Here is a 72,089-nt window from a genome sequence, read left to right on the forward strand (position 1 = left end):
ATGGGCTGGAGCATTTCTTTTTCCCCCATAGGGAGCTCAGACACTTCTTACACAGGATTGCCACTGCAGCCTGAGTGAAGTAATGTCCATGTTATTTCCCCAGACTTTGTGAGTGTGGGGACACCATTACACGCATGCACCACATATAGGTCAATACCTATATGTAGCTTCACAATGGTAACTCTGAATATGGCCATATAACATGTCTAAGATCATGGAATTGCCCCCATGCCAAATCTGGTATTGGGGTGCCAATCCCATGCATCCCCAGGCCTCCAGCATGGACCCCGGGTACAGCCAAACTAGCTCTCTGGGGTTTCCACTGCAGCTACTGCTGCTGCCAACCCACAGACAGGCTTCTGCCCTCCTGGGGTCTGGGCAGCCCAGTCCAAGGAAGGCAGAACAAAGGATTTCCTCTGAGAGAGGGTGTTACACCCTCTACCTTTGGAAATAGGTGTTTAGGGCTGGGGAGGGGTAACCTCCCCCAGCCTCTGGAAATGCTTTGTAGGGCACAGATGATACCCTCCTTGCATAAGCCAGTCTACACTGGTTCAGGGATCCCCCAACCCCTGCTCTGATGCGAAACTGGACAAAGGAAAGGGGAGTGACCACTTCCCTGTCCATCATCACCCCAGGGGTGATGCCCAGAGCTCCTCCAGTGTGTCCCAGACCTCTGCCATCTTGAATACAGCGGTGTGAGGGCACAATGGAGGCCTCTGAGTGGCCAGTGCCAGCAGGTGACGTCAGAGACCCCTCCTGATAGGTGCTTACCTGGTTAGGTGGCCAATCCTCCTCTGGGGGCTATTTAGGGTCTCTTCTGTGGGTTTCTCTTTCAGATGACGAATGCAAGTGCTCACCAGAGTTCCTCTGCATCTCCCTCTTCAACTTCTACCAAGGATCGACCGCTGACTTCTCCAGAACGCCTGCAAACCCGCAACAAAGTAGCAAGACGACTACCAGCAACATTGTAGCGCCTAATCCTGCCGGCTTTCTCGACTGTTTCCTGGTGGTGCATGCTCTGAGGTCTGTCTGCCTTCAACCTGCACTGGAAGCCAAAATGAAATCTCCTGTGGGTCGACGGAATCTTCCCTCTGCTAACGCAGGCACCAAACTTCTGCATCACCGTTCCTCTGGGTCTCCTCTCATCTTGACGAGCGTGGTCCCTGGAACACAGGAGCTGGATCCTAGTGACCCCAACAGTCGAGTGGTCCTTCTGTACAAATTTGGTGGAGGTAAGTCGTTGCCTCCCCACGCCAGACAGTAATCCTGTGCATTGTGTGATCTGCAGCTGCTAGAGCTTCTGTGCACTGTTGCAAGGAATCCTTCATGCACAGCATAGTCCATGTCCCCTGCACTCTGTCCTGTATTGCTCAACTTGCTGAGATGACCATCGGCTTCGTGGGACCCCCCTTTGTAGCATTGAAATGACTGCTGTACTCAGATTTCTTTAATGCCTGTTCAAGTGGTTCTGGGGATGCTCTAACACGAAGACAAATTGCAGCAAGCTCATAGACAACGCACCAATCCCTGTGAGTACCTGACAAGACAGAGTATATGTAAATTAGTTTGTCATCAACATGGGCGTGCAACTCCACCAAGGCTCCTAATGCAAAAGAAGCCTCAAAGGCTAAACTAGCCCTACTCAAGGAAACCCAAAAGGGCGGTGCACTGCCACTTTAATATACACGTTATATAAAGTACAAAGAGAGTCCAGTGCTCCAATGATGCAGATGAACAATTCTTACTTTTTAATACTTCTTTGCAAGTCCAATGCTTTGTGTTTTCACAGTTCCGTAAATAAAGCACATAAAACAATGGATGGACAGCCAACGCGTTTCGCCCACTGGAGGGGCTTCTTCAGAGCTGTAATATAACATGAGAGCAATGTGTGCAATATACACTAAATTGCAAGAATCCAATTACATAAAACACCAATAAGGTTCGAAATGAAACCGTTTTACACCTTAGAACCAGCATTACAGTTGTGCAGGCTCCGCATTCACTCTAACGGTCACTCGAACCGCGTTATCTCTTACTTCGGACGTGAATAACTTTGACTACCAGCCAAACTGGTAAGATGTTCTTGCCCTCCCCTTTCTTTACATTTCGTTCCACTATTCATTACGGTGGCATGTCACTCCACTCTTTGGAGCGTTTACAAATAAATGTTTCAATATACTTTCTGGTATTTGCACCCCGTTTCTTGTACACACTTAACATCAGTTTTTGAACATTTTTTCATCTTATTTTGGATTACATACTTTTGTAACGATGAGATTTTTTTTTTTTTTTTTTTTACTTTCCTGCCGCCCGCTTACTGTTTCTTCGTGTTACCTCTCTCTTGCTATTTCTTAACACTTGCCTCGCATGTTTATTTTCATTTTCCTGAATCTAAGTGCGGGTACTGGGCACTTTGGAGCCTGTTTCTCTTCTTTTTTCTTCTTTTTGAGTAAACCTAGTGTGTAATTCGCTCAGTCTAGGGAATTATCTTTTCCCTTCCTCTTTATTTTTTGTTTTTTCCATTTTTTACTTTATCTTGTCAAAAACGTACTGCTGTTTTTTGTTTTTTGCGACCGACTGGATTCCACTGTTGTATGCTTAACCATATATGTACTATCTCCTATACGTTTCTTGATTCTGTTTTTTCAGCACAGGGTGTTGTCTTCTATCCACTTGACTTTTGAAATATGGATATGTTTCTTTTTCTTCTTATTAACTTTTTCTCACATGCTTATTCCTTTGATGAGTTTATCTTTTTCGCATGTTTATTCATCACTTGGGGCTCTTTCATATATACACACTGCTCAAGTTTTGGATCACACATGCCATTGTATTTTCTTATTATTTTCAACGTGTGCGTATCTGGATGCACTTACGAATTTTGTGTACTCTTGTTCGGTCTCACTGTGCTTTATTTTTGTGTTGGTACATAGCATCTCTCTGGTTTATTTATTTTTTCATTTCGAGCCTTATTGGTGTTTTATGTAATTGGATTCTTGCAATTTAGTGTATATTGCACACATTGTTCTCATGTTATATCACAGCCCTGAAGAAGCCCCTCCAGTGGGGGAAACGCGTTGGCTGTCCATCCATTGTTTTATGTGCTTTATTTACGGAACTGTTAAAACACAAAGCATTGGACTTGCAAAGAAGTATTAAAAAGAAAGAATCATTCATCTGCATCATTGGAGCACTGGACTCTCTTTGTACTTTATATAACATGTTTATTTGCGTGGCGGTGCACAGCCTTTTTGGGTTTTCTTGAGTAGGGCTAGTTTAGCCTTTGAGGCTTCTTTTACAGCAGGATCCTTGGTGGAGTTGCACGCCCATGTTGATGACAAACTAATTTACATATACTTTGTCTTGTAAATTATCAGATACTCACAGGGATTGGTGCGTTGTTTATGAGCTTGCTGCAATTTGTCTTCGTGTTAGTGTGTTGTTTTTAAGGCTCTTACGCACTCCCTAACTGGGATATGATGTCACGTTTCAAAGACAACCGAGAAGAACTAGCCAGGGATCCATTCACCATCCAATCTAATATTACTTCAACTGATGTACCAACACTAAAGACTGACAGCTTGAAAGTGAAATTTCAAAAGCTGGAAAAACTTAAAAAACAAGAATTGGCAAGATGGTGGGACGGGATCACTGTACAAAAATACTTAGACAACAATAGGATACCTAGAGGTTTCAGGATCTTAATTTTTCCCACATATGAGGACCTAGATGAGGAATCTCTTAAGGACTGGGAGGCTAACTTGCAAAATGCATCTTTTAATATGATGTGCATACTGATTAAGCACACTGACAAAAAGGTCACCAAGCTTTAGGGTGACATAGAGATACTAGAAAAAGAGATTGATAAAATCACCCAAAAACATTTGGTCAAGAAAAATTATGAAATTTTGGGTAAAATAATTGATGATTATCAAATGTACTTGAATGATTAAAAAAGACGTAAAGTTAAACGTGATGATTTGGACTACAAACTGGGTAGAATTTATACTTTTGCCCGCAAATACGACAATGTGAAAACTTCAGAATCTTCAACACCTAGTGGGGGAGACCCGGGAGATACTGATCTGTCTAGTGGGAGCTCCTTATCATCAATTGGTAGTTGCACCTCAAAAGATAATTGCTTGTCTAAACAAACTTCTTGTGGTGCCTCCAATTTTTTAGTGGAAATGGAGCGACTACGTCTAGGCACAAAAACAACTTGAAAAGAAATAAGACCAGAAGGGGTGGGAAACGATGGAAACAAAGATATGGGAAAATCAGGGGTTCGAACAAGGTCCAAGAAGGATTAGAATCCATCCCGATTATTGTTGACAAGACTGAGGGTGATTTGGCTATTATCAATCTGTCTGATCATACACTGAGTACTACTGAATGTAATTTATTGAGTAAAGGTTTGGGTTTCTGTCCAACCCAGACTAACGACCCTGTAGAGGTCTTTGTAGACTTATTTAAATTTACTCATCTCCTTAAACTTAACAACTACTTTATTTCTGCCCGTGATGATGACATTAGCAAATATCAGTCAGAACCGCAGATGGAGGAGTCCGTCATGGCAGATATCCATCTACCTACACACTCTGGCCCTTTTTTAGCGCTGCATTTGCGTCATTTTTTTTACGCAAAAGCGGCGCAAACTTGCAAAATACATTTGTATTTTGTAAATGTGTGCATTTTTTGCGTCAAAAAGTGGCGCAAATGCGGTGCTAAAAAAGTATAAATATGGGCCTCTGTCTCTGATTTACACGATTTACAATTACTGATGTCCCTATCAGATGACCATAGGGAAATTGAGGATATTCAAACTGACTTGGGAATATCAGAGAGAATTGATATTACTAGCGGTCTGAAACCGCGGTCTAAATTCACGCCAGTTAATACTCATAGCAACATTGAATTGTTTACCAAAAAAGTATCGTCAGATCTGTATAAATGCTTCAGCACACGTATAAGTAACTGGCAACAATTAGACAATTTGTCTGTACTAGAAAGGGGAGCTCTTTGGAGCCTTAAAAAGGATCAGTCGATTGTGATTCGTGAAGCCGACAAGGGAGGTAATGTGGTGGTTATGAACCGTAGTGATTATATGGAAGAAATCAATAGGCAATTGTCTGATGTCACTTGTTATAAACATCTCACACATAATCCCATTGGTGATCTGATGGAACATATCAATAATAAACTGTGGGGATGGTATGAACTAGGGTTACTTTCAATAGATGAATTTAAATATCTCACTGTAAAAAACCCCAAATTCCACTGTATATACATACTTCCTAAAGTACATAAAGGCGGTGATTTCCCCCATGGAAGGACCATCAGATCAGGCATAGATTCTCCTACTGAAAAAATGTCAGAATATGTGGATTCCTATTTACAGAAATTTGTTTGCAATTTACCCTCGTTTATACAGGACAGCAAAGATATCCTCAACAAATTTGAAGATTTCTCTTGGCCTGAAGATCTTATTTTTGTCACAATGGACGTGAGTAGTTTATACACATGCATACGTAAACCTTTTGGAATACAAGCAGTTACTTCATTCTTAAACACCAGGACTGCTGATTGTTTTGCGCATAACCAGATGCTTGTACAGATGATTGACATTATTTTGTCTAAAAATTACTTTCTACATGATAATGAGTGGTATCAACAGACACAAGGGACGGCAATGGGTTCAAAATTCGCCCCATCATATGCCTGTTTGTTCATGGGCTGGTGTGAAAAAATGCACGCCTGGGGTAAACATGCCTCACCCTGGACCGATTTCGTTGTTTTTTGGGGGAGATACATTGATGATATTATCATCATATGGAATGGGACTATCGAACAATTGACCATGTATCACACTTTTCTCAATAATAATCCTTATAATGTACAGCTCAGTTTACACTATAGCAGAGACACTATAGACTTTCTTGACATCAGATTTTTTATAGAACAGAATAGTATAAAAGTGTGCTGTATAGGAAATCCACAGCATGTAACAGTCTACTCCATGCCACCAGTGCCCACGCTGTTTCGGTAATTCAGAATATTCTATTCGGAGAAATGGTACGCGTCAGACGCAATTGTAGCACTAATGACAAATTCTGTACTCAGATTCAACTTACTACACATAGATTTATCAACAGGGGTTATAAGGCCAAGATTCTGTCACAGGCAGCTCAACGAATTATGGATACTCCCAGAAAAGATACTTTGATCGTCAAATCACAGAGGGACAACAAGAATCGAAAAAATTCTCTGTCATTTGTAACTCGCTTATACGGCTCACAGTCAGGACATTTTCAAAATACTCAAACGCCATTGGCCCTTACTGACTGAAGTCCCAGGTCTCAAAGGTCATATTTCTAATACACCCAAGATCACTTATCGCAGAGGATTAACCTTGAGGGACCATTTGTGTCCTAGTTACATTTCTGCCCCTAGTACCATCACATGGCTTTCCACCAACCCTAGGGGATTTTACACATGTCATGATTTCAACATCTGCGTTTTTGGTCGTGATAAAACAAAGGATTTCTGTTACAATAATACGAAGACATTTACTATCAATCACTTTATCAATTGTAATACTAAATTTGTTGTTTATGTTCTGGGATGTGTATGTAACAAAATCTATGTGGGGAGTACAAAACGTTCTCTGAAAATTAGGATACAGGAACACCTACGAGCAATCAAAAAACAGGACTCTGACTATCCATTAACAACACATATAGCATCTGCTCATCCTAATGATTCATTGATTTGGTTTCAGGGAGTTGACCACGTTCCTACTCACCCTAGAGGAGGCAACAGGGAATTGACATTACGCCAAAGGGAAGCAGCCTGGATCTGCCGCCTGCGAGCGGTGGAATTGGGCCATAACACTGACCATGAATTTCATTACTTTCTGTAGTTTTAATTTCTAGGTTTTCAACAGACTATATGCATATACTGTTCCGCGTAAATTCCATGTAACCTTGTTTGCCATTCTTATATGTTCGAACTGTACAATATCAGGACTAATATTAATATTTTGATTGGATATTAACAGTACTGTTCATATGCTTCACTTGTTCTGCTTGCCAGATGATTTGGGTGTCCTTTTGGGTACTGTACCCTCTTTGGGCCAATTCGCTCTCCTCTTGACCATTCTTTTATGTTACTCCTGCAATTATTCATATTTTTTTGGCACATCCATCTTTTACTCATTTTTCTTTTTATTTCTCCTTTCTCCCTTTTCTTCTTTCCTCCTTTTACTGTCCTTTTTGATTTGACTCCCCGCCCTCTTTCTAGGATGTCCTCTCCCATCACTAGGTTTTTCTCCCTGCGAGAATTTCTCGCAATACACCCTTTTTTTGCTCAACAATATAAACCAAATATAATTTTTGCTAAAAAATCACATTTTTGATTACAATACTTCTGTGTTTTTTCTAACACTTTCTTGGTACTGTCATTCACTTTATCTTTCGATCGTTTTTGCACCTTGCTACAGCCTCAAGATGGCCGCCACCATAGTCCCTTTTATATTTTGGAGTCTTTCTCTCTAAGTACCCGGACTTCCGGTTTCTATTTAATTTATTTAAGACACTCGTAACCGGGGCGCTCGTCCGTTTTACACCTTAGAACCAGCATTACACTTGTGCCGGCTCCGCATTCACTCTAACGGTCGCTCGAACCGCGTTATCTCTTACTTCGGACGTGAATAACTTTGACTACCAGCCAAACTGGTAAGATGTTCTTACCCTCCCCTTTCTTTACATTTTGTTCCACTCTTCATTACAGTGGCATGTCGCTCCACTCTTTGGAGCGTTTACAAATAAATGTTTCAATATACTTTCTGGTATTTGCACCCCGTTTCTTGTACACACTTAACATCGGTTTTTGAACATTTTTTCATCTTATTTTGGATTACATACTTTTGTAACAATGAGATTTTTTTTTTTTTTTTTTTTACTTTCCTGCCGCCCACTTACTGTTTCTTCGTGTTACTTCTCTCTTGCTATTTCTTAACACTTGCCTCGCATGTTTATTTTCATTTTCCTGAATCTAAGTGCAGGTACTGGGCACTTTTGGAGCCTGTTTCTCTTCTTTTTTCTTCTTTTTGAGTAAGCCTAGTGTGTAATTCGCTGAGTCTCGGAAATTATCTTTTCCCTTCCTCTTTATTTTTTGGTTCTTCCATTTTTTACTTTTTCTTGTTTCGACTCATGAGTGTTTCTTTCATGCCAGGCACTTAACGTACCTAAACGTACTGCTGTTTTGTGTTTTTTGCGACCAACTGGATTCCACTGTGGTATGCTTAACCATATATGTTCTATCTCCTAAACATTTCTTGATTCTGTTTTTTCAGCACAGGGTGATGTCTTCTATCTACTTGACTTTTGAAATATGGATATGTTTCTTTTTCTTCTTATTAACTTTTTCTCACATGCTTATTCCTTGATTAGTTTATCTTCTTCGCATGTTTATTCATCACTTGGGGCTCTTTCATATATACACACTGCTCAAGTTTTGGATCACACATGCCATTGTATTTTCTTATTATTTTCAACGTGTGCGTATCTGGATGCACTTACGAATTGTGTGTACTCTTGTTCTGTGTCACTGTGCTTTATATTTGTGTTGGTACATAGCATCTCTCTGGTTTATTTATTTTTTCATTCTGCTTCTGGGGATGCTGCCTGCTTCTGCGTGGGCTCTCTGTACTGCTGAGCGCCCCCTCTGTCTCCTCCTCCAAGAGGCGACCTCCTGGTCCTTCCTGGGCCCGGGCAGATTCCATTTTCTTTAACTGTGACCTTTGCAGCTAGCAAGGCTTGTTTGTGGTCTTTTTGTGTGGAAACAACTCTGCGTCCTCCAGCACACTGTAGAACATCTTCTGTGCAATGAAAAAATTCCTGGCATCTTCTGTTGTTGCAGAATCTTCAGCTTCTTCCACCCAGAGGCAGCCATTGTGCACCTTCATCCGGGGTTTAGTGGCCTCCTGCCCCCCTGGACACTTTTGTGACTCTTGGACTTGGTCCCTTTCCTTTGCAGGTCCTCAGGTCCAGGAATCCGTCTTCAGTACTTTCCAGTCAGTTGTTGTCTTTGCAGAATCTCCTGTCACGATTTTAGTGTGTTTCTGGGGATGTAGGGTAACTTTACTCCTACTTTTCAGGGTTTTGGGGTGGGGTATCTTGGACACCCTTAGTGTTTTCTTACACTCCCAGTGACCCTCTACACACTACACTAGGCCTGGAGTCCCTAAGTGGTTCACATTCCCCTTTCTTAGTATATGGTCTGTGTTGCCCCTAGGCCTATTGCATCCTATTGTATTCTACAGTGTTTGCACTACTTTTCTAACTGTTTACTTACCTGATTTTGGTTTGTGTGTATATTTTGTGTATTTTATTTACCTCCTAAGGGAGTATATCCTCTGAGATATTTTTGGCACATTGTCACTAAAATAAAGTACCTTTATTTTTAGTAATTCTGAGTATTGTGATTCTTATGATATAGTGCTATATGATATAAGTGGTATAGTAGGAGCTTTGCATGTCTCCTAGTTCTGCCTAAGCTGCTCTGCTAAAGCTACCTCTATCAGCCTAAGCTGCTAGAACACTACTAATCTACTAATAAGGGATAACTGAACCTGGCACTAGGTGTAAGTACCATCAGGTACCCACTATAAGCCAGGCAAGCCTCCTACACCAACTCTATCTGCTTCAAAATATCCTCCTAATCAGGGAGCCCAGAGTTCACAAAGGCAGACTCCCTCTTTCTCTTGTCTGTGGCCAAATGCATGCCTGTAGCTCTACCATGGGGACCTCTTTTTTCTACTCGGTGACTGGTTCACCAAGAAAAAGTTCAATCTACCCCCTCGCAGGCATAGGAGATCTCTTCCAGTCTCTAGTAATGGGTGGGGTGGGAAAGGTACCTTGAAGAAGTACTGAGTCATCACTGGGTACAGGGGTTTAAAGAGCCATGGCCATTGTCTGGATGTGCCTCAAGCGGGTTCCTCCCAGCACGGGCTTTGAGCTCATCCCCCTGTGTGTCCACTCCTCCTAAGGATAGTCTTCTGTTAATGCTGTTGGCCGTATGTGGCACTGTGGTGCCCTTAATCACTTTGGGCTTACCCATTATACTACAGCATGGTTGTAAATATAAAAAGAGAAAGAAGCTAAATTCTCACCTGACTTTCGAGAAATGAAGGTTGCGTTGAAGTAGCCATGTCAGAAGTGGGGACCAGCCCAGACTCGTCCAGGCGTGGACAGACCAGACGGGCCCGCTCTTGGCCTGGTCTTCACCCAGGCACGCACCTGGGCACATCCCATGTGCATCCTGCAAGCATCCCAAGCTGTGGGGACACAGTAGAAACTTTAAATGCCTTGGGCACAAAGGAAATGATGGGAGTGGACTCTTGCTGCAAGGACTTCAGGGAAAGGTAGTCCTGACAGTGCATAGGCCCCATGTCCAGCAGTTAAGCGTTCTATGCCGCTGGGGCACAGTAGAAATTTTAAGTGCCTCCGGGCATGAAGGAAATGATGGGAGCAGCCTCCTGACACAAGGACTTCAGGGAAAGGTAGTCCTGGCAGCCCCTTGTCCAATAGTTATGTTGTAAATGGACTTATGACACTATATATATTTAGATGTCAGTAGCATTTACTGACTAATCTACATCTAGTCCATAGTCCAGCTTCACAATATCGAAGTTGTTAATTCAGACCTCTCGTACAATCAGCCACTAAAGTGCAGGTCACGAATAATCAGAAGGAATGAGAAGTACTGGTCACAAAAACAGAGCTGACCAACATCTTGGATTAAAGCTGGTAGAAGAGCAGAGTGAAATGATCAGGAAAGTTAAGTTTTGCAAGTTTTGAGATAATGGTAAGTTTTGAGATAATAATAAGCATTGGATTTAGTTGTACAATCAAAGATCTTTCTGTAAGCCAAATACCACTTCTACCTTTTATTTGGTACTTTTGTAAAGTTCTGAAAATGATCATGTGGTGGAAGCACGATGCAGCAATGGATGCCTTCATGTGTGATTCCTGTGCTACGCACTACTCTGAAGCTTCCGGGTTTGCATGTATTCTAGAGCAGGAGAAGATGAAGGGGTGTGCAGACTGTGGCTGTTGCTTGGACAAAGGCTCACAACTGAGAGGTATTCACTATATTAAACACCTGAATAAAGACAACAGGGGCTGCATGTCCCATGGAGTCAAAAGACAAGATGTGGCAATGGCCATCTTGAATGCCTAAAGTATATTTACATGTTGCCCCAAACAAAAGATATCCTACATAATTCATAATTAATCCAGTAATCACTCCGGGATGGAGAGTTGGCTGACCTCCTGTTTGAATTACAGGGATGAGACAAGCTCCAGGGCCTCCCTGAAACTGCCCAGTTGACCTGCTGCACTGGACCCACCAAGACTTGCAACTGGTCCTGCCTAAGCCCTGCTGGCCCCTGTGGGAGTGAGCTCATGTCCCCAAATGGGAGTCTTTCTAGTTCCTTGACCCTAGACTGGCATTAGTTGAGCTCCTTCTCTGAACCAAGGTGAGTCTCTGTGCACCTGTCCCCTTGTGCTAAAGCGACTGCTAGCGATGACCAATAACACAAGATCTGCACTTTGCGCAAGAGCAACAACAGCCTAGTGGTGACAGATAACAGGCATCTAAATCAACAATCATCTATGACTGTCAACCATTTTTTCGTGCTACAGTGACCACAGCCCACACCACCTGTAGGCTTTGTGAAGGTTATATTTTCCGTTAGACTAGACTGGTCCCTATATCTGGCCTTTGCTCCATTGCGGTCCGCCTTAACTTGTAATTTTTGCCCCGTATACAATGGCCAGATGAACATGGGTAATGCTTTGTACTTTTAGGTGCTATAATTACTTAAAACTTTAAAATTACATATCTCTGGTTCTACTGATTGATTTTTTGTCATTCTGCTCCCACATTATTTATGTAAATTTGCTCTATGTTTGTAAATTAGTTTGGGATTTTTTTGTGCTATGTTCTTAAGTTATTACTGTTTGTTTCCTGCATAAATACTTGACACTTTGCCTCTAAGTTAGGCCTGACTGCTGTGCTATGTGCCAAGCTACTAGAGAGCTAAGCACAGGTTAATTTAGTAACTTTTGTTGTACATCCTAACAAGGAGGGGGCTTGTTGACTGGGTGGAGCTTCCACCCACCTTAACCAATAAACTGATTTCTTACCTAAGGGCTTTGGAATCTTAATTAGCTGACAACATTATATATCCCTGCTAAGAAAACTTTTAGAGCCAGCCCAATATGCTATGGCCCTCATTATGGCATTGGCGGTAAATACCGAATACCGCCGCGGTTACTGCCGCCAACATACAGCTGCGGAGGCTAACATCCGGTTACCAGATTATGACACATACACACAAAGCTGACAGAAACCAGCCACAACCACAATTCCGCCAGACCCACTGAACGCAATAAACTGTAGGAACTAGCACCCATTCCGTTATGCCACCAAAACCACACCCTCCAAATAATGACCCACGAATCACCACAGCAGACATTCAATGGTGGTAAACCACTGGGGGTGAACACCGCGAAGGAGGCAATGCCCACCCAAATACAAAACAAGACAACATTGTCCAGAACAAAAAAAACAAACCTAACTCAATTACACCCACCCCAAACACCCACCAACGGCACTATAAAACATACCCCCACTACACCCACAAACCTTTGCAAACACGAGAAGACTGTCACAACTTGCCACGTCAATCCCAGATACAACTGCAAACACATACCACAACTACCCATTCATCCGTCACGCACCACACACAACACACTCCACCACATCACACATCACCCTCTGGAAAACACACACCACACAACACCCATGACCCCACAAAGGCACCCCCGTTTCACTGATGAGGAGCGGGTCATGGGGGAGGAAATAGTCATGGTAGAGCCACAGCTGTTTGGAGCAGAGGTACAGCAGATCTCCATTGCCAGGAAGATGGAGCTATGGCAGATGATTGTGGACAGGGTGAACGCCATGGGACAACATCCACGAACAAGGGACTACATTCAGAAGAGTTGGAATGACCTACGGGGGAGGGTGTGTTCCATTGCAGCAAGGCACCAGCTCGCCATCAGGAGGACTAGCAGTGGGCCCCCATTTCCTCCCCCACAGCTGACAGCATTGGAGGAGCAAGTCTTGGCAACACTGCATCCTGAGAGACTCATTGGAGTAGCCAGAGGACTGGACACTGGTAAGTCACCATTTACAACTTATCAACCCCCCATAGCTGCATACCATCTCACCCCCTCACCCTGACTCCCTTCACCCCACTCCATCTCACACAGTGCACCACCACAATTGCCACACTTAAATGGCAACCCCTGCATGGCATACCCACTGCAAGCACATCCCTTCCAGCTCTGCATGCTCACCCACTCCCAATGCATGCACAGCATGTATAACTACCAATCCCACAATCTATCACCACACTCTACTAAAGGTGGGAGGACAACACCAATATCACATAAAAGCTAGGAATGCGGAATATGCCACAGACTTACCAGAACAAATCACTTACATCCCCACAGATGCCCCAGCCAATGTCAGCGGCCACGGCTACCCAGTCCCCCACCAGAAGATGCCCCTAGTGATAACAGCAGCTCAGGAGGTCTGGATCTGGATGAACTCCCTGGCCCATCTGGGACCACTGGTCAGTCAGCTACCCCATACCTCAGCCAGTCCACCACAGAGCACCCCCCTCTGAATCTAATACCACAGCACCCAGCCAACGCCCCCAGACCTCTGTCCCCAGGACACATTAATCAGTAGTGTGCCCACCTGTACAGGAACCCGAGTTTGCACCACATAAGCAAGAAAATGAGGGTCCTGGTGTCAGTAGGAGTGGGCATACCCTTCAGGGGACACTGGCACACACAGGGGGACAGGGACAGGTGGAGGACAGCAATACGCCACGGAGAGGACAGGCCCAGGGAAACTACTGCACAGGAGGCACTCACAAATGTCCTGGGGCAATGCCAACAATCCCAGGACAGGATGGGTCAGGTGCTCAACATCATGCAGGAGAACCAGCAGCTGCAGGGGGTACACCACCAGGAGGTCATGCAACAATTACCGACCTTGAATACCACCATGGCCTCCGCTGCAGGGCTGTAGGGTGACATGGCCAACATCATGTGGGAGTACACAGCACACCAGTGGGCGCCTACCACTAGCCAGTGTACTGACAAGCCCTCTCATCTGCTGCAGCTAGTGGACAGGAGGCCCTGCCACAGGACCCACAGGCCACCAGCACCTCTCCCCCTACAGAATGTGAACCACCCCGCAAACGTTCCCTGCGACCCAGGCAGACACCAGAGACAGTTACCAAGACCAAGACCACTGCCAGGAAATGAGCCCCTCCAGAAAGTTATCCTTGTGTTCCACTGTGTCACCATGTCCACTTTGAACTGTCATAGCTCCTCTTCCTATGGCCTCTTGGACACTGGACCTTTGCTAAAAACAGACTGGACCACTACAATGGACTTTTCCCAACAATCACCCCACCCTATTGCACTTGGTATTGTATACCTAATTTATTATTAAACACCCTTGAACACAACTTGAGTAATAGTGCTTTACCTGAACGAAATGTACAATGTATTGAACTGTATTGAACTGCATGATCCTGGGAAAATGTCATGTAATGTGTTCATCCATCCTAAATATGTGTCTCAGCAGTCTGTACACATCACAGCATTACACTGTTGTAACCACACCAACATCTGCAATAAGGGAAGGCATACGTGACAGTCAGTTGGGATGCAAAGGTAGTGACTGGCATTATGCTACAGCCAGACAGCACAACACTTAAATGAAGAAATGTATAGTTTAACAGTCTTACCTGAGTGTCATTGGAAGTACTGCTGTATGATATGTGTCCTGCTGTCCACATCCTCCTCCTCTTCCTCCTCCTCACTGTCCTCAGTGTCCACTGCTGCCACAGGTGCATTGTCACCCCCTCCTCCTGCAGATAGGGCACATGGCGTCTGAGAGCCAAATTGTGCAGCATGCAGCACACCACAACAATTTTGCAGACCTTCTCAGGGGAGTAGCATAGGGATCCACCTCTCAGATAGAGGCACCTGAACCTGGTCTTCAGGAGACCGAAGGAGCGTTCACCAATCCTCCTGGTATGCCAATGAGCATCAATGTACCTATTTCCAGCCCCTGTTCTCAGATTTCTAACTGGGGTCAAGAGCCAGGACATGTTTGGGTAGCTGGAGTAACCTGTAAGAAGTGAGGGACAAACATTAGCCTTGCACAATGGCATGGGGTATGACTCTTGTAGGCATACACTGACATACATTGGGTGGGGACACAGGCTCACCTATAAGCCACACTTTGTGCCTCTGTAGTTGTGCAAACAGCTGTGGGATGCTGCTATTCCTCAGGACAAAGGCATCATACCAGGATACTTGGCAGTGAAGTGGGAGGTGTACTGGTCAGCAAGGCATACCATCTGTTCATTGAGTGAGTGGAAACTCTTCCTATTCCTGTGCACTTGTCCATTGGCCCTGGGGGGGACTAAGGCAATATGGGTGCCGTCAATGGCCTGAAACACATGTGGTATGTGTCCCATTTTGTAGAATACAGCCTTCACAGTGGGCAAATCATCAACCTGGGGGAATGTGATGTAGCTGCTGTGTTTGAGCAAGGAAGCCAAAACCCTTGCAAGCACAATCAAGAACATTGGCTGTGGAATTCCTGCAGCCAAGCCCACAGTCACCTGGAAAGAACCTGTTGCTAGGAAATGGAGCCCTGATAGTACCTGTAAAGAGGGGGTATTACTGTGGTGCAATGGATAGCAGGTATCAGGTCAGGCTTCAATTGTGCACAAAGCTCTGTGATTGTGGCCCTGTCCAGACCATAGGTGAGTATGATGTACCAGACCTCCAGTGTAGCCAAGTCCACAAGGGGTCTGTACACAGGTGCTTGCCTCCTCCTCCTATTCCTCCGCAGTGGTTGGTACCTTAGTGACCCAAAAGTAAAAAGGGAGTGACCACAAGACCTATGGACACACAACATCAGAGTTCACAGAACATGTATGTATGTTGGACACTAGAAATGTCTAGGTGTGTACAGTCAACACCAATTACACACTTTTAAATTCAATAAATTAGTACTAACGGTAGGAAATGGCAACCGCCTGTCCTATATGCAGGGACAGGTGGAAGTGACCTCACTCCACCGGCGTTAGGCGTCATGGTGGATGGCGGTCTGCACCGCTGTGCAATTCCTCATTGGCTAACATGGGACCCTATGGAGTAGAGGAACCAATGATGATCAACGCCGGTGGTGACGGTGTTCCCCGCTGCAGATGTGACCACCATTTCCTTCCTACTAGTTCACTTGATTCCTGACTTTCCACAGGATTGCATCTCCACTGCGTGTGTTGTTGTGACCTGTGCCTGGTACCTGCCAAGGCCCATGCTACAGGGGAAAGGGCCCCAGCCTTCACATCAAATGAGTTGGAGAGGCTTGTGGAAGGGGTCCTACCCCTGTATAGGCATTTTTATGGGCCTCCAGACCAACAGGTGAGTACATCATGGGTACGTTGCATGCGACATGGCTGCATGTAGATGTATGTGTGTGCTGCCAAAATGCCATTTGGGGGGTATGGCTGCAGGCAATGTGAATAAAGAGGTACAGGTGATTTGTGTGCTTGATGAGGGCAAAAATGCTGTATGTAGGCCATATGGTTCATGGTGTCCCTCTGTCTGTGTTTCCTCTGCAGGTTAGCACCCAGTAGAAGAAGGGGTTGTGACATGCCATCACCAAGGACATGCGGACCCTGGGGTCCATAGCTGGCAGAGCACCCACTGCAGAAAATGGTGGGAGGTCCTCAAATGCTGGGCCTGGAAAACCATGGAGGCCCAGCTGGGACTGCCTACCAACGAGGGAGGGGTGCCCGTCAGAGCCTGACCCCTCTAATGGCCCACATACTGGCAGTGGTCTACCCAGAGATGGATGGGTGCTTGAGGGCAGCACAGCAGCCACAAGGGGGTGAGTACAGTGTGTGTGACATTCATCATTTGTTACCTGACATGGGATTTGGGTGCAGAGTTCTAGTCAGTGTATGCCCCAATATGGCAGTTTGGACATTGCTGCGTGGTCCAGCTTAAGTATGTTTGGTGGTATGCATATTTTGTAATTACTAGGTAGCTGGCTTTCCATAGCAGACAGCTCTTAGTTGGTCCCAGTAGGTTTGCAGATGGCAGTGTTTGGCTCCTACCTGCTGTAGTACCTAGCCAGTGGTATGCCAGTGTGGTCCATACTGCACATTCTTAGTCCCAGTGAGTGATAGTGATGTGTATGCCATCTGTTAGGTGGTGCTGTAATTGACTCTGTGCTCCCTTTCTCCCCCTCTCTCCTTTTGCCATTTTGTACATGTGTGCATTAGCATCATCTGGCGAAGGAGCAGGGGGACCGGCAGGTGATGGAGTTGCAGCCCACGGTACCCAGGAGGCAGTGTCTACCGACGTTGAGGAGACCAGTGGGATTGAGGGCAAGGGGAGCACCACGGGGAATCAGGAGCTGATACAACTTACTCAGATTCCTTCTCCGATGTGACCTCCCTGGTGGTGGCAGACCCCTCTGGGACCATCCTAGCGATTTCATCTTCTGTCACCCCATACCCAGTAGCCCCTCTTCAGGATGGGCATCTCCTTCTCCCCAGGCACCTCAGGTCCAGCCACAGTCAGCCCTGCTGTCCTCAGTGAGGAGGCTATTGACCTCCTGAGATCTATCTCTGTAGGGCAGTCAACCATAGTCAATGCCATCCAGGGGCCGGCATCCCAGATGCAGCAATGCAATGCCTTCCTGGAGGGCATTCACAGTGGCTTAGTGGCCCTACAGAGATCATTTCAGGCTCTGGCCAGTGTATCTGTTTCTTCCGTCCCCCCTCTTCCCAGTCTCCTCTCCCCTAACCCATCCCACTCACACATTCTGATAACCATACACCCAAAACAACATACAAGACTCACACAGGCAAACATAGGCAGCACACATCCGTCCACAAGCACACACACAGCCAACACACAGAGGCACACATCAGCCACTACCTCCACTGTATCCCCCTGCTCCTCCTCCCACACAGTCACATCAGCACTCACACCTGCATGCACAGAATCAACAGTCCCAGATCCTGACACCTGCACAGCCTTGCCCACAGTCACCACAACAGCAGACCCAGAGACATGTACCCCTCACACCACATGCCCATTCACCACCACCACCATCACTATCTCATGCAGCACACCCACCTCACTTGCAGACACCACCACAACTTCCATCCACATGTCCTGTTTGACCTCCCCCACCCTGTCTGCTCCCCATCCAAAGACACATAAACCTCCCACTCAGTCCCACAACAGTCATCCACCTCACACATGCACACTGTCCATCCAACTGCAACCAAGTCCAGCACACCTCCTCCTCTTACAACCACTCCCTCCACCTCCACTCCCATATCTCCTCCCACAACCCACCCCATTGGTCCTATGGAGCTTTTCCTTTCTCGCCTTGAACTCTTCCCTTCCCCTCCTCCCAGTCCTGACTGTAAGAGAAAAGTCGCACGTCCCCAGATGAGGAGCTCCAGCACAAAATCGAGTCCTGTTCCTCCCCCTGAGACTTCAGCTGCCACTGTGGGGCACAAGAATGGCACTCCGGCCCCCACCCCAAGCCCACTCCTCTGCCCCCTAAACGGAAGGGCAGGACCCACCCCCTCTCAAAACCAAGCCAAAGACACCCCCAGCGAAAAAGAACCCCCCCCCCCACCACTCCCTGCCCCCTGAGGTGCCTGCCTACCATTACCATGATGCCCCTTCCCAGTGAAGTGACTGGGCTGACAGAAGTCAAGTTGGACCTTGGACGTTGCCCTGTAGCATTGTGCTTTGCTTTGACTGGCCCATGGCCCTATCTGTAAATATTTGCATTTCCAATCTTTGCGTTTGCTATACCCAACAGTGGTTGGACCAAAAGTATGTGTCCTGGCATTCTCTTCTTCTGGATTATGTTGGTGTGGGATTCTTCTGCAGATGGTTCTGGGTGTGTGGTATGTGTGTATAATGTGTGTTGTGCTACTCTCCCCTCCCTCTCTCCCTTGTGTGCTAGGCGGCTGTGCTCACCGTCGTCGTCTTCGTCGGCGTTGGTGCTCCTGGACTTCCACAGCATGGTACAGCATTGGGAAGCCTTCCAGTTCTGGTTCCATGGCGGCCGCGGACTCCTCTGTGTCCCTGTGTGACTATCTCCTTTCATATGATGTGTTTCCGCCAGCCTTTTGATGGCGTTGCTAATGCCCTGGAAATCATGGCAGTTTACTACGTCATAATATGGTGGGCGGCTACTTGTTTTCTGCCTGCTTGGAGATTGATACCGCTGTGTTCAGTGGTCGTACCACACTGGCGGCTGGGGTGCTACATTGGCTGTCTATGGGAGGGACCATGGTCATTATGTGACAGCCATTACCGCCAGCCTGGCAGCAGTACTACCGCCTTCGCTGGCGTGCCGATCAGATGATCGCCAATGTCATAATGACAACCTATATCTTAATTATTATTGGGCCTTGGCACTTGGCAATTGGCATGCATGTGGAAGCTAGAATTGAATGTTATCATGATCCATTAACTGTAAAACTTATGCTACAGAGTTTGAAATTTCTGTCTCCTAAAATGTAGCCTCATTTAACATCCACTGACCTGGCAGTAAAGTCTAGTTGGAGGAAAATTAAATGGCAACTAAACTTTAATGATACACAACCATAACTTGAATTAGTCTTTTACAAGAAAATATCCTGAAATTACCAAGCTGGAGAAAACTCCTAAAACTGAAGTATTTCATGGTTTTATGGACATACTCATATTTCATCCTCTTCTACCATCAAAAGAGGCTACAATGACAACATCTGTAAAAGCATGCATGAGAACATTAAAATAAATTAAAAACATTAAACTCATATGCTGGCAAATGCTTTATGATAAAATAGCCACTAATAAAAGCCTTAAAAACCAAACACATGGATATGTCAAGAGAGAACTCTTTTAAATACCTAAGTAAAAGTTATAAATCACTAATCAATCTAAGAAAGACATAGATTCAAAGGAAAACTTGGGACATGGTCAGAAATGCCATGAAGATAAAAGATCCAAGCAAGTTAGGGGAACTGCTAAGATGAGGCTGGGAAGGCCCTCCTATACATTTATATATGGATACTCCAGTCTCCTGAATGGATTAAACACTTCTCCTTGTTGTAGGGGAACCTGGAAATGGAAATGGCTCTACATGCAGCAGTACACAAGTCTAATTGTGACATTGGAATTCCCTTAGGATGAAGTGACTAATACAACATATAGCCAGAGATCCATAAAGCGTAGGGACCAGGTAGAATTTCCTTAGACATCTTGTGAAACCATATGTCAACTTGAGCCCCACTTTTTAAAACAGGCTTAAATAAGGTCTGGAAATTCAGCAATGTTCCCTCCTCAAGGAGAACAGCAATATTAGATCCCATTTTTAAAAAAAGAATGTATTTTGAACTACCCCCCCAGTTTATTTCCTAGACTGGGATTGGACAATTTATGGTATGCTATTCCGTAAATGTGTTGAAAACTAGATCAAGAAAGATCAGATTCTATCCAACATACGGGCCAGATTCAGGAAAGGAATGGAAACTATAGAGTTTGTATTTTATATACATTAGATACATGATGCTGAGAAAATCCACCTTTTTCATGGTTTTCATCAATCTAAAAACAATCAATCACTGCATTTGAAAAGCGCGCTACATACCCGCGAGGGTCTCAAGGCGCTGGGGAGGGGGGGTGCTACTGGTCGAAGATCCAGGTCTTGAGGAGTCTTCTGAAGGCCAGTAGGTCCTGGGTCTGTCGTAGGATGGTGGGGAGAGTGTTCCAGGTCTTGGCGGCGAGGTAGGAGAAGGATCTGCCGCCGGCGGTGGTTTTTCGGATGCGGGGGACTGTGGTGAGGGCGAGGTTGGCTGAACGGAGGCTTCGGGTGGGGGTGTGGAAGCTGAGTCGGTTGTTGAGGTAGATGGGTCCGGTGTTGTGCAGTGCTTTGTGTGCGTGGATCAGGAGCTTGAAGGTGAACCTTTTGTTGACGGGGAGCCAGTGCAGGCCTCTCAGGCGGAGTGTGATGTGGCTGCGGCGGGGGACATCGAGGATGAGTCGGGCCGAGGCGTTCTGGATGCGTTGGAGTCGTCTCAGGAGCTTGTTTGTAATTCCTGAGTAGAGGGCGTTCCCGTAGTCGAGTCTGTTGGTGATGAGGGCCTGGGTAACGTTTTTTCTCGTGTCGAGGGGGATCCATTTGAAGATCCTGCGGAGCATACGGAGGGTGTTGAAGCAGGACGCGGAGACGGCGTTGACTTGCCTGGTCATGGAGAGAGTGGAGTCTCCATTGACAGATCCTTTCTTTGGACCACTCTGGGGAAACAGGGGACACCAGAATACATCTTGGCTGCATTACTACATCTCCACTGGAAGACCACAGCCCAAATCATAATAATAATAATAATAATAATAATAATAATAATAATAATAATAATAATAATAATAATACAATTCATAGAGTGCATGGCTACTTCGAAAGAAGTGGCCTAGCTCTAGGAAACAGACCCCGGAGAAAAATTATGCCAATCCTAAGGAGAAATCTCAATCCAAGCCAAAGAGCCAAGTTTTTAGTTGCTTCGTGAAGAGAGTTTTGGATGGGACCTGCCAAATTGCTACACAAAAAGAATTCCACATTTTGGGAGTCAGAGGGCCAAAGGAACAGCCTCCTCTTCTGGCTCTTTTGACTTTCAGAATAAAGGCCCATTTTGCTTTTGCTGATCTTATGTTCCTGGACGGAACAAGCAGATTGCATAGAGAGCCTTATAGCAATAGCAAAGTACTTTAAAAGTGTCTCTTTGGCTCCCTGGGTGCCAGTGCAGCTTTCGTAGTCCAGATGGAATGGAAGCCTGCTTGGGTAGCTTGAGCAAGACCCAAGTGGCAGCATTCTAGACTCATTGAAGTCTGTTCAGATGAGATTGAGAAACGCTCAAATAGAGGACATTGTAGTAGTCCAGCCTAGATATCACCAGGGCCTGGACTGCCATTTTTGGACAGATTCAGGTGGGAGATGAAGGGGGTCATTACGACCCTGGCGGAAGGCGGAGAACCGGCAGTAAGACCGCCAACAGGCTGGCGGTCTTTTTTTCCGTATTATGACCATGCGGTTACCGCCATGGTCATCCGCAGGATCTCCGTTCCGCCTGCCGGGCTGGAGACCAGGGTCTCCAGCCCAGCGTCCGTCACTATACCGCCAGCGGTATTTGGACCCGGCTTACCGCCGCGGTTTTCCAGCGGTCTGAACCGCCATGAAAACCATGGCGGTAAGCACTATCAGTGCCAGGGAATTCCTTCCCCTACACCACCCCTGCCACCTCCCAAAGGTGGCAGGGCCCCCCTCCCCACCTTGACCCCCAACATCACTGCACCCGCACCCACACGACACGCACGCAGGCACCACCTACATACTTACATACTTACATGCACACACGCCGACATGCATGCCTACATCCACACACACAGTCATACACACACACCCACATTCACACATACACGCATACATCCATACAGACATACCCACAGGCATACCCACACTCACACACCCCCTCTACATACACAGACGCACACCCCCATGCACCCACACAACACCCCCCCACCCCCTCCCCTCATGGACGATCGTCTTACCTGGTCCGACGACACTCCGGGTGGGGACGGGAGCCATGGGGGCAGCTCCGCCGACACTACACCACCAACAGAACACCGCCACGGTGACTCACAGGTCGTGATTCGCTGGGCGGTGTTCTGTTGGCGTGGCGGTGGAGGTGGAGCAACCTCCACCTCCCCGCCTCCCGCCAGTATGGCTGTTGGCGGCTCTCCGTCGGAACAAGGACGGAGAGCAGCCAACGGTCATAATACGCCGAGCGGAAGACCGCCACCACTGGCGGTCTTCAGCACGGCGGTACCTTGGCGGTCTTGCAAAAAGACCGCCAAGGTCGTAATGACCCCCGAAGTATTTTCATCAGGACTCTCAATATCTCAAACCATTTCCCTGCAAGGGCAGTAATCTCTACACCAAAGTAAGCTTTATATCAAACCAGATGCCCATATTTTTAACCTTGGCCTTGAGGGGGTAATGAACCAAGGCTATCAAGCCACCAAGCATTTGACCTGATATTAAGATGTTTGCCCAGAAGCAATACCCCCATCTTCCCAGCATTCAATTTAGGCAACTTGAATCCATCCGTGTTGCATCCTCTGACAGGCATAAACGAAGGGAAGAGACCACAGAATCACTATTCTCAAATAAAATGATGACAATTTGTGTGTCATCTGCATATGGAATAATGGTGAAATTATAGCACTCAATGACACCCCCAGAAGGTGGACATATACATCAAAGAAAGTAGAGCTTAATGAGGAACCCTGAGGTACTCTCTGCTGCAGGGAATGCACTGTTCAGTGGAAAGGATTTTCAGAAACCTGAAATGTGCATCCCCAAATGAATGAAGTCAGTTGGTTAGGGAGTCACCAATGCCCCTGTCCTAGAGCCTACTGATCTGATTTTTATGCAACACAGGTGTGAAGGCAGTGCTGTGATTCAGCATAAGGATGGCTGCAGTGCCACCTTCGTCCTTGATCTGGTAGGCCAACTCTGAGGCTAGCGCCATGGCACATTGGGTGCTTTAAGAGGAGTTGAAGTCAAACTGAGTCCCGTGCATGAGATCGAAATCCTCTAGATGGTTTGAGAGCTTCCTATTTACATGTTTCTCTGTGATCTTAGGAAAAAGAGGCAATAGTGATATAGGTAGACGATTTTCAGACTAGCAAAGATTTGTTCAGAAGAGGAATAGTGTGATTCCACTGCTGGGGATCACAGCCGGTGGCCAGAGAGAAAATGGTAAGTTTGTGCAGGGTTGGTTGAATGGTTTTGCAACCCTGCTCCAGGATGGAGAGGGAAAAAAAGATCTGCTGGAGAACCAGATTTCTTGGCAGAGCATGGAGCAGTGAGTTCCTTTAGTTGGATAGGGCAGAAAAGCCGAAACTTGGCACTATCAGCTGCAGGTTCAAACCAAGGCTTCAGCTGCTGCAGGAAATGAGGCATATATGTTTTCTACTTTTTCAGAGACAATGGAGGCCAGCATGATACAGCTCTCTTCAGAAGGAAGAGAAGAGAGTGAAACTAAGGGCAGCAAGGTAATCGATTTAACAATCTGGCAAATTTTGCGAGAAGAGTTGTTGGCAGATAGAATTTTTTTGGCCTAAACATCTTAGTGGGACTGCATAATAAGCAAGTGATAGGCTTTTAGTGCCATCTTGCAGTCATCTCTGGAGCCTGGATTGTAGGCGCTCCAGTCTCTTACACTTCTTTTTTAGGAATAAAAGCTTTTCATTTAACTATCCTGCTGAGGGTTTCTTTCTGCGTGAGACTTGTTTTACAAGATGGGCAATCTGGTCCAGAGCTCCTCTAAGCCAGCCATCAAAATTAGTGTTGGTTGTATCGGCACAGTTATCCAGAATCGGACAGGGTTATTGAGGGCTTGCTTGAGCCTCCAAGGGGATACTTTAGACTTTGTTGTTCACATAGGGGGAGGAGCATGGGTCTTGGGAGATATATTGTCAGATAACATCAATGAGAATGGCCAAATGGGCTGGCAATACCAGCAGGATAGGAAGCAAGGTTTCAGTAAATGCCATGTTGGAAAACACAGGGGCAATGATATGCCCTAATCTGTGTGTGGAGCATGAACAAGTTGGATGAGTTGGAGGATCTCCATGTCTTCAACTAAGGCTTTCACTGCAGTACAATTAGTATCATTAAAATGAATGTTAAAGTCACCTAGTACCAACAGATTACAGTAGCAAATACCTAACAGGGACAGAGTCCTCACTGAGCCACGTTTCACTCAGAGAGATGATATCTGGTGTATGCTACTTGAAAAAATAATTTATTTTGATTTTATGCTTTGGCAGAGATCTGCAATGAAATGAAATCATTTAAATAGCATGATGAGGTTGTGGAACAGGACTTTAGTGTTCAGATCAATGGGGGTCAGAAGCCGGAAATGACAAGAATCAGAGTGTAAGTCCATGGTCATAAGATTTAGAGGTTTTACAGTCGGCATTGGGCAGGACAGGGCGTAAGCTCACTAACTTGTGTTTGGTATCGTGGGTGGAGGCTGACCTGAGAATACCAGGGGTCCTGGCCCCCTTATGCTGTCCAGACATGGACAGGTGCAGATGGGCTTACCTTACACCAGTGGCACTGCCGTGCTGTGCCATCGCTTATATAGCAGTGTGTCATAGCAGCTAGACCACTATCTCCCAAGTTGATTTACAAACTTCCTGCTCTGGAGGCTTTCATCACACCACTGCTGACCAGTTCAATATCTCCAAAAGATTTTTTTTAAAACCCTCATGTATTATTAACATGCCACAGTTAAATCAAGTAAAAGCAGTGTTTTAGAAACGGAATACTAGGAGCCTAAATAATGTATAAAGTGGAACAAAAGAAGATCTGACTTCCTAATTCAAACAGGAATCTGAAAAGGTTGGTTAGCAGTGCCTATGTTATTTAATCCATATATAAATAACATGGGCAGGTTACTCGTCCACCTGAACGTGGATGTACCAACAATCTTTCCATGCTATTGAAACCGCTTTGAAAAGAGTTCATATTGTTGGTTATCCAAGCATTCAATTCAACCAGAAAGTGTCATGAGGAAAGGTAACTGCTATGAGCAAGAATACAGGATACTTCCTGCAATGCATGAACAGTTTGGTGGAACCACAATAAAGCCCATCTTAGAAGTCTACAAAATGAAAGCAGTACATCTCATTAAATGTGATGCCAAATGGTGGGGTTTTAAAAAGACTACTGAGTTTCAAAGGATTGAAAAAAGCTTTTTGAGACATGTTACTCCTACTCCAGCTAAACCAACGAAGACTTTTAGGCTAGGACATGATCCACATAGCATAGAGTCAGAAATCCAACTGAATCTTATATTTTACTGGGTCAGGTTTTGGACAAATCCTGCAGCAAGTGTTTACCTAAAATCAATTGCTTACCTCTTGGTTAGTAAAGATTCCTCAAGAATTCAATTGTTTTCTCACCATCAGCAAATATTAAAAGAAATTGGATTTCTGGGACAGCCCAATCACAATGAATAAACATAATGTCTCAATGATTAAAACATGCTTTTGGGATAAATTATTACATACATGCCATGATATTGCTTGGAATACAATAAGGTAGTCTTTCATCATCTTACCTAGAAAATAAGGGGCTTATTTACAAGGAGCTTGTGCCACCTCTGCACATTTTGTTTGACGCAGCAGAGGGGCATTTTTAGCTCAATAGTTACAAAGTGATGCTAGAGACCCCTAGCGTCACTTTTACCTCCTAAGTGTTCGTTTTTCCTAGTGCCAGATCAGGCTGTGTCAGATAACGACAATGATATGCAAGGTAGGCATTCCCTCTTAAAAAACATGCAGAACTGACACAACCGTATTTACAAGGATTCAGAAAAATTATGCTTGCTTGGAAAAAGTCATGCACTGTCACCGATACCTAAAAAACTGCCTTGTCAAATCAGGTGTCGAAATGATGCACTGGTATTTGTTTATAAGGAGAACATACCCAAATGACTCTGGCAAGCTCTAGGACAACATGGACCTATGCCTACAGCAACTTGGAGCACCAAGAAGACCACCACCACCATCACCACCAATATCCCCGCCACCAGCACTACAGAGGCAGTGCACTTTTTAAGTTATGATTTTTCAAAGTTTAGAAAATGTTCTGTTTCTATGCTTAATTACGCACCATAGGAATCATTGGGAATTTTTTTTAAATTGCATATAAAATCAGGCAATGCTCTCACAATTGTCACCTTTTGTTTCTAGGTTGAGGTTGTTGAGATGTCCTGTGGGCCAGCTGGAGAAGTATGAGTGGTTCCCAGTTTGGTGGGAGCAGTGGTCTTGGAACTGGTGTACAACAGAGAAGGGGACCTCTTAGTAAAACACTGCGGAGATGGAGTTAAAAGTAAGTCCGGTAGGGGGTTAGGGACCTCTAGAGCACAGCTAGTTTGTTGATGCAGCAGTCAGGGAGGCTGGGTGCAGCACGGATAGGTCAGGCAGGAGTTGAGCATCTTAGAGTCCTTGGAGCTAGGAGCAGATCAATTCGAGGGTTGCTTGCAGGTCAGCAGGGCCACACTGGTGGGTGGTTCTTGGGTGTCCTGAGGTCCCCTGACTGGGACTTGCTACTGGCCTTTCGAGCGTCTGGAGTGGACTTTGCTTCTGGGTGTATATTGTTAGGGGCCCAGTACCCCATGTATTGGCACTTCTCGGGCCCTGAACATCGAGTGTCACCAAATTTGGCACACTAGTAGGTTTTGTCCTTTGGGTCCATCTGGTGAATATTGGTCAAGCCTGCTTTGTCTGGTTCATTGGTAAATGGCCAGTCAGTGAACTGGACCTCACTGGTTCTGGTTTCTTGCCTATGGTATGCAGGGAGTGATTCCTTCGATCAGAGGGAGATTCTTGTTGATTTTCAGAAAACTAGAGGTCCTTCAGGGTTTCTTAGAGTCCTTCAGTTGTCCAGTTGACCCCTCAGTGGCGACTGTCGAGTCCTTGATGCAGCAGGCAGGGTTTGGCACCTTTTTCTTCTTGCAACAAGGCTTCTGTTCTTGTGCCTCAGGTATTCTTTGTCACTTGTCTTCTTGTGTCCATCTAATCTGAATTTTGGTCTAAGGATGCCTACTAAATATTGTATTTAGTGGGAGTTAAGGGGAGTACCTGGTAGTAGCCAATGGGCCAACTATCCTTGGGTGGCTACATACACTAAGTGACCACTTCCTGTGGGAGGGGGGTAAATCCCTAAACCTGAAAAGCTATTTTCCTGACACCCAAGATGGAGGAAAATGAAATGGAGTGGTCACCTCACCTGCCATGCCTGAGGGGTGGTGCAGGCTGCGGATGGCCACTCCTCCTAGCCTGGCTAGTTTTCCCTCAGGTTTTTCCACCCAAAGTGGGGAAGAAACCATTTGGCAGCCATCTGCTCCTAGTAGCAGAGACAGAGGTCAGGTTTCAAAGGCAGTAAAGCCTTTGACGCTAACAGCTGGTGCAGAGTGCCTGCCTAGGAAAGGTGGTGGTAATACCTCTACCCAGGAAAGGCTTTGTGTTCAAGCTCCTGAGAACAAAGGTTCTCAACCCAGGACTCCAGACTTGTGTCTGGTGGTGGCAGGCTGAGTAGGACCACTCAGCAACCATGACAGGGCTGTTAGGTTTTTCAGGGGGCACCTCTAAGGTGCTCTCTGGTTACATTTTATGATAAATCCCACACTGGCACCAGTGTGGGTTTATCATTCTGAGTTGTCTGATACCAAACAATCCAGGGTTCACAAAGGACATCATGTAGCTGGGGAACTCGTAGTGGCTAGTCTTCAGCACATGCATTTGTATGGATCCCCTGTACACTTACTCTGTCTTAGGGGTTTTGCAAAGACACAGTAGGGGCATACTTGCTCATACACACATATGCCCTCATAATCATTATAGTGCACCCTGCCCTGGGGTGAATTACCTATACTGCATGCAATGTTAGTGGGCATGGCACTCAGGGTGAGTGCCATGTTGAGTTTGTAATTTTGGGGTACACCTTGTCATGCAGTTGCAATGGCAGTCTGCATGAGGCTGCTGTGGGGGGGTTCCCAGAGTGCCACAATTGGTGCTGCAGCTCTGAGGCGCCCTCTTCATTACTCATGCACTAGGTTTCAGGGGTACCATTACTAAGGACTTACAAGGGTGGCTGAAGTGCCAAGACTAGGATCAGTTTTGTTGAAAGAGATCTTTCCCTGGGAATATGTTCAGCAGGAACTCAGGGCACATACAGCTTGAAACCACATCATGTTCCAGGCAAAAAATGTGGGGTACTACAATCAGAATCCAGCTTCCCAATGCGTTCTTCGGTGAGAGAGTACTTTTGGTTGCTGGCTTGGGTGAGGGTATGGATTTTGAAGGTTGCTTGGATGTGTGTGTGGTATTGGTGTCTAGGGTGCTGGTTTTTGTTATGGTGTTTTGTGTTGGTTGCTGGGGCATGGTTGAGCATGTTTGTGTGAAGCTGTTGTCTTTGGTGGTAGTTGGTGATTTTGTGGGTGTATTTCTAGAGTATGCAGGCCTGGGTGGAGCTCCTGGAGTTTCACTCCCCAGAATTTTGCTGAGTTACATGCAAACTCCCAGAGATGTTGTGGAGTTCTGCAAGCAGATACATCATGAGCCTCACTGATTTTTAGCGCGGGGAGCTTGTTCCATGCTGTAAAATCAGTGCAAACAGCACGATGCGGCATGCCAGGGGGGGGCGCTGATTTTTTCTGCCACTCAAGTAGATTTTCTACTTCAGTGGCTTCCTGTCTAGCCCCATCACCCTCCATGCCACTTAGTCCTTCAGCATCAGTGTTGCAACTTTATGACTCCTAGCAAACTTCCTGTTCCCCAGCTTCTTGGCCAACATCTTGCTCACTTACTCTGGAGGATGATTAAATGAGAACAAAAGTAAAGTTACATATACTCACTAAGTGTCTTTTTCATTTTATTATGTACATTTAAAAAACCATAGCAGATGTTGTTGATGGGCCAATCTGTCACAGATGTGATGGTGATGCTCTTTGTCATCTCTCAAAAGCATTTTGTTTTATAACTGTTGCATTATATCAAACAAATTTGTCATTCTGTTTGTTAAGCTGGGATTCTGAACTCAGAAAACACAGTTCTTGTTTTAAAATACAATTTTCGATACCTAAAACTAATTTAGGCACTCAAAGCCCAGAGATCAGAGTGCTTCAACATTAAAAACTACATCAAACGCTGAAGAGACCTGTACTAATACACAAATATTCACTCCCATGGACAAACACTACATTTCCAAATACATCTTAAGTGCTTCTCCTTTTTGTTGGAAGGGTGTGATTGCAATACCATAAAATGTCTATGGGCCAAAACATTCTTCAGCAAGTGTTGGTTGTGGAGAGGAGTGAATTCGACTGTCCATCTGATTCTTGCCTCACTTACACTTCATTTTCAAAAGGCACTGCTGCCTGCTCACACAAATGACGCAGACATCAGGACTCTCTCCATTATAGTGTCACTATATGTGTTATAGCCAAATTGAGAAGGAAGAATGGAACTCACAAGACTATTTTTACTTTACAATGCAACTTTTCACCCACAACAGACTTCTACAGTGTATGAAATATCTTTTAAAAAACAAGTTAAATATTGTAAATCACCTCAAATACCAACCACAATGATCCTTTGCTTAACTCTCTGTTGATGTGGCAATAAGTAGCCATGTAAGTAAAGTAATTTTGCAATACTCACTCAGTTAAATAAAATGGCACCAAAAATGTCAAAAATCCAAATAGTTGTACACGAGATTTCAATTCTTAAAGTTTTCATTCAAAAATAGCATCTAAAAATAAAAAGCACAAATCATAGCCTTCTTGTCAAACAGGACCGGGACAAAGTAAAAACCATGAATGATAACCAAGCAGAGGTAAGATACAAGGTCCAGGTTGCTTTCACTGGGAATTTCTTCCTTCATACTTAGTTATTTTGTCAGAAGTCAGAATCCTTGGAGGAAAACTCTGTCCAGGCAGAGATGTAACCTCAGTGGATAGGCAAGCAGGTAGGTCTCGGTCCTAGTCTAGTTCTCAGAGCATTTTTTGAATGTTTTTAAGTTGCCCCACTTTTTAGAAACAGGCAGAGTTGTACGCTTTAGCACTACAAGAAGGCTCCATAACCTAGGGGATAAGAATATTTTCAGCAGAAGCCAAGGAAGATCCCAGTGTGGGTCCAGTTAGGGTTGATCAGCTGTGCAGGGTGAATAGCAGGTTTAGAGGAGCTAAGGCAGCTGAAAAAGATCAGAAAACGGTTTTCTAAGTGTGTAGCATTCTGGGCCTGTGGAAACGTGTATCTGTGCAGCTCACACAGAAGGCCAGTCATCTGGCCTTTGGAGTCACTTCTGGTGTACTAGGGAACAGGAGAACAGCTCCAGTCATCCTTCCAGGTTTCAGAAAGAAGAGCAGTCCTTCTTCTGGTCTACTCAGATCCAGTAGCGTTCTGATTTCTGTTTGTGAGAGTGCTGCTTGAAATGGCAGTACCAGCCTGTGGGAGGGAGACAGACCTTGTTCACACTAAACACTAGGGGGAAGGTTAGCTCCTTTGTGTGAGAATTGTCTTTGGAGACTGTCACTAATAGGACATGAATTAACATTAAAAATACATTTCCTACCTTTAATTTGCCATGCACCCTGCCCCCTGAGCTGTTTCTGCCGTCATTAGGGGTAAGCAATAACATGGTAGCTTTACGATTGGCAAGTGGTTGAAGAGGTTGGATGTTGGAACCACGCATGCCAGAACAGCTCATGTCTTAACAATGCAGTCAGAAGCATGACTGCATCGTTTCAATATATACCTTTACCATGCATGCCTTTACAATGAATTTCATTCTAAAAGCATGCCTAGTATAGGCATGTGTGGAAACGGCATGCAAAACAGCATGCATGGTTCTATCATGCAACCCACCCACCCGCCATGAGGCCCAAAACTACCCCCACCCCTAATACCTAGACTACCCCAACGCCCCCAAATACCCTGAGCCCTAAAAAGAAAACTATCCCAACCCCCTCTACACCTGCCCCATAAACCGAAATACCCTGACCCCCTACCTGCCCCCCTTAAAAAAATAGCCAACCCGACCCCCCACTCACCCCAATCCCTCAATCCTCCACCACCCCTGCCCCACCCCTACTAACCTTGTCCTCACCTTGTCCTCTATGTCCACTCCCAAATAATGCATGGCTTTTTCTGTGCCTTAACCACGCGTATACGTAGTTTAGCACATGCATAGTTAAGGCACAGAAGAAGCCAAATATTGTTCCAGCAAGCGTGGTTACGTTTGAGTGGGAAGCATCCGAGTTGTTAACGACATGTTGTTAAGGATGTTTTTCTGTTTAAGATGTCAGGTCAAAATGGCAGTTTAAAACCGAACTGCAGCCTGCAAACGGCAGACCTAATTTATGTGTTTAGCAGCAGGTTGCATAATAAGTGCTGCAGCCCGCTAGAAGCATTTAATATTATAGATCCTGGGTGCCCACAGAACCATCTACAAGTGGCTTATAATCAAAGTAAATGTGGTAATCATGGGAAAGCCAATTATAACATGTTTATGGAACAAAGCACATGCAGCTTACCCCTGATCAGCAGGGGAAAAGTGCCCCAAGTCCTAATGTCAATAAAAACAGTTTCAGAAAAAAGGAAGTCAAGAAGTCAAAGACATGGGGGATAACCAGAATAAAAATGTCTGGTATAACAAATACATTCACTATAGGACCTGTGTTAACCAGAATAAAGACAATTCAGCTGTGTGAAACCTGGAATGAAGAGTGGATCTGCTAGCATTGATTCTAGTATTGCATAATTATTTTAAAATGTCCCTAGATTGACCTCTTGTGTCAGCTGCAGCTACAGCAAAAGTCTATACAGCCATTGTTTGTTAGACCAGGCCCTATTTCCAGGGTGACCTTCAGATTTTTGCCTTCTGTTACTGACCTCATTTTTGTTATCATTAGAAATCTGTGCACTTTGTCTCTGATAACCAATGCTAAAGCAGTTGTGTTCTTTCCCTGAAACATGGTATCACTGGCAGCACTTAATTGTCTACTTTAATTTACTAATAGGTCCCTGGTAAATGGTACTCCATGTATGCAGTACCTCTAAATTAAATACTGCTAGTGGGCTGCAGCACTCAATTTAGCAATTACTACAGTAGCCATATAAAAGGTGGCTCCAGGCCTTCCACTGAGCCTGTGTGAGCAGTTTTAAATTTCATTTTGACCTGCCAAAATACACTTTTTGCCAAGCCTAAACCTTCCTTTTCACAACTTATACTTCACCTCTAAAGTAGGCCCCTGTCAGCTCCAAGGGGGGGGGTGTGCATGGTATTTAAAAAGTCTTTTATCAATGCTGTTAAAGCTATCTCTCCCATTGACCATCAAGGGGTTACCTTTTTAAATTTAATAAAGTGTAACTTTAGATTGGAAGCAGCTAGGGAAGATAATGGAGATAAAAGAGGCTTCAGCGTGACACTTGAGTAGCCTTTTTCCCAATGTCTCACGATCCATGCCAAAAGAACCAAAGTTCCTCCTACAAAACAGAATTGGGAAAAGGACATGGAGAATTATGTGTTTAGAATTATCAAGATCAGTCTGCTCACTGCAGCATTACCCCTAGTCTCTTTGGGAACAGACGGGCATTCAGTACTAGCTCAATATTCTAAAAGAGAGAAGTAAAATGGAGGCTACTCATACATCCTCCATATGGAATATAATGAATATATTTATAGTGACAAGCATCAGTGTAAAAGGAAAGGCATTTTGAGTTAGAACAAGAACTGGGGTTCCTCAAACTGGAGGAGTGGCTGTTAAGTTGATTCAGACATATTTCTGGTGCATTGAGAGTCTATTCCTGTATTGTTAATGCACTGGCTTATGTAGTCATGTTGTATTAACATATTGTTAAAACAAAGGGATTAGCAAAAAATGTTTTGGCTGAATAAGGTGTAACTTGTACTGAGATGAAAGATTAAATCTGCAGTTTACCCTGGTAATACCAGATTAGTTAAATAGTTTTCTTGTTTTTTGAGTGCAATCTGTTTAGTCATGAATATGAATATACAAAAGAGCATAGGTAGAGAAGAAACATGTTTCTCCAAAATGCATCGATTAATTGTAGTGCTAATTAAGTAATCATCTGGAAGTAAATTAATGAAGGATCTGTATAATAAAAGTATAGGTTTCAGATAGGATAGGATGGTTGTTAGACCTAGGGATGGATGCCGTGGCAGCAGTCTACCAAGGGTTCTCAGGTTAACAGTTACCTCATAGACCTCAACATAGGAGAAGTGGGAAAGGAGGTAGTTACAGGTGCCCTTGAGGCAGTGCTTTCAGGCCATTTCGTATTTCACCAGCTTTCAACAAAAAAAACAATGTTGAGGAAACTCAGTGGTCATCTCCTCGAGCTTCTACCTACACTTCGGCAAGGGAGTAATACGGATCTCAGTATGATACCAGATTTTTCGACCTATAAATTATACAGGATCGAAAGACTTCTAAGAACCCTGGGCCTAATGCTTTCCAATGGGGGTCTGTAGAAAGCTTGGTCCGTATTTATTTTTATATTCTGACATCTGTAGTAAACAGCACAGGGATGTTGATGGCAGCACCCCCACTCTGAAAATGTGCCCAGTACTCCAGCACCACCTATATACAGTTGGTTACAGAGTGTTTCTCAGTGAGTCTTAATACATTCCCATTCTTAAATTTCCTATGGCTTCCTTTGCTTTCAGGAATGATCCTTTCCGCCATCAGACACCAACATATCACGTCATCAATCTGACAATGTCCTTGCAATCTGCATAATTTCTGGAAATCGCATTATGTGAAATTCCTGAAATTAGGCCAATACACCACCTCAAGTAATTACGTGCCATTTGCACTTATAACTTACTGCAAATGTGGAATTTGTGATCAAATCTTAATACGAACATGCAGTAACAATAGAACATAATTGGTTGTTGTCTGTAGTACTTTTTTTTGTTTTTTTACACTTTTTATCAACTCGAAATGTGTCTTTTCCGTCAAAAACTGATGTGAGGATGGATTTCCCTCTACAATACAATACTAAATGGCAGATTTCTATTTCATGTATTCATGAGTAATTTCATGTAATTGTACCTGCAGTTCACATAATTACATGAAAGCAAACTAGCTGAATTTCACACACCCATAATTATCTGCCGTTTCTGGTTCCACCATCCACTGTAGCCCCTGGGGTCCACCAACTGTAGGTCCCACTCACCAAACTCCAAACAACACAACAGTTGTATTAAAGTAATTTCCTCAGCATTAGAAGTGTGGACAGTGGTGGCTGCCTCAAATCGCAAGAGGCGGGGTGGGGGATGACGACGGGGACAGGGGAAAACAAATATTTAAAAAAACATATACCTTCCTACTGCTGCCGCCTCCTGCCACCTTGTTCCTCTGCTCTTCTGGTGTCACAGCATTCACTGGGACACCAGCACAAGCACCCCAGCAATCCTGGCACTGCTCTCATGCTATGCCTACCATGAGAGAAGTGCCAGGATTGATCTGAGGGGCTTGGTCTGCCACTCAGACAGTGCACTGGGGTCTGTGCAGTTTCTCCAGCCCAGCTGTGCAACACAGCCAGGTTGGAGAAACCTAAGTGCACATGTGTGTTTGGCCGTCTAAGACTTCCGGACATATACACATGAGCACTTATTGCACTCCACTCCACCCCTCCTCCCCTCCCCCCCCCCCATGGCCCATGGCTCTTCCCTCCACATACTGGCTTTGCCAGCAGCAGAAAAATAACACAATAGTGAAATATTGTTTTATTTTTCTGCTGCTGGCTCTGAGCCAGTGAGGTGATGCTTTTCTGGCATTGTGAAGAAGGCACCCCTGAGTATGGAGGCTTGCAGGTGGATAGCAGCATTTAATGTGGGGGTTGGATGCTGTTCTCGTGAAAACAACAAATCTCACAAGTATAGGTCCAATCATATGAGATTGGGTGCATGTTGGGAGCATCTTAGAATTTAAATTCACCCATTCTGAAACATGAGCCAGTCCTCATGTTCCTTAACTAGGAGAGGCTAAGTCTCCTGTCAAAGTACATGTTTCTAGTTCCCTGCTATGAAGTACATTCCAGGTTGCTAGAGTTTTCTCTCTTTCTAGCAGTATTTTACTGGTTTCTTCTCTTTCTTTATTGGACATACTAATGGCAGAAGACTCAGGCCCTCATTATGACATTGGCGGTAAGTACCGCTTACCACCATGCTGACTGCCGCCAACATACCACCGCCGCAGCGGATTACTGCCAGCCATATAATGACCCACACATAGCAATCGGTTACTATACAGCCACACACACAAGTCCGCCAGCCAAAAGGTCAGTGATAAACTGGTGGTAGCAAAACCCACACCGCTACGCCAACAGAACTACGCCCACCGCATTATGACCCACGAATCACCATGGCGGACATTCAATGGTGCTAAACCACTGGCGGAACATACCGCCGCGCTCAAAATACACACAACCTAACAAAACAACACCACATTGGACAATTTAAACTACACACACCTGACACACATACACACACCACACCCACACACCCACACCACTATCAAACACACACGTACATTACCCACAACCATTTACCATTACAAACAATTGCCACAAGAGAGATAGCAAGACCACAGAGAAGACCATAGCCACACACCACCATCACCTATACACCATCCACGCACCTCACATCACACACCCCAACACATCACCCCACACACTCTCACCCATACCACTCAGACTACACCCATGGCACCACAACAACACCCTAGGTTTTCAGAGGAGGAGCTAAGGGTCATGGTGGAGGAAATAATCTGGGTAGAGCCACAGCTATTCGGATCACAGGTGCAGCAGACATCCATTGCAAGGAAGATGGAACTATGGCGGAGGATCGTGGACACGTTCAGTGCCATGGGACAGCACCCCAGAACAACGGATGACATCAGAAAGAGGTGGAATGACCTACGGGGGAAGGTGCGTTCCACAGCAGCAACACACCAACTAGCTGTACAGAGGACTGGCGGTGGTCCCCCACCTCCTTCCCCACAACCAACAACATGGGAGGAGCAAGTCTTGGCAATCATACATCCTGAGGGCCTGGCAGGAGTAAGAGGAGGACTGGACTCTGGTAAGTCAAATCTCTATTACGATCACCACCCCTACCTGCATGCCATCACAAAACCCCACCCTTACCCACTCTCCCATTACTCCACCACCTCACACACACACCCCACCATCACAACCCACCCCTCCCAATACCAAGCCCTGCATGTAACACCAATGGACGGACCCCCATCACAGATCTGCATGGACACCCATCACTAAAGCATGCACAATAGAGAGAATCACCTAGCCCACAAAATAACTACTCACACAAGGAAAAGCTGACATGGCAATAACAACCATAGAGGGCAACACACCCATGCACAAGATGACACACACAAAAACAATAACACTGCATTTACATCCCCACAGGTCCCCCACCCAACGTCACCGGAGAGGAGGTGCCAGCAACATCCAGTCCCCCACCCCCAGCAGAGGCCCACAGTGATGACAGTAGCTCTGGACACCTGGATCAGGATGACAAACCTGGCCCATCAGGGATCTCCGGACAGTCGGTTACCCAGGCAGAGTCCCATACCACCACAGAGCCTCCCCCCTCAAGAAACACCAGCACAGTACCCACCCAGCAGGCCCATACCTCTGTCCACAGGACACATCAATCAGCAGTGTGTCCACCACTACAGGGACCCCAGGCCAAACCACAAACACAGGACAATCAGGGGGTCCGTGGCAGTGGGCACACAGTTCAGGGGACAGAGGCACAGGACAACAGGGAAGCTGGGAGGACTGCTGTGTGACAGGGGGAGGACAGGCCCAGGGAACCGACTCTCCAGGAGGCACTCAGCAATATCCTGGAAGCATGCCACCATTCCCAGGAGACGATAGGCCAGATACTGGACAAGTTGCAGGAGACCCAGCAGCTGCAGGAGGTACAGTACCTGGGGATCAGGGAGGACTCGAAGGACATCCACACCACCCTGGTCACCATTGCAGGGTGCTGGCAGACATGGCCAACACCATGAGGGAGGAGGTGGCACATCAGCGGGCCCCTGACACTAGCCAAACCGGTGAACAGCCTTCCACCTCCGCTGCCGCTAGTGGACAGGAGGCCCGCCATAGTGACAACAGGCCACCAGCACCCCACCCCCTGCACAAGGAGAACCCCGCAAACGGTGCCTGCAATCCAGGCAGAAGCCAGAGACTATTGCCAAAACCCCCGCTAGGAAATAAGACTCTCCTGATTGTCACCCTTGTGTCCCACTCTGTCACCCTGTCTACCTTGAACTGCCTTTGCTCCACTTCCTCTGCCCACTTGGACAATGCACCTGTGATACAAATAGAATGGACTCTAACCTGAACTTTCCTCCACCATCACGTCAGCCCATTGCGCATCCTCCTCTACTTTTTAGCACTTAAATAAACACCATTTGAATAAATACAAGTATGGAGTCTGTCAAATGATTGAACTATGTATTTGTTCAGCAACCTTTAAACACTGCAATACAACTGTACAGTAATGTATACATAGGAATGACCTGTAGTTGGCTGCAGTCAACACACCAGGAGCGATAGTGGGGCACAAATATCTGAAAATAGAGATGCCAAAGGGTATAGTAAGTTGGCATAGAGGTGGGAAAATCAGCCTGCCGGTGACAATGTCAAACACAAAACTGTCAATGTAAAGTGGAATTACAGTGTCTCACCTGTGTGTCATTGGAAGTATTGTCATATTAAATAATTTATGTTGTCCTCATCCTCATCCTCTGCCTCCTCATTTTCACTGTACATAGGGTCCACTGCTGCCACACACCCATCTCCATCCTCATCCTCCTGCATAAAAGGCATCTGGCGACACAAGGCAAGGTTGTGGAAAATACAGCATGCCACGATGATCTGGCACACCTTCTTGGGTGAGTAGTACAGGGATCCACCTGTTAGATGGAGGCAACAAAGCCTGGCCTTCTGGAGGCCGAATGTCCTTTCTATTATTCTTCTTGTTCGCCCATGTGCCTCTTTGTAACGTTCCTCTGCCATTGTCCTGGGATTCCTCACAGAGGTCAGTAGCCATGAGAGGTTGCTGTAACCAGAGTCACCTGAAAATATCGAGGGACAACTGTTAGACACACACTAACCCTTAGGGTCCATACCATACCCATATACCAACACCTACTGGGTGGGAACCAGGGCTCACCTATAACCACACCCGGTGCCTCTGGAGTTGAGCCATCACATATGGGATGCTGCTTTTCCTCAGGATAAAGGCATCATGCACAGACCCTGGATACTTTGCATTGACATGGGAGATGTACTGGACCGCCAGGCACACTATATGCACATTCATGGAGTGAAAGCTCTTTCGATTTCTGAACACCTGATCATTTCTCCGGGGGCAGACAAATGCAATATGTGTACCATCTATTGCCCCAATAATGTTGGGGATATATCCTATTGCATAGAAATCTGCTTTCACTGTGGCCAAATCCTCCACCTGGGGGAAAACAATCTAGCTGTGCATGTGTTTAATCAGGGCAGACAACACTCTGGTCAGCACTATTGAGAACATTGGCTGAGACATTCCTGCTGCCAAGCCCACTGTCACTTCGAAGGAGCCAGTTGCCAAGAAATGAAGCACTGATAGCACTTGCACAAGAGGGGGGATCCCTGTGGGCTGACGGATAGCAGATATCAGGTAAGGTTCCAATTGATCACACAGCTCTTTGATTGTGGCCCTGTCTTGTCTATAGGTGAGGATAATGTGCCTGTCCTCCATTGTTGCCAAGTCCACCAGGGGCATGTACACGGGGGATGTCTCCATCTCCTATTCATCCGCAGCGGTTGTAATCTAGGGGGCAAACGGTGAGCAGATGGTCAGTATTCCATATTTCCAAACACTACACTGCATTGTATGTTGTGACTGTTACAGTATATTGTTGGACAGGCTCAAATGGTGCATGTGTGTACTGTGACGCAGTTAGGTGCCATGGCCTGCCACCCCCTGAAATGGCATCCGCCTGTCCTGTATGGAGGGACAGGTGGAAATGAGGTAATTCTGCCGTGCAACTCCTCATTGGATACCATTGGGCCCCATGGATTACAGTGGCCAATGGTGATGTACGCCGGCAATGACGGTACACACGGACGTGACCGTTATTTTCTATCTGTTCACTAACTTGCTACCTGACCTTCAACAGGAGAGGACCTACACTGCAAGTGCTGCTGTGACCTGTGTCTGGAACCAACCATGGCTCATGTCACTGGGGAAAGGGCCCATGCCTTCACCACTTCGGAGTTGGAGAGACTAGTGGATGGGGTCCTGCCCCAGTACCGAATGCTGTATGGGCCTCTATACCAACAGATGAGTACACTGTGAGCACGATGCATGGGGCATGAATGCATGGAGTGCTGTATGTGAGGGTCTTGTGTGGGGGTGTTGGTGGAAGGGCCCTGGGCAGCGTGCTGCATGTATGGTGGGCAATGTCTGTGAGTAAGGGGATGTGAGGGCTATGGTGGGCCATGCGTGTCAAGAAAGGTCATATGGTGTGTCATCGCCAAGGAACTGCGGACCCTGGGGGTCTACGGCAGGTGGAGCACCGACTGTCGGAAGCGGTGGGAGGACCTGAGACGCTGGGCACGGATGACAGTAGAGGCCCAGCTGTGGACGGCCTTCTAACGAGGAAGGGGTGACTGTTGAACCCTGACCTCCTGATGGTCCTCATACTGGCGGTGGCCTATCCGGAGCTGGATGGGCACTTGGGGGCATCACAGCAGCCACAAGGGGTGAGTACAGTGCCCCAGTATAATACTTGCGTGTGGTGAGGTGGCATCCGGGTGGGGGATGTGGGCCTGTGGGTGCCCTAAGGCCAGGCTTGACATTGCAGAGTAGGGCCCATGTTGGGCAGGATCTAATGTACACCTCCTCCAACCAAGTTAGTAAGCATACTCCACTGGGAAGTGGTCTGTGGGCCTCAACTATGCTGCAATTGGCGTTAGGTATCCCTGTCCATAGGCTGGTGACTAGCATTGTGACTGTTAATGCATTGCCTAGTACGTAGGGCTAGCCCCTGTGTGTGTGTCGTGTACACCAACCGTGGTGTTGTTGCCACCATTGACCAAGGGTATCCTTTGTCTCCCCCCTTTTTGTTTTGTCACCCTCTCTTGATATGCATTAGCATCATCTGGCGGAGGAGCAGAGGCACCGGCAACGAGGAGAGCTGCATCCCACAGGGCCCAGGAGGTCGAATCCATCGATGGTGAGGGCACCAGTGGGACGGAAGGCACCACAGCAGAGACTGGAGGGGACAGTTCTGACAGTGATACCTCCTCCGATGGAAGCTCCCTGGTGGTGGTGGACACCTCTGTGCCCACCCCAACTACAGGTACAGCCGCCACACTCGTACCAGCACCGACCTCCCAGCAGCCCCTCAGAGTGTTTCCCGTGCCCGCTCACCCAGGAGGCTGGGCATCTCCTTCGCCCAGGCACCTCAGGTCCTGCTCCAGTTAGCCCTGCTGCCCTGGGTGAGGAGGTTATTGACCTCCTGTGATCCATCTTGGTTGGGCAGTCAACCATTGTGAATGACATCCAGGGATTGGCAGCCCATTTGCAACAAACAAATGCATTCCTGGAGGGCATTCACTCTGGAATGGCGCCCCAACAGATATCAATTCAGTCTCTGGCCTACTCCCTGATGGCATCCATTGTTCCTGTTTCAAGCCTCCCCCTCCACCTTCCTCTGCCCAATCCCATTCCCCTCAACCCCAACCTATCCCAAGCACACATTCTGACCAGTATGCACCCAGGACAACACACAGGAGTGGTTCAGGCAAACACAAGCACCACACATCATCCCACAGGCACTCACACAAACACCATACAAAATCAGACATACCAACATCCACTGCCTCCACTGTGTCCCCCTCCACCTCGTCCTCCGCCTCCCTCCCATTTGCGCCTACACTCACACCTGCATGCACTACATCCTCATCCACTACCACCATCACGCCTATCACTACACGCCCCTCACTGGCAGTCACCAGCCCCACATCCATGCACATGTCCTGTGTGTCCTCTCCCACTGTGTCTGTGCCCCCTCCTCCCAAAGTACACAAACAAACACACAAACGCAAGCACTCAGACACCCAACAGCCATCCCCCTCACAACAGCATCCAGCCCATGCACCTGCACCCAAACACAGCAGACAGACACCTCCTACAACCACTTCCTCTTCCTCCACTCCCAAACATTTACCCTCTTCCCGCCCCAGTGTCCCTAAGAAGCTTTTCCTCTCCACCCTTGACCTCTTCCCCCCCCGTCCTTCTCGTTGGGCCATGGTGGTCAGAACCCAGGCAAGCACCTCAGCCTCCCAGTCCATGGCCACAGTGTCGACAGCTACTGCAGGTGGGAGAGGATCTCAGGCACCAGGCAGCAACACCGACAGGGTGCCTGCACGAGGTGCATCAAGGAAGGGCAAGGAGGTAAAACCAGGTGCATCAAGGAAGGGCAATGAGGCATCACCAGCTCCAACAGGGAAGGGCAAGGGGCAATCCCCGGCTGCTGACAAGAAGGGCAAGGGGCCTGCACCAGCAGGCAGGAAGGACAGGAGGCCTGGTGCTGGGACTCATTCTGAGCCCCCACCACCAACCATGGTGGTTCTGCCATCCCAGGCTGCAGGGGAAGGGCTGGAGCCTCCCCCCACCACTGCCAGCACTACCACCAGCACCACTGCCAGCAGCAGCAGCCCCAGTGGGCAGCCGTATTAGGCTGCAGGGGATGGGCTGGAGCCTCCCCCCACTACTGCCAGCACCACCACCATCCCCACTGCCTGCAGCAGCAGCCCCAGTGGGCAGCCATCCGAAACTGCAGGGGATGGGCTGGAGCCTCCCCCCACCACTGGCAGCACTGTCACCTGCACCGCCATTGCCCCCCCCGAGCAGCCGTCACCGCCGGCGGACAGTGTGTAGTCCTGCCTCCATGGACTGTTGTGCGTCCTTGCCCCAGCAAATCCTGTGGGTCTGACACACAGGTGAGAGACTTGCACTCCCCAAGATCTGCATCACAGGGCACAAGGCCCCCTCCAGAACCAGTGGAAGAAGCCATCCACTAACCCCATCCTTCCCAGGATAAAGCACACTGGGCACAAGGCCTCCTCCAGAACCAGTGGAAGAAGCCATTCACCCACCCCATCCTTCCCAGGATAATGCACACTGGTCACAAGGCCCCCTCCAGAACCAGTGGACAAGCCATCCGCTTGAGAGACTGTGGCCTTGCACTCCCCAGGGCCAAATAGTGGGCAAGCCACCTACTTGAAAGACTGTGGCCTTTCACTCCCCAGGACCAAGCAGTGGGCAAACCACCCACTAAAGAGACTATGGCCTTGCACTCCCCAGGACCGAGCAGTGAGCAAACCACCCAATAGAGAGACTGTGGCCTTGCACTCCCCAGGACAGCACAGAGGGCATGTTGCCCCGTCCAGGACCAGTGGTGTTGTACCATGTTCCAGCAGAGGTGCCCCCCCCATTCCCTGTCCCCCTAAGGTGCCTGTGTATTTTCGACCTGATGCCCCTGCAGTGTTCTCTCCGTGTTGTTGCAGGAGTGAGTTGGGACCTTGGCCTATGTGATGTGACCCTGTGGCCCACGGACATTGAGGACTGGGCAGTGTCCCTCAATTTGTAAATATGTATGTACGTTTGTATTTTGATGCACTTATTTATGTTAGTTTACTGTATTACACTCACTTTCTTCCAATCATTTTGTCCTTGCATTATTCCTTAGGGGTACGGGGTGGATATGTAATGTTTGTGCATCTCGTTGTGTGTATGGTTTTGGGGGTGGGGGTGTTGCGTGTTGCATGTGTGTGTCACTCTCTTTTTCCTCCCCCTCCCTTGTGTGCTAGGCGGCAGTACTCACTGTGGTCGTCTTCACCAGCGTTGCTGCTCATAATGCAGGAAAAGGTAGACGAGCATGGGAAATATGTGCAGCTCGGGCTCCATGGCGTTGTGGTTGTTCCCTGAGTCTCCAGAGGTGAGTCCTTTGACTTCTGTGTTCTGTTTCCGCCGTGCTTTTGATGTCATTGGTACCGCCCCGGAAAAGGTGGCGGATAGACCTGTCATAATACAGTGGGTGGTACATTGTCTTCCGCTGGCTGTTGGCGGTTACCAGCATGGTGCTTGTTGAAACCACCGTGGTAGTCGGTGTTTTAAAGTGGCTGTCTGCCTGAACGGTTTCTGCCATGGGCATAATTCCATTTTTGTTACCACTGGACTGTTGACGGTATTACCACCGCTTTAGCACTGACCGCCAGGTTTGTAATGAGGGCCTCAGTGTTTCATTTCTTCTATCACTACCAATTTTGCCTACTCACTTTTGTAAACTTACATGCTATTCATACAGGGTTATCAAGAGAGATAGAGGGCGTGCAGAGATATAAATCCCTCTATGATGGTAGTGCATGAGTTCTAGCCCTAATTCCTAGAGATATGATAGTCTTAGGTGGGATTAAATTGTGACAAATGCAGCTGATAGGTCAAGGAACATTAATCCTTGCTAAGAGATATATGTTCTGTGCTGAAGAGAGACAACTGGAAATGTGGAAAAAAGCAAGCTCAATGGCCAAAGGAGCAAGTGAAATAAATTAGAGCGGATCAAGTAGATTAAGAGTAATTCGATGGCAAGCAAGCCTGTTGAAGAACAGATTCTGCAAGAGAAAAATGGACATTGTTAGGCAGGAAAGTAATAAGATGGGACATGGGGGATCAACTGTCTTGTCTGGATTGGATTTACTATGACAAAATTGAAGCATGTTGGGTGAATATTGGAGATTAGGAGAGGTTGAATATTTAACAAGAAACTGTGAATATGCGAGAGGAGAGAGAAGAGAAGTTTGATGATGTGAGAAGGGAGTACGTCCGAGGTAGCACACAAGGGGTTGGCAGACTGTAGTAAGGATTTTAAGGTATCTTCTTTGATCAGTGTGGGTGAGGACTGAAGAAGGGACAAAGAGGATTGTTCTGCGGTTCCTATGTAAAGTACTGCGTGTTTAGAACAGTAGAACAGCAAAGTGTGGGAGACTAAGGGGGTCATTCCGACCCCGGCGGTCAAGGACCGCCGGGTCCGGGGTCGGCGGTAGCACCGCGGACAGGCTGGCGGTGCACCGCCGGGCATTCTGACCGCGGCGGTTCAGACGCGGCCAGAAACGGAAAGTCGGCCGCCAGGAACAGGATGGCGGTGAGGGGTGTTGTGGGGCACTGCAGGGGCCCCCGTAAGAGGGCCCCACAAAGAATTTCAGTGTCTGCTCAGCAGACACTGAAATTCGTGACGGGTGCAACTGCACCCGTCGCACCTTCCCACTCCGCCGGCTCCATTCGGAGCCGGCTTCCTCGTGGGAAGGGGTTTCCCGCTGGGCTGGCGGGCGGCCTTCTGGCGGTCGCCCGCCAGCCCAGCGGGAAACACAGAATAACTGCGGCGGTCTTCAGACCGCGGAGCGGTGTTCTGTCGGGGGAACTCTGGCGGGCGGCCTCTGCCGCCCGCCAGAGTTAGAATGACCCCCTAAGTCTATCCATGCAGTTAATAACTGCCAGCCTAATTCCTGGCTAGCTCACAGTAACTCATCCAAGCCTCCAAAGCTACTAGGGTAAAAGATGATTATGACAACCTGAACATGACACTCCGACTCTACCCTTTTTGTACTATTACACATGCATGTCAAAGAGAGACAAAAAGATGCAAAATAAGTTTTCACTACATTTATTGAAACAATCACAATTGTGCATATAAAGAGTGAGCTGTGATAATTAGGCAAATGAAACACAGCAAGGTAATCAGTATTACAAACACGTTAAGGAAGATGAACAATCCAACCATGATGTACATGGTTCTCGACGTACTAAAGGTTACTACCTAAACCTATATCTATTCTGAGGGCTCTGCCTGGCCCTATCTGGGATTAGCCCCAGCCACATACCTGAAAAGACTGTCAAGAATCAGCTTGTGGTGTAGATGGTAATTCTTTCGGGAAGCTGGCAGATCAGTGCCTGTCGCACAGCATGTGTCCCAGGATAGTCATGGCCCGAATGCCTTCTGCCCACCTTTGGTCAGAGCACCATTTCTAGAATAAACCCTACCACATTGGAAACACAGTTCTGATGCAATGACGTGTCTAGGTGATAGAAGTTATCTCTTGAATGGGCAACGCAAGCTAGCATATTGTGTACTGCATTAAATAGCCTTGGACAGAACGTACTGATTATATGTTGTGCAAGGGCTAAGCTAAATGAGCAGCATGCTCCTTATTTTCCTAGAATAAAAGCAAACTGATAAAATGTGCAAAAAGCCACTGCCAAAAGCAGCCTTACTGACATGAATAAAATGTGAATAAAACATGAACAGTGAAACTAAGCTAAATGAGGGCAACCCAGGTCGTAAAGGGTTCCCACAAAAGAATAACTTACCAGAATTTGAAGAGGCATGGTGAGCAATGCCACTCTCTATTTGATGCAGAAAATATTCAATGACAATATTGACTTAGAGACTAAGTTATTGCTAGCTGCTGAGTCTGTGTATTAAAAGAGTGGATAATAGAATGAATAGATGATGAATGGGCTACCACATATCATTTATAAATCGTTAGTTTAGCAAAAAGTTTTAGGTATAGAGAATGAACTTCTGAGGTCTGAGGTGATGTGAATATTGGTCAGGCAGTAATAAAAAGGTTATTAGTACAGTGATCTTTAACTTTAATGTCCACATCACCATGGATGAAAAATGAAACTGAGTAGAACAGTTGAGGGCTAACGGCCTGATTGGAGATTTGTTGGTCAGCCCCCCATCCTGCCAGGTCAGCACAGAGATGTCCTCTACTCCTCTGGTGGAGGACTGCCTACCTTGTTTAGAGATGTTTACCTGTCTAGTCGGGGCATCCGTGCCATTGGTGAATCTACTACAACTTTGCGGCGCTGGCACAATGTCCAGTGCATCTGCTCAGCAAAGTTTTCTAATTTCATGAAATAAACTTCAAAAGTGGGATTTTGTTTTTTAAAGACAAAAAAAACACATGGCCTAAACACAGTGAGTGTTTTTACTGTGCATGGGGACCAATCTGTATTTTCCCTGTCTATCTACCATTTTACACATGAAAAGCAATAAGAAGGAGAGGAAGTGACTTGGGAAGCCAAGACGGTGGATGCTCCTTGACAGAGGTCTGCATCGCACCGCTATGATCTGCCATTTGTCCGGTACTTTCAGCAACATCAGCCTTACATTGGCTGGCATTACCTTCAGCAGAACACACAGTGGGGATATTCATGTGTATTTGTGGCTCTAGGGCTTGCAGAGATGCTTTGTCTGCCATAGAGCCTGACTGCCACTGCTAGGCCACAAACCATGTTGCCCCTGTTGCAGTGGAAGAGATGGTTGGTGTGGCACTCACCTCATTCTCCCTTTTTCACCCTACGTCCGATGTAGTACACAGGGGGTTGGCAGACTGTAGTGAGGGTTTTAAGGTATCTTCTTTGAGCAGTGTGGGTGAGGACAGAAGATGGGACAAAGAGGAACCACGAGCATGGGGAAGAAATTACTAAATGTTATAGCTATTAGAATAGAAGAATACAGCTAATTTATTTGGTTTAATAAAAAGATAAAATCAATGCTCCCAATGCCAATGGAAGAGGTGCAGTTGTGCTATGTCTCCCACCTGCTGTATGTGGGCAGGGAGGACCTGTGCCTTGGCCTGTGGCCATGACTGGAGACCTGCTGAGGTGTCGGACCAAGCTCCTTGAGCAGTGGCACTGCCACATGTAGATGCCCTCCCACTGACGACTATACCAGTGACCCACACAAAGCTGCTCATAGAGGCCCAAGGAGTCTATGCCACTACCAGGCATGGTGGTCATTTTAGATCTGCTGGCTATATGACCTGAGAAAAGTGTCAGACGTGACTGACCTTGGACAGGCCAGCGCAACTCAAGCATCAGGTGATATGCAGCATGTGGTCCTCCTATTCTTTCTGATTGTCACTGCCTTAGGGGCCTCCGCGAGAAATATTTGCCCATACCTGGAGGTGACTAAGTAGTATTTGGCCATACCTGGGGTACTGTGACAAGGGCCTTATTTCACCTGGCACCGGCTCCAGCTGCACTGCACAGGCCACTTGAGGGACACAGCCATACTGCAGCATAGATTTCGTGATTACCTTTGCTCCCTGAGGGTATACCATACCTCGCCCTACCTATGTGGAGTTCCTCACACAAAACACTGGATGGTAGTATACACCACCCCTTAGACCGCAAGATCACCCCTTAGCCCTGAGAGGAGCAGAAATATGGACTGCCACTGGCACACTCCTTCACACCCAAACAGACACACATGCCAAATAACACACCATTATTAAACACTATACCAGTTTGTGATGTCTGCACCAGAGGAAGAGATTAGCTCCTTCCTCTTGTGGGGGTCTTTGCCCACTGTAACACAGGAGCAGAAATCAGAATTAGATCACCCTATAACTTTCTTTGAAATACACAAAGCCATCTGTGCCCTTGCCACTGACAAGGCCCCAGAGCCAGATGGTCATCCGACTGAGGGGCATATTTATACTCTGTTTGCGCCGAATGTGCGTCATCGGCACAAACCGTGCACCATATTTAAACTTTGACGCCCGAGCCCGCGAATGCCAAAATTCCGCTGTGTGCGTCATTTTCTGGATGCGCGAAACCACCTTGCATTAATGACATCCAAGGTAGGCGTTCCGGTCCAAAAAATAACTTAAACACTCATGCGCCTTATTTATGCTACCGTGCAAAAATGACGCACTGTCTGGAGGCGGAGGCGAAAAATGACGCACAGCCCGATTTGCATAAAAAAAGAACACCTGGGTCAGGGCAGGCATTAAAATGGGGCAAACACACCTGTACTTAATGAAAACACATAGAAGCAACAGCAGAGCTCCAAAAGGAAGACATGGAGGTGCTTTTCATCCAGCATGCACGCAGATGCAAAGCACAGGACCAACAACAGCAGTTTCCACAACACCAGCAGGGACCTCAAAGGCAACGCAAAAGGCAGGAGAGGATATTCCGCACCAGGACAACCCTTCTGGGACTCCGCCAACAAGACATCCTTCAGAGGTACAGGCTCAACTGGCAAGCCATTCAGCAGCTGCTGCGCAACATTGAGCCACGGTTGGCACCCAGCTTGCAGACACCCCACACCATTCCGCCAGAAACCAAGCTGCTAGCTGTACTCCACAGGTTGGCAAGCGGCTCCTTTTAAACCACTGGTGCCCTGGTTGATGGGATCTCACAGCCATCATTCTCCGCCTTCCTACCCAAGGTACTGGATGCTAACATCTCCCTCACACCCGCCACATCAGCTTCCCCAACACACAGCATAAGCAGCAGGAGACAAAACAGGGGTTTTACCAAATGAATGGCTTCCCACACGTCCTTGGTGCCATTGACTGCACACATGTACGGATTGTGCCACCTGCTGCAACCGAATATCTATACCGCAACAGGAAGCACACACACTCCTTCAATGTGCAGACCATTGTCGATCACCGGGGTTTGATCACCAACATCGTGGCAAAGTATCCTGGGAGTGCACATGATTCATTCACCTTCCGTCTCTGCACCATCAATCAACACTTCCAGGATGGACGATAAGGAAATGGCCTACTTGTTGGTAAGTACAGAAACCCAGTTATATACACACTGCATAGCAACCCTCTAGGACACACAACACATACACCACAACATCGACACGTGGACAGGAAGACAATGAGGTTGTGAGAATGCTAGGCATGTTTGATATCCTCACCCAATGGGAACACACCTATGGACAAATAACAGTTCCAATTAAATAACAGATGCCACTCCACAGACAGAAGGGGACAATTTAAAACAACACAATGACAAAGACATGGCCCCAACTGGCAGTACAATTTGGAAGATTAATCTTTCAATATCACATCAATAACACTCAACCAAACACCCTTCTAACCAAAAAGGGGTGGGTAATGTGTTTTGCTGCAGGTCAAACACCATGACACACATAGCATGATGATAACTACAATGAAGGTCACATACAATCACTGAGGCTGTCTCAATATCTCACATCACTCCCGCTCTCACATTGCCCACTACCAATAAGCAAGTGGACTGTGCAGAGAACACATATTGATGGGACAATATTGAAAGTGCACATTCCTACACATACGCATTGCAACAAATTAACACACACACAGCAGATGTACAGGCATACGGACCTTCTGAAACTTAAAATGACAACCTCACAACCAAGTAAGCCATCTGAACTAGAACATGTTCAGTAGTATAGGTACACGTTACAACCTGAGTCGACTTGGCAAGGGCAGAGAAATAGGTCTGCAGTGAACTTGTCACACATGTAAAATTAGTGCAAAGTCAATTGTCAACACACGGAGATGTGTTGTACATTGTCACCTTGCCAAATCTAAGGGTCTCACTGATGGTTAAATAATTATATTGCATATGTGAAATTGGATGGGATGTCCAGGGTATATAGATGCAACCGTGTTACCACCACTGTGGAATTGAATCTGTGTATGGAAGTATCATCTCACCCCCAGTTAAGACACAGAGACACCTCTTTCACATGACACAGTGCAAGGGAGTACACACTGTACTGCAACTCTACAAAAATACTACTGACATCCGGTCAACAGCCAAACACCCATTCAGATAAGGAAACAACCCAATGCTGATGGTACATCCTAGAAGCCTAGGATTCCACACAATAACACAAACACTGATGAGTCACAGACAACACAAGAGAACAACTGCCATGCAAAGTGATAATTATGGTGCAAGGTACATCAACATGTTCTCATTCATTTTCTCTTTCAGCTGATCAGGGGTATGGGGTCCAGCCATGGATCATGACCCCATTTGCAAACCCAATCACTGCAGCAGAGTGTGCCTATAATGAGGCACATAGGAGGACAATCCCAAGCACTGCAGCAGAGTGTGCCTATAATGAGGTATATAGGAGGACACGCACTATAGTCGAGAGGACCTTTGGCATCCTAAAGTAAAGATAAAGGTGCCATCTTCATCACCGGAGGCAGCCTCCTATACTCACCAGGAATGGAGTGCAAAATAATTTTGACCTGTGCCATCCAGCACAGCATATGTGTAAGAAGGAACATTCCCCTATATGAACCCGACCCACAAATGCCTGAAGAGGAGGAAGAGGAGGATGCTGTCCATCAGCATGAGGGGGACCATCCAAACACAGCTGCAGGATTGCATCGGAGACAACATATTGTCCAACATTTCTTTTAACTCTACTCATCCATCACCACTGTCTTACCATATAAACACCTATACTATTCACCATATCATTTTTGCATAACATTATCTCTATCAGAATCAGAGTGTAGCCTCATGGAGCATTGCAGAAATACAGAAAAATCCAAATCTATTTTGATGCGTATGAATGTACAGCCAAATTCACACACACTGTAAATGACATATATCCTGTACATTTTTCATTTGAAGGGCAATAGCAGAGGACCACACCTAGTTCACACATACATGTTGGCAACATGGTTCATCACAGCATATGGCACACAACTAAGACACCATCAGTCAATAAGGGAAAAAAATGCCTCATACATGAGGCAGTGGATGTGCTATTGCATTGGTGACAAGAAGGTATGACCAGACCCTTGACAGCAGTAACTCTTACAACACCTATCTTTGCAAGGACTATGTGTGACAAGATTTCCATATAAGTAGCAAATTGATAGCACAAGTGCCCAAGGTATGACTAGCATTGCTCACAAGACATCCCCTGCACATGGCAGCCCATGTCCTAAGTCCAGCCACACCCATGTTCCCTGTCTCACCCCACCCTTCTTCAGAGGTCCCTGGAATGGGAATATGTGTACCCAGATAATCCCTCCTCTACACACACCCAGACTCACAATGTGAATCCAGTGTGCTTCCCTCTTTAGTATGGTATGCCATAGTCATTGTACTTCTGTCTGCATGGACGTCAGGTTAAGTAATGCACTGCCTTGTAGTCTGTAGGACCTGTAATCACCTGTACATTGCTTCCCATGTGAAAGGTACCGTTAACCCTTTGAACTTGAATCTCACCTACAGGACTTGTGAGAGACTGAAGCTGCACACACCTGTGAGCACCTCCATGGAGACCAGCCATTTGAACATGCACTGCTCTTGCAGCTGCCTGTAACAGCATAGAAGCTGCCATTTTATCTATAACACTGTTATGCATTGCCGTAAAAATCAGCAGTGTAACACAGCCCTTGGGTTAATGTGTTACGTTCCAACACACAGGAAAAACACAGTTTTCAGTTTCCACAGTGTTGTTCCACCTTTGACCAGTCTCAGTCTGACCACTGTGTATTTGCCTTGTTAAATTTTTGGATCCTGATTGACCGTGCATCCTGTTAGCCAGACTGGTTCCTGTCTTTGCGTTACCCTAAAGGTTCCTTGTTGCTACATTTGTATCATAGTTGCTTTCCCAGCCCTCACTTTCATCCTGGGGTATTGTGTCAGGTGGATCTACAATGCATACTCAAATACATTGTATAGCATAATCAGTTTATTTATCGTACCATGTGGGCGCTTGTCTCCCAATAGCCGAATCATGGCCTATCCCTTGTCTGGGTTTCATGTATGAATGGGTGACAAATAGTGACAGTGTGCCATGGCTGTATGTATGGATTGGGTATGGTGCCTCCAGCACAACAAACAATGTCAGATAATGTGCATGAAATGTCAACACATGTTAGGACCCTGACAGTCCACAGGCTGATTCACATTGCCCCCAACATATTGATGGGGCTTGCATGGTGAATAGCTGTGAGAATAATCAGCACAGAGGCACTGATGTTCCCAGATGCAGTGGGAATTTTAGAGGCCAACGTGTGTACAAATGTTGTGAGGACACCTGCCGGTATAAGAATCCTGAGACATTTATTTTGTCAGCACACAAAGGTTGTCCTGGTGTCAGTCTCATAACATGTCTGCAGTGACAGAGCTGACTATCCCCATGTGTGTCCTCAATTACTCATTGGCTTTCCTTCAATTGATCTGCAAAGGATACTTTGTAGATGCAGGAAATGGCTCCACAGATTCATGACTAGACCTGCACGTAACTGTGACAACAGAGACCCCAATAATGATACAGGCTAAACATTGGCCCACACACATGAACAAGACACTTCTGTGCATTTTACCACTGGAAATATGTGAACATGTGCTGCTTGGTCTGCTGGTCCTCCACTGCCACAGGAGAGACATGGCTCATTTATATGACTCCAACTGTGGCGTAACATTACATTTGTGTATTGTATTTGGGACTCGGTGTCACAAACACGATACCCACATAGCATTATCCCATGCCTGACTAATGGTGGGTAAACAATCAAGTGCCTAGGAAGTAGTATTCCACATTTCCATGAACAACCGTCTGCTATCTATCCTGCTATCCTGTGCATGCTTTGTCATTGGTGGTGCTTATGTTCCAAAAAACCTAGGAAGTGCACACAGCAGTTGTTGCTACGTTTATGGCTAACACATGTCCTCTCTCATTTCCACATTGAATAGCATCTGAGGGTTGGACACATTGACTCCACATACATACAAGCAGATTGCTAAAATGCATCTTTTGATGGTCACACAGTGGGACAACAACAATAGTAGTAGCCAAATCACACACATTGACCCATAGGCATTGAGTTACTGTATTGAGTTGCGACACCTTGCTATCCTCTCTTGATGCAAAACATGCCCAAACTGGGTAATAGCTAATTGTATCCCACACGTTTGGCCATCTATTGCATCAGTGAAGAGTGCAAATCCGGTACAACAAGTAGAGGATCATAGTCCACAGTGGTATGATCTGTCACATGTGCCCATAAACCGCAATGCCCAATGTTGGTGCAATCAGCCTATCTCTGTATTGTCACAACTGTCATCTACTATTACGAATGAGAAATTACCCAGACCCAGTTAAAGATAGAAATTATGAGGCATACGCATCAAAAAAGATGCACATGCGTAAAAAAAGACGCATATGCATTGAAATATGACGCACATTGCCATGAAACTTCCATTGGCCCTGAGCGGTAATTCCCACACCATACCCCCTGAAATTGATTAAGTATGAACCATATCTCAAAATATGGATGCGGGGTTATTTCTAAGCATGTGCGTCAAAAAAATTACGCACAGACTGTAAGCGTCATAAGATTTTGACGCATAACAATAAAAACGCACCGCATTTGAGGCAGGAAGTGATGTAATAGGATATCCTGTTTACGGAATTGGTACAGTGGGTGTACTTTCACTTTCACTTTCCAGTCTGTGAGATTTACTGACTGTGTGGCTGTGTTTTGACTTGTCTCTCTGTGCATTTTGTGAATTAGTCTCCAGTGTGGTCTTTAAATTGTATTTTTGTGTTTCATAACTGTTTGTGGTATCCTGTGTTAGTCTTTTTTGGGTCATTTGTGGTGTCAACATTTGTCTTTGTTGTGTTAGGAGTCTGTTGTGGGCAGTGTTAGTTTGGGGATAGTTGGGCTGTGTTCTTAGTTATTTTGCATTTCCCTGTCCTACTTGGTGTGGCTTTATTTGGCTGGTGTGCCACTTCCTACCCTTAATGATAGAGGTAGGTGGTTGTGTGATACAGGGCTATCACACAGAGGCAAGGAGGCTCCGGTGGGCAAAGGTGTTGTACCATCTCAAGAGAATCTACAACACACCGCGCAGTGACCATCAGCTGAAGCACCGCTGGGCTGACCTTGTTGCCAGGGAGCAAGACCTGCTGGACCACCTGGGGATTGTGATTGGTGGCCCTGTTGGTGAGTACAAATCAGAGTAATGTGCACATTTAAATGCTCTGTAGTGACAGTAGCTGATTTCTTCATATGCTGCAGGCAATGTTTTTGAACATGTGGAATGCTAGTTAAACATACAGGGCCATATTTCTACTTTATAAGCACCGCATTTGCATAATTTTTTAAAGCAAGAGCGGCGCAAACTTACAAAATACAATTGTATTTTGTACGTTTGTGCCACCTTTGTGTCAAAAAGCAGCACAGATGCAGTGCAAAAAATGTATAAATATGGGCTACAGTTGCCTGTGAGATATACAATATTTCCACACATTACCGTCATTTGTTGACGCAACAGCTAGGCTAACTTTCAAAACACAACAGGAGCCTGTAAATTAGTACTGGCTTCACGTCAATTGATGATGGCAATGTAGCTCTAACATATGTTTCATTCATGGTTTGTGAGTGTATCAGGAAACACATGTTTTAAATCCAGATTTTTACAGGTAAGAGAGTGTTCCTCAATGTTTTGTGATACATGTCTGAACTGGATTCTGACACATACGTAACAAGTTATAGCTGACCTCAGGTAACATCTTAGACTGATATTTGAAGTTTGTAGTGCCATATTTAAATTAGGGATGGATGGCAAAAGGTATGCACACGGGTTCATATCTCTATGGTTGGTGCAATTTACCATAGCTGTGGCACATCAAATGAAGAAAATTATACAAATGGAGGGCTAACAAGTGTCCCTGGCCCTCTGTACATTGTACCTGTGAGTCTTAAATTGGTCTTAGTCACAATGTATGGGTGACTGGTATTGCAGTCTTCCCGGAAAGTGGCTTGGCATGTCTCTCATGGAAACACATGATGAGAGAAATACACTCCATGAATTAGTCTGCTAACTAATGAAGGAGCATGTTTGCCACCACATGATAGTTAGGGCCACTGCATGTGTGCAGATATGTGTGTCTCACTCACTGGAGTCCCCGGGTCTGTACATGTTTGCAGTGGTATATAGGATGCAGTATCATCATGTCTGAGAGGCTTGACTTTCAGAGTTAATATTACACATAGTATTTGTATTTGGAAGTGTTGTACAGTGCACAGAAATTGAGCACATTTCTCCCTTCCATGCCTTACAGGTGGACCTGCACCCTACACTATCGGAGAGGTGGCTGCTTGATTTGCGGACCCAGACATCTCCAGTAAGTGCTGATATTTCTGTTCTGTGTTGTGTTTGCTGATGATGTGTGATTGACTCCTGTGTGTTAGACACATAGCAAGGTGTGATGCGCTGGTCAATGATCGGTTTTGTTCCTTGAGTGGAGTATCATTTTTTCCCCATCTTTGAGTTGGCCAATTATTAGCGTATTGTCATAATTTGGGATTGTAGGTCAGACCTGTAGGCACGGCAATGTGAATAGGGATAAGTTATGTGGATAAAACCTAAAATCTGAAAATGTAGCAGTGGATTATATTAGTGATTTAGTCAGAAAGTCAGACCCTGATTCTCCCAGAATAGGGATGCCAAAGTCTTACCCACTCACTTCAGCTTCCCTATTCACTAATGAACATGTTTTACTGTATGTTTAACTTCCTGGCAGGATGTAGCTCCACATGTTGTGCTACGAGTATGAGGCACTTGAGTACAATGGCCAAGGTGTGCATGTAGCTCATGGTCAGAGGTGTGCTTACATCTATTTGCTTGTTGTAAGTCATGGGTTACTGGTAGGAAATGATGTTGACAATGGTCTGCATTTCCAAAGATAAGTGTTGATGGGATTGTCCAAGGTTTGGGTGTATCCTAGTTGGACTTCCTCCTTACCTGCGGTGTGCAGGCGAAACCCATGTATAGCTGTCCAAAGCTTCCTGGGTGTCCTTGTTGTTTGAAATTATTTGTTTCTTTTCCACCCCCCCTCACGCATAGGCGTAGGGTTGTGAATAGTGTACCTAGGACTGATGATCCAAGTTTAGTACACAGATTTGTAAATCTGTAAATCACTTGTCCAAACCTAGGATACCCACTCATGATTAGCAACTGCATTCTATCCTGGCAATTCCATTTACAACTCACAAATCTTGTGGCCCTAGATTGTCATCAAGAACATAGCAATTTGTTAGCCTGTCAGTGGTGGAGGATTTGCAGCATGATTTTTACCTGGCAAATGGCTGAACAATTATGCCAAAGTCAATCCAGTTGTTGCCCATCTTTTAGAGTTTTGCTGTGCTGTTTGATGATAAGACATGTGTAGGCTGGCTTGGCATGTTCTGCCTCAGAGACAATCAGTGATCTGTGTGATGATATGGGCTGTTTCAGGTACATTAGATGTACTGTCTGATTTACTTCTGGAGCCATTTCACACAATGAAGTATCTAATGTTTGGTTTTCTATTTGTCTTAACAGCTGCCAATATGACTCCCATCCAGATTCGAGAGTTTCAGCGCAGGGCGATGCGTTACCACCACATTCTGGATGTGAAGTCTGGGCTCCGCAACATGGCAAGGCGTTATCGCCATGAAAGAGCCTCCGGAGTGTGGAGGGCATTTGCCCATGGGGGCCCTTCCGTGTAAACCACAGCCACCACCACCAGCACCACCACTACCACCCAGGTGACACCAAAATTAGCAGGCACCTTTGCTGGGCCATTAATATCTACAGCTCCAGGACCTGTCACAGCACCACATGCACCTTCTCCTACAGACATGGCACCGACAAGGGCCCATACTTCCTCCAGTGGCACCCAGACCACCCCTGCTGCAGTCATAGACCCTGCAGCTTTTCACCAGATGCAACGGAACGTGGACCATGTGTTGCAGAAAATGACCAGGCTGCAGCAGGAGGTGGTACAAGTGAATCGGAGGGTGCGTGCCATCTAAAAGACCCTGCAGAGGGCCAACTTGTAGACCTTATATTCAGCCATGATTCTCTCTCTTTCCTGGTTCTTTAAATTAGTGGGTTTAGGGGGCTTAGTGTTAGGTTAGCATAGGCTATTAGTTTAGTTAGTAATAGTGGGTGGGGGGTGAGGGTATCAATCTTTTTTAAACTGTTTTTTATTATGTGTATGGGTGGGTGGGTGACGATGTTGGGGTTTTGGTGTTTTAAAAAAAACAAAAAAATATATATAATATATAAAAAAGAAATATATATATATATATATATATATATATATATATTTGTTTAGTATAAGATAGTATGTGTTTAGGTTAGTATATGTTGTCCTCCATGTGTCCCGTCTTATAAGGGGGGGTGGGGGTTGATGTTTAGATCATTTCATTAAATGTGATAAGTAAGTTTAGCTTAGGTTAGTTAGGGACAGTTGGGGATAATGTGTAGTTAGAGTAGTTTAGGTGAGGTAAGGTGTATCCCCTGGTTTTCGCTTCTGTTTTTACTGTTTAATAAATATCTAGGTAACCCTTTACAGTATGTGTCAAATGCTTGTAGATCAGGGCCTTGGCATGAGTGAACAGTGTCTCTTTTGTATTAGCTTTTGTGTCCCATGCTGCTACCAATTCCCAACTGAGCTGTTACATTGGCAGCTACACCGAAGCTACTTAGCTAAGATTCGGCCATCCATTGCACCCACCACTCACGGTTACTATGGATCCCAAAGTGTGGTTAATTTGTGATGTATGTTTTCAATGTCACATACTTTGCTACCAGATTTGGTATTGAGGACACTGTGGTAAGTCTGCCTGCAGCTTGATATCCAAGCGAATCCTTATGAGGTGAGTGGTAGTATGCTGTCATGTAGTATGGTATACATAACTCACACCTATCATTTGTTACAATGTTCAGCCCGGTGACTTATCTGTATGGAAACTCATACACATCCATTCATGCTGTATGGTGTGTGTTATGTTAAAATCAGGTCAAATGTCACATAGTTTTGGCTTGAAGAAAAAATTGAAGGCACTATTTTCTGGCTTAGACATCCCTTGAGGAAGCGTTATTCTGTCCAACACAGCATTATGGTGTATAGTTTCTATTTTCCTCAGAAGTAACCCTCAGGAAGGACAGATGATGGTACAATCCAGACCACTGTGCATAGTTATTAGCCAAGATTCGTTCAGGTCAGGTGTATTGACAATCAATAATCAGTGACCTGAGGTAAACATCACTGATGGCCATCACAGTTGATGTGTCACATTACACAGAGACAAAGGTGGTCATTTCAACCTCAGCGGTCTTTTTACAAGACCGCCGAGGGACCGGCGTGCTGAAGACCGCCAGTGCAGGAGGGTTTCCGCTTGGCGCATTATGACCGCTGGCAGCCATACTGGCGGTCGGCGGGGAAGTGGAGGTTGCTCCACCTCCACCGCCCCGTCAACAGAACACCGCCCACCGAATCACGTTCTGGTCAGGGTGCTGGCGGCGGAGCTGCCCCCATGGATCCCGTCCCCTCCCGGAGGATCAACGGACCAGGTAAGTTGATCGTCTGTTAGGGGAGGGGACGGGGGGTGTTGTGTGTTGTGTGCGTGCATGGGGGTGTGCGTGTGTGTATGTAGAGGGGGTGTGTGAGTGCGTGTATGCATGCGGGGTGTTGTGTGTTTGGAAATGAGTGCGTGTCTGTCTATATGTATGTCTGTATGGATGTGTGCGTGTATGTCTGAATGTGGGTGTGTGCGTATGACTGTGTGTGTGGCTGTTGGCATGTATGTTGGTGTGTGTGCGGATATGTGTGTTGGGGGTGCCTGCGTGCGTGTCGGGTGTGAATGTGTAGTGTAATGTTGGGGATCGGGGTGGGGAGGGGGGTCCTGCCACCTTTGGGGGTGGCAGGGTGCTACCGGGTACTCTTACGGGTGAAGGTGATCTGTTCCATGTCTTCATCTTCTGATGTCTGTGTTGTCTCCTCTGCCCTTGGTGATGGTGGTTGTGAAGGGGCAACACACACCTCAATGTTTGAAGACGTGGAGTCAGACATCCCGGTAGCTGCCAACTGTGGGGCTATTAAGGACAGTACTGCAGCAAGTAGGAGCTGCTGGTTCTTAAGAATAGCAGCCACATTATGGTGGAAGGCAGCCAGGTCAGCCCTGAGGGGTTCAATATTGCATTGTGCATGCATTGACAGGATTGTTGTTGTAGGTGTTGTGTAACCTCTACTACAGCTATGCTGATTGACTTCAACCTTTTTTCAGGTTCCTGCAAGATTGTTGTACGACCTTGCATAGCTGCTGCCTGTTCTTCAGTTGAAATCATGCAGGAACGCACCCCTTTGAGGCTGGCTGCCGTAGTTTGCATCCCCACCCGCACCTCCTTGGCCAGCTCCCACTGTACTCCAACTACAGTTCTTTCAAAGCTGGTGCCAGGGTCATCAGAGTCCTCAGCTGTGTTGGAGCTGGCAGGTCGTACAATTGGGATTGTGGGTGGGTCCTCTGTGATGACTGCTACTTCTGTGCTCCTCCTTGTGACTGAAGGTGGGGTCTGGAGGGTTCCAAGGACATCTTGGAGGGACTGCTGGCTGATGTTTGTCAGCTCGTCATCCATGTCATCAGGGTAGTCTTGGAAAGGCATATCTGCAGGAGAACCATCGTCCTCTGCAATGAGATATGGTACAATTAGTGTGTCTGTGTTGTGGCATTTGTAATGTGACATGCCTGCCTTCCGATTATTTTCACATTGTGATCTTGGTTCCTGTTCATTGTTCCTGTCTTTCATATTAGCATTCTCCCATGGCCTATGCCCCACCTGCATGCCACATGTATTGTGGTCAGTTTGTGGACTTGTCAGCAGCACATCCTCTACGTGTTGGTTCAGGCCAAATTGTGAATTGCCACCTTCTTGTCCTACTCAACCCCTCCGTCTACTTCCATTCTCATGGTGAGGCCTTTCACTGGCTGTGGGTGTTCTGATGGCACTAGCACCACACTTAACAATCTGGAACTACCCCAGTCTCTGATCTTTCACATCCACCTATATGTTGTTGAGATCTAGCATATACTATGTATAGCATTGTTATGGCACGATATGGATGTCGGCTTTGGTAATGTCTACTGCTGATGTTGGGGAATGTGTGCTACATGGGATTGCGCTGATTGTCCTAGCAGTGTTCCATTTCCTCCTCTGACTGTGCGGGTGTATCTCTGTAACCATTTACAGGTGTCCTCTCCCTCAATGCTGTTGTCTGAGCGGTATGACCTTTGGGATGTTGCGTGGTGTCATTGGAGCTATTGTGACCCAGGTGTTGAAGTTTAGTAGCGATTAGATTAAGCATTAGCAGAAGACATCTTGTATTTAGCAACTATTGTGAACATTTCGCGGAATCCATTTTGTATTCATGGCAGCCATTTTCTCTGCCACATGCTGCCATGTGCTCTGTCCTACCTTCCTGTTAACTACTCTTGAAAATCTGTCTAGTGACAAGTTATATTTAGCATCTGCCACTTTCGCACATGCCCAGTAAGGTCTGCAGCTGTTAGTCCTTGAAAACTGTTAGCCCCTCCTACCTGTCGACTGTGCATTTCCATTTGACCTTATATGTATAGAAGTCTTGCTTCTATAATTGTACCACCTCCTTTAAGCCCCTGCGTGGGTATAAAAGGACCATGCTCTCTCAGTTCAGTGTGCTACTTCAAACATTACCAAAGGGTGCTGTTTGAACTGTAGTACCACCTCATGAGGTTTAATAAACTTTGTCTTTTATTTCAGTTTCTGTGCCAACTTCTTCCTATATGGTCTGAGGACTTTGTGCAGAGAAGGGTGAACCCCTTGCACTAGTAGGCCTTGCTGAGGCTTACTTCAACAAATTGGCGCCCGAACAGGGACTCAACGGCGATTCGGACGCCCGACGGATTGGTCGCGACGAAGGATTGGGATCTCGCTGCGGACGATCAATGCCTGAGGAGACCCGAGTCTTGGCAACCACAGCGTTTTTCCCTTCTTTCTGACTTGACCATCCAGGTGGCGCCGGTCCTCGACTGAGATCCTTTTTGTTCATTTGTCATGCAGTGACCATTTGGTCGATTTTAGAACTTGGCAGTTGGAACCTGGATGCCCCATGATTGGTAAGAGCCGTTTTACGGCACTTGCTGTGGGTTTTGATGCCTTTGTTTGGTAATGAGGTTTAGCACCATTTACTGTGGCTCTCGTGTTTTGGGTGACTAGTCAATTTGTGTCCTTTGAATTGATATATAAATTGCAATTTACATAGGCAGGTAATGAGGAGAATTTTCTCCAATTTAATTTTGATTTGAACGGCATCTTAAGTGCTACTTTGATTATGATACTGCATATTCTGCACTCTTTTTGGCATGCCTGTTTTTAGCGCACTTCGTAGGATGTGTTGCTTTTGTAATGGTACCAATTTGAAACTGGAAGAATCGCAACCGGCACCCCCAGAGGGGACGCCCAATAGAGATATGTATGTTAAATATGGTCTTTCTTCTATAATGTACAGCACATTATGGAATAAATACACTCGTGCGGATCCTGAGTTACGTTGGCCTATGCATGGGTCATTTGATTTGCGAAAGATTGAGTATGTGGAGCAATGTATGTGTAAGCGAAGGTCTAGGCAAGATATGTTTGACTGTGTACGAATGTGGGAGAAAGAAGTGCGTGGACGAGTGAAGCGTGAGCAAGCCTTGCTTGAGAAAGAGCAGCGGAAAAATGTATATGTGAAAGCATTGGAAATGAGAAAGAAATAAATAAATGACTTAAAGGCGATAGAAGAGAAAGAACGTAAATTACAGGTAACTGGCCAATACACTGTTAGGCAACCCCTCTATCCTATCCTTAATAAACCGCACAATGATTTTTTATTACTAGATCGCCCTCCACCTCCGTATGTCGTTCCTTCTGCCCCTCATGAGTTAGCTGAGGTCTCCGGTTCGGAGCAACAGATAATACGAGACAGTCGCTCTATGTTGCCTGCTGACCGTGCGTCTGAACTTAGATCTATTGCTCGTAAAACAATTCTTAGCGATGTCTCTGCTTCTGAACTTTTAGATAACATGAAAGGGTGGACGGAAAAGGAGCAGCTATATTTTACTGAGGCATTTGACACAGAAGTTATTGAACTATTTCGGAAATATTCTGATGAGTTAGAGCCCGATGATGTAGCAGCTGATCATAGGCAAATGCATGATGGTCTTTTTGTTTTCTACCAGGTGTCTGATGCAATCAGGCGTTTGGTGAAATTATGTGTTGCAGCAGACCGTTTGCGAGAGGAGAAAAGGGCCGTGGACGTAGTTGCACGGACATCTCAGACCGGCGGGGTGCAAGCTTCCATCTTTGGAACAGATAAGATTATGATAGTTCACGCGAAACCAATGCGGTAGGCCGCGCCTTTGTATGTTCCTCCTAAAGGATCGGGTACAAGTGATGATAAAACTTCTGTTGATGCTAAGGGTTATTTTATTTATAATTGGGTGTATATACCTTGGAATAGGGCAGATGTAATGGCACTTAAAATAGCATTACCTGACCCGCGGAAAAATACAGCCGCCTTTTATGAGGAAGTTGAGGGAGCAATTAGTTCTTGTACTATGACTTTGGACAACTTGATTCTTTTGTTTTGCCTGAAGGTGTGGCTCTCATACAATATGTTGATGATATTTTGTTGGCAACTGATACCCCTGAGCAATGTGAAAAGTGCACTTTGTCCTTACTTTCTTTTCTTGCTTCACACCATCATAAAGTGTCACGAAAGTAATTGCAATATTGTAGACCAAAGGTAACCTATTTAGGTCACCTTTTGTCTAAGGAGGGCTGTGCACTTACATCAGATCATATTCAAGCAATTTTAGACACACCAGTACCCTCTACTCAGAAAGATGTTTGTGCATTCCTTGGTCTTATTTCTTTTTGTAGGCAATGGATATTAGGGTTTTCACACATAGTCAAACCTTTGCTAGCACTTTTGACTAAAGATACTCCAATGCCTCTCCCATGGACAGATGAATGTGAGACTGCTTTCCGGCAGCTACGACAAGCCCTTTGTTCAGCACCAGTGTTAGGTACTGCAGATTACACAAAGCCTTTTGCACTTTACGTACATGAGAAAGATGGATGTGCATTGTCAGTTTTAGTACAGACACATGGCGATAAGCAGCATCCCTGTCCATATTTTTCAGCAGTACTTGATCCTGTCGCTCGAGCGTTGCCTGGGTGTTTTCGTTCAGTTGCGGCAACAGCTGTGTCAATACGTCAGAGTGAAGGGATAGTTTTGTCACATAAGCTGTTGGTGTTAGTACCCCATGCGGTTGATGCTCTTTTAAATCAAACAAAGACGCAACATTTAACTAGCGCTCGCCTCACAGGATATGAATTGACATTGCTGGCTCCTCACATTACACTGAAGAGATGTGCAACATTAAATCCAGCCACTTTGTTGCCATATCCGGTGACTCAGCCTCAGTCACCAGAAACACATGATTGTATATTCCTTACCGAAGAACAGACAAAGGGTTGTATTGATTTACAAGATACGCCCCTTCCAGATGTAGACGGGGAATTGTGGGTTGATGGGTCTTGTTTGAAGTTGCCAGACGGTACGACCTCAGCTGCATATGCAATCACCACAATACACACAGTAGTGGAGACAGCTCGTATACCACAGAAGTCAGCTCAAGCAGCTGAACTAATAGCTTTGACACGAGCATGTGAACTTAGTACTGACTTATGTGTGAACATTTATACAGACAGCCGCTATGCTTTTGGAGTGGCTCATGATTTTGGTTTGCTTTGGAAGGAGAGAGGCTTTCTCACATCCCACGGGATGGAGATAATGCACGGAGAATTAGTGCATAACCTCTTGACTGCATTGACATATCCAAAGAAACTAGCTATTGTGAAATGTAGTTCACACAAGAGAGTGACTGATATAACGAAGTTGCTTACGCAAGTTTGGGAGCATCGAGAAATTTCCATTACAGCTAAGAGAGTAGTACAGTCTTGTTTGATCTGTTTACAATACAATCCTGGAAAAGGGACACGAACTCCTGCGGGAGGGTTTGCTACACCAACTGCACCTTTTGAAGTTCTACAAATGGATTATATTCAGCTTGAACGCTGCAACAATTTAAAGTATGTCTTGGTGGTGGTATGTGCCTTCAGTAAATGGATAGAGGCGTACCCCACAAAGGATAATACTGCCATTACCACAGCAAAGGTTCTTTTGAAAGAATTTCTCCCTAGATTTGGTGTTTGCAGACTTTTATGGAATGATAACGGACCTCATTTTGTTGGGGAAGTTATTAAGTATGTCCTGAAAGGATTAGGGATCAAACAGAAGTTCCATGTGGTTTTCCACCCACAATCAGCAGGGTTGGTGGAAAGGTATAATGCTACTTTGAAGCTGAAGTTAGCGAAGATACAGGCTTCCACATTTTCAACTTGGCCGGAAGCATTACCGTTGGCTTTATTGTCTATCAGGTCAGTGCCACACTCTCGAATAGGCCTTACCCCACACAAAATAGTGTTTGGAAGGCCAATGAACATTTGGGGAGTTCCTAAGCCATATTCTGTATATGATGTACCTTGTGTCCTGATGAATGATTATTTGGCACAGTTAACCGACAATTTGGTTTCTATTCATCAAAAGGTTCGAGAAGCACTTCCTGACAGATCTACAGGTGAAGGCCATTAACACCGACCTGGTGACCAGGTGATGATTAAGTCCTTTGAAAGATCAAGCAGCTTGGAACCAAGGTGGCGAGGCCCAGAGCAGGTGCTCCTTGCGACAAGGACAGCAGTTCGAGTGACGAACCGAAATAATTGGGTCCATAGTACTCACTGCAAGAGAGTGCTACCTACCTTGGTGGAACCTGCTGTGCTGACCGATCATCGAGAGATCTTGACTACGGAGAAAGGCCGTGCTACATCACCTGACGAATATGCAGAGTTGTTCCCGGACCATATGATTTCTGGAGTGTTGCGATATAATTTGAGACCGAGGAAAGAATCTGAAAAAACTCTGGAAAAAACAGGTTGAGCTACCGCCCTGGGTTAGTGAAACGGAGAGCCAATGTGGCAAGGGGGGGATTAGCCATGCATTAGAGTAGTGACACCCGTCTTGGCCCGTGGTGAAGAAATCAGCGGCTGCACAGGGATGAGAGCTTCAACGATTGTTTTTAATTAATTTGAGAAAGGGTCGATTATCACTGTTGCTAAAATGAATAACAAATTGATCATTAGTACTATGGAGTTTGTTGTTGTTTTGGTGGTTATAGCAATAATCACCTGGTTTGTTGAAAAGAAGGCTCCTGCTCGTGAGTTTTTTGTTGCCACTACTCCAGTACCAGAGGATCACTATTACTTTTCCTTCCCTATCATGAGCAGAAGCACCGTCAATCGTACTTCAGTAATACTTTCATTCAGATGTTGCATCATACTCATAATGCTACAAATACTACTAACTGTTGGGTATGTGGAATGATACCTGCGCATCAAAAGAAAGGAGGAACATCTTTCATTCCTCTTCCTTTTTCACTCAATGGTTCTTGTCAAACTTGGTATACGCTTCTGTTTGCATCTGGAAAACGTACAGAGGGCGGACTTCTTTTTCGCCTTAATAAAGTATGCTACCAAGACAAAGATGGGTATCCCCAAGCCAAAGGAACTAAATGGGAATGGGAAGAGTATCAACCGGACAATGTTTCAATACCATATGTCTTCACAAATACAAGAGACTCTGACAAGAAAGAACAATTTGTGATTTCTGTTACAAAAACTAAAGCAGATTTATGTATACGTAGCATTGGTCGAATTCCAGTGGGGATAAGCGATTGTACCTTGATTTTAACTATTGAGGGTGTAAATAATAGTAGTTTTACAGCTTCACATAATACATATTTTGTTTGTGGTAACTATGGATATTACCAACTACCTGTTGGGTGGTCAGGTGTGTGTAATGATTGCAATATTTTTCACATGCTGTATCTGTATTCAGTGTGGTCCAATGTTCTGCTCCATTTGTATTACTGCTTGTATGCCTACCAAAAGAAATATTACAGAAATGAAAGCACAACACATGTTAGATAAGGAAATAGCTGAAACGATGAGCATAAATATACAAGATGAATATTTAGATTATCCCAGAAAGACGAATGTCTTCAGCTAATGCTGAAAGGGTCGTCTGTTGAAGTTTAGTAGCGATTAGATTAAGCATTAGCAGAAGACATCTTGTATTTAGCAACTATTGTGAACATTTCGCGGAATCCATTTTGTATTCATGGCAGCCATTTTCTCTCCTAATGTTTATGACCATGGCTGATGTTTGTAGCGACTATGGACAATCACATTTGACAGGATTGGGAATTTTTTATTGATTTCAGGGGATTGATAAAGTTGTCATCATGAACCCTCTAATCTTGGTGCGTTTGATCCATGGAGACGTTACTGCCATTAGCTACTTGACCTGCACACACAGCAGAGGTGGTAGTGGCAGCTGTTGTCAATGTTACATTCCACTTTCACATATGGCCAGAGATTGTTATTTGGGCCCTAGTTAATGTAGGGAGAATACTGGCTGATGTGTGATGGGCTGCCAGTTTAACGTAGTACCCTACCCTCCTGGCCTTGCTTTACCTTTGCAACATCCTTGGCATGGCAGCATAACCTCATGCAAAGGTTGTTGGTGTAGTGTAGGATTGTGCCCCAGGTTTCCTCTGTACAGCCCATGCCCCGTGCCATGCCCCCGTGCCATGCCCCTTTAGCCATGCCACTCCCTGAATATCATGAATTCCATGCATTGTGTAGTAGGTATGTCCCCCCCCCGGTTGCAGTTAACAATTCGGCATTTTATTTCCCCATGCGACTTACCCTGCATGTACGTTGTCTCCTGGTAGTCTGTGCAGTCCTGTCCTTGGATCCCTGTGACGATCTCCTCAGGGATTACGGCTGCCACCATCTCCTCCATGTGGTCCAGGGTCTCCTGCGGTGCTGGACTCCCACCTCCAGTCTGCAGTGCTGCCTTCCTGTTCCTGGCCATCTTTTCCTTGGTCCTGCGCTTGCAGTCATGCCAGTGTTTCTTGCACTCGATGACTGTTCTCCGTACTTCTGCCACACTGTTTATCTTGTCAACAATTTGTTGCCATATTGCCTCTCTCCTAACAATTGGCAACTTTGAGGTGACAAACGGTTGGTGCTGGTGTTCCGTCACCTCTTTCACCAGAATTTCCTGCTCCTCTGCACTGAAGCGACACTTTCTTTTCTCCTTCTCCCTTTCCTGGGCTTTGTGTGGGTCCTCCTGGCTGGTTCCTGGACTGTTATCATCTTCCTGAGGTCTGTGCAAGTATCTGGGATCCATTTTGGCTCTCCTTAGCACATTTTGCTGTGTTTGCACCACTTTTTGATGCAATTGCGTCAAAAAACGGCGCGTATCTGGTTTGCGTCGTCATTTTCACCGCGTTAACGTCGTTTTCCTTTACGACGTGACGCATTGGTTTAAGTAAAAAAAAAAGACTCACACCTGTGGTTTGTGCCGTCATGCGTCAAAGTATAAATTTGACGCCCGCATGGTGCAAATAAATGGCGTTAGCCGGCGTTAATATTTTTGATGCAAACCTGCGTTGGCGCAGTTTTGCGTCAAATAGTATAAATATGGCCCTGAATTTTATAAGGCCTATGTCCCGCTCCTATTCTCTCACCTTCAGACCGTCTACAATGAAGCTCTGCAGGCCACATGTTTACTCGCCACTCTGCATGAGGCATTACTAGTGTCCCTTCCTAAATCAGACAGAGACCCTACTGCACTCGGCTTTTATAGACCATTAGCACTATTGAACAAAGTCTATAAGATACTAGCCAAAGTGCTTGTGGACAGATTGGGTCCCTTGGCCCCCATTCTTGAACACCTGGCTCAAAACAGGTTCCCTCCAGCCTGTAACACCTCGCTCAACCTGTGGAGATTCTTTTGACTTCTGGAATATGCTCCCAACTCCTGGCCCCATGTGCAGTGCCTTGCTGGATCTGGAAAAAGCATTTGATTCCCTGGAGTGGGATTTTCTTTTCACATTGTTGTCACATTATGGGCTGGGACCGGACTTCCTTTGTACAGACAAGCTTCACCATATCCTTCTTACTGCCAAAATAAAAACAGGCAGCCTAATATCCGACCCTATCCCAATCAATAGAGGCACCCAACAGGGATGTCTACTGTCACCTTTACTCTTTTCACTGGCCATAGAGCCGCTGGTGCTTGCCCAATGCAAGCATAGTGGAGAATGGGGGATACCACTGATGGATGGTCTACACTAAATTTCCCTATATGGAGGTGACTTGCTCCTGTACCTCCGAGACATGCACATTATACTGGCTGCAGGGGCATGGACCTTTGACCAGTTTCTGGCAATGTCGGGCCTTAAAGTAAACTGGATTAAATTGTGCCTCTTCGTGTTTACCACCACAACACCTGACCCCCCTTTCCATCTTAACAGTGTCCACCTAATCTGACATCCCAGTACAGTCCACTAATTAAGCATCTGTATTTACCACGTCTTGCAGACCTTTTTGATGGTAACTGAATGATGGCGGGGTCCTCCCTGCAAGCGCAGATAAGATTCTGGAAGTCATTGCCACTCTCTGTTGCTGGTCGTATTGCCCTGATAAAGAAGGAAAGGTTGCTAAGATTGTTGTATTATTTTGCTAACCTCCCCCTCTATGTTACAATGTTTTCCACTCGCTCAAAAAGCTGATGTGGGAATTTATCTGGTGCAACACATGTGGCAGGGTAGCATTACAAAAGCTTTATCTACCTATCAACAAGGGAGGATTAACAGTAGGATTGGGTGGAAAAAAGCACTCTACTTGTGGAGCTGGTGCAATTCAGGAACTCTGGGCTATGAAATGTGTATAGAGTTCCCTAAATTTCACCATCCGCCATGTAGCAGAATTTTATTTTGTTGGCGTACATGAGACTTAAAGGCCATTTGGAAGCGCACACAAGATTTTACTCTGCTAACATGGCCTCCAGCCGTGACAGTGCCTTTAGTCTGCCGCTGGAGAGAACGAGTGACCGCAAGCACCCCAGCATTTTCATTACTTGAGAAGCTGCTAAATCTACCCGAAAATACATTTCCAAGTGTTGTTTTTTAGCACAAGACACCTTTTTTATTTTTTACTTTTCATTCAAGATGAATGAAGTGCCCCAGAGACTCCTATTTCCTGTCCTTGTCCAGCAGGCTTTTTGAAGTCCTCTGTCTGTCTCCTTGCTGCCTGGCACTTGGATTTAGAGATGGAAGGATCACTCTCTTTGTCTGCTTCATATATGCCATTGGATTTACGGACTTTGGGCCTGATTTAGATGTTGGCAGTCTGATGGCCAAGCTGCGGTGGCGGTAGGGCTTGAAAAGACCGTCACATCGATGGTCTCTCGCCTGCCATATTTAGATGCATGGTGGCTAAGCCAAAAAAACGATATGAAGGAGTGTACTCCATCGAGTCAGCTGTATCCTACAGCCGATGCAGCGGACACCAATGCCAATGATTTGCACTCTATCGCTGTCCTGACAGCGGCATCCCACCAAGCCTATTTTGTTCAAACAGTTGTGCTGGTGATGTGTCATTGGTGAGCCCATGATGGTGGGTTGTCCATTGCACGACCGTTCAGTATAGTACCATGGATGTGGCCATTGGTTGGATGCCAGTAACCCACACCTGTTGCAAAATGAACAATTGTGAACACCTGCAAAACACACTATTAAGCACTCCATTTCAAGCCATGATCCTTTGCTATTCCACTGCAGTAGACCAGACAGACAGCCAAATCCGCAACATAGGAGACAAACAGGTTTTTTGATTCTGTTTACCTCTCCCTCTGTGTCTTTTTTGTTAAATTATTTTTTTTTACAGTACCCTTCATTTTTTTGAGCACTAGTTTTGTTTAGATATATATCACAATGGAAGGGAGAAGAAATAACCGTTTCACAGAGGGAGGGATGAAACCATTAGAGTAGTGCTGCAATTGTTTGGTACACAAGTCCAAAATACTACCAATTCCCAGAAAAGGCAAATGTGGACCAGGAAATGAAAAGGGTGAATGCAGTAGCCCACAAACTGTGCACACAGGAGGAGATAAGGAAGAGGTGGAATAAGATGCGGGGAAAGGTTCATTCACCGGTCTCCAAGCATCACCCAGAGTCCTGGAGGACTGATGGTGGTTTCTCCTCTGCCCCCATTACAACTCTTTCCCTGGGAGAAGAAGGTCCTGCAAATCCTCCATCCTGAAGCCTTGACTGGAATAAGTAGTAAGTCAGACCTCCATCATGACTGGAATCCTCCTTTTAAGGTAAACTTTTAAAAAGCTGAAACAACCTTCACAACACAGACATAGCTAATTTTGAATAAACAAAATCTGTTGCCTCATACAAGTTACCAGCAGCATGGGTGTAGCTCTCCTTCTAGCATAATGCAGAATGGATAGTCGGATTGTATGTAGCTCCAAATGGATCATCCCTTACATGGGCTCTGCCCATTACTGTCTATTGATATATGTGTTGCTGTGCTTACAAAAACAGGTCCAAAACTACTTCTATGTTCACAGAAGAGAATGGGGTTCCTAATTTGTATTTTCTCCTAGTCACATTATAGCCATAGATGTCTACCAGTTGCAAACGTGTTTTCATCTCTAATAAAAGTGATATGTGCAAATTATTTCTCAAACAAGTATTGTCCATGGTGTCAATAGATGACTACAACTAGCATGAAGTTCTGTTACTGCATCTGGAAAGCAATAGTGAAATGTAATGTTGTTACACTCTTTTTTTACTTCCAATTGCACACACATTTCAAAATATAGTGCATTTGTCAGTTACCATGTCATGCTATGGATTAAAATTTTACTTCTTGTGTATCCCAACCAAGTTGACATCTGCTCATAGCTACATTGAATTGATGCAAATGCTTACATAATTCATTGTCTCTTGAATCTAGGATATCCAAAAATGTGTTGTGGCATGCTGACCAGAATCAGTAGCCACACACATTAAAGTTCACTGTCCATATGATGACCTATTACAGTACCATGTGCATCATGAACCACCTTTGTATACAATGTTGTGCAGTCCTGTCTAGGCCTTGGAATACTCCGGTACTCCAACCTACTCACTACTTTGATGGGCTCAATGTCTGTCACATGTACTCTATAAATCTAAACTAACACTTTGGCATTTCAGGATACCTCTACAAAGTCAGCACAGGAGTTGTCATCTGTGTAAATCAGGCTGCATGAGTAAAAATAAAAATGAAAATAACACAAGGACCCAATCAGTCAGTCTCACTCTTTCTAGGTTTTAGGTTGGCCCTTTTGTAGACAAAGGCAAATGAAATACACAAACTATATTTTAAACACATATCCTCTGTATCCTTCACAGGTCAACCCACCCGGCCCAGTGTACCATCATCTGCCAGCCAAGACACCTCCACTCCAGCCCACGAGCAAG

The sequence above is a fragment of the Pleurodeles waltl genome, chromosome 5 (assembly GCF_031143425.1).
Source record: "Pleurodeles waltl isolate 20211129_DDA chromosome 5, aPleWal1.hap1.20221129, whole genome shotgun sequence".
Taxonomy (NCBI): Eukaryota; Metazoa; Chordata; class Amphibia; order Caudata; family Salamandridae; genus Pleurodeles; species Pleurodeles waltl.